Source organism: Onychostruthus taczanowskii, unplaced genomic scaffold, assembly GCF_017590055.1.
Source record: "Onychostruthus taczanowskii isolate IOZ18803 unplaced genomic scaffold, ASM1759005v1 scaffold140, whole genome shotgun sequence".
Taxonomy (NCBI): domain Eukaryota; kingdom Metazoa; phylum Chordata; class Aves; order Passeriformes; family Passeridae; genus Onychostruthus; species Onychostruthus taczanowskii.
This window is the reverse complement of record NW_024498574.1, coordinates 3,129-75,217: the sequence shown is the minus strand read 5'-3', so window position 1 is coordinate 75,217 and position 72,089 is coordinate 3,129.

Sequence of the window (72,089 nt, the reverse complement as noted above, 5' to 3'; positions counted from 1 at the left end):
TTTTAGCAATAAAGTTTTAGCTGGAGATACCTACATATATAAAACTATCTATATATATATATATATATAAAACTATATATATATGTATATAAGTATATGTATATATTTACATAACCTGTTACTCAAGGGCAATGTCATTTTTGATTCAAGACTATTGCAGAAGTTTAGTAATGTATGAAGATGAATAAATAGTACTAGGAAGCAGGTGTTATGTCTTAGCTACGTGCAGAAAGTTCCTGTCCAGCAGCAACATTCTTAAAACTTTAATTCAGATGCTATTTGCAAACACAGGATAATTTCCAAGGCCTTTTTCCATGCTTTACTCCCGCAGTTATTTTTTAGAATTCATCTTTTAATTGCCCCGTGATCAGTTTCCATACAAATCACAATCACAAGTACACACACTACCTGTATGTACCTGACACGAAACACAACTTTGTATCTCACATTGCTGAGGGTAGGATACACTCTCAGTGTCCTGACATCATGTCAGCACTTCCCAAGGTCCATGATTTTAAGTACTTCTGGTGGAATTTGTGCCATCTTCCAGTGCATCCTTGCAAAAGCAACTAAGTACCCCTTGTTTAAAATACCAGTAGCTATAAAAAATTCAATTTGACTTTAAAATTGTAACTGTGAGAAATGGGTCACTATTTAAAATTTTTTGTAAGAGTTTAGTCAGGGATAAAAGGGACAATATCCAGTGCTGGGGTGCTTGACAATCTGCCAAAAGCACACCATTAGCTTCAACACTTACATACATTTCATTACATTGATTAAATGCTTATTAATGAGGGTTACACATATTCAGACATTCCTGTGAGTTTACATGTTCTAGGAACTCTTTTGCTTGGTTTTAACCTTTGACATGCTTGCTGATTGCTGTGGACAGCAGTCAGGGAATGCCCTGATAACCTATTCATTTGGTGCTGCAGCCTTTAGAAAAAAATTCCATGTGCTGTAAAGAATGTACCTAAATGCCATTGAGAGCACTGAAGTGGTTGGGAAAAATAAGTGTTGGAGTGCCTGCAAGAAGTGAGACAACTGTGCTTCTGTCTGGTCTGAATTATCTTCTAAATCTCTTATTTAAGTTAATAAACTGTGCTGATGTGGATGTCTGAAAAAGACCCAAATAAGTCTCATTTAGGTTAATAGAATTATTAAAAAAATATAAAATGTAATTATTTTTCTGTTTATATTATATAGATTATTTAGAGGAAGAATCTGGATTGTACCCATTTTAGTGTAGGGGCTAGATTACACACAAGAATTATCTATTTTCAATGCTTTTCAGTAAAACAGTAACAATATGACAGAAGGTTAGTTAATTCTTCATTTGGGCTTGCACTTCATTCATAACCTCTCAGTTCCACCCATCTTTCATGAAGGCTCTGTTCAGAGCTTGTGTGCTGGGTAAAGTTTAAAAGAAGCTCTGATTTTAAGTTGTTCATTGTAAGTGAAAAAAGTGAGACACTGCATGTGTGAAAGGAATGTGTTGTCAGATAGTTTATGTACATTGTGATTAGTGCATTGTAATAAACTACGCTTTTCACACTTCTTAGTCTCAAAATAAAATTTTGATTTGTCTAAAGGAGTCAAAGTTGTTATGAGGGAAGCAGAAATCAGTATTATCTGGCAGTTCAGCATTCTGTAATAGTACGCTGTGAAGTTGTAAACAAGGACTTTGGGACAATAAAACTAGTGTCTTTCCTAAGCATCTCCCTGATTAGTTTCCAAGCAGTCCTCCCTGGGAAACAATTGGGCAAATACTAAAGGGCCTTATCCAAAGCATCCATTGGTCTAAATATGAATTTCTTGGTATTGAAGAGATGGAATCATTTTGGTGGGAGTTTTTACTTTGTTGTGGGAAAGAGCTGTAATAAAGCTGTATGACAATATGTTTTATGAAAAAAAAATCTATTTACACGTATCAGTTAATTTCAGTTAAAACCCCCAAAATGCTTTTTTTTAATACTAACTCTGGACCTCAGCAGTCTAGAGAATAGGGAGAATAGGAATTCTTTCAACTCAAAATGTTTTCAGTCAGCTGAACAGTAAGTTTCTTACAGCTGTGGAATGTACTGCAATATATGCTGTGTCTGACAAGATAAAAGGCATGTAGAATCTGCCCAGAACGTGTTCCTGAAAAGGGAATGGTTTGTCATATAACAAATGGTTTGTCATAAACAAATTTTCCCCAAGCAACTGATGTGAGGGTGGAATGTGATGAGTGCTGAAGCTTAATGAATGTGCCTGAATTAAATTCGTGGGGACAGTATGCACAATATGGAGAGCTGGAAGGCAGAAGGACAAACAGCTTACTTTTTCACCAAGTGACTTTTCAGAATGGATCACTGCTATGAAAGGTCCCAGCTGCTTCCTCTGTGAGATTGAATGCCTGACCACTACCCCATTTTCCGCTCCTGCACTTCGTTTTAACTTGCTTTTCATTGGGGAAAGATGAAGGCACTAAAAATGCAGTTGTTCAATGACCTAACCCAAGGTGCAATCCAAGTGGGGAGTGTTTATAGTGTAGTAATCTGCTGGAGTTTCCAGAAACTTAAAAACTGTGAAGGCTACAGGAAGAGAAGTAGTGTTTCTAGAGTGGCATGAGGCAAGATTATTACAGTATGGGTAAGATTACTATATGTGCTTCATAACTTTGTGATTAAGATTTTCTAGTTCTTCTCCAAATTGTTCTTGGATTTTCAGTTTTTTCCCCTAGGCTAACTTAGTTCCATTTATTAAGCATTTGTGTTTAACTGACTGTTTATTAATTTGGAAGCATGGCTCCCTGAGTTCTAGACAGGTTAATTTAATTTCTCAAATTTCTCAGGTGATGGCTGAGCTGGTATTTGAATTGTTTATTAAGGGTTTATTAATAGTGGTTTTAATAATCTGTCAGTGAATGGCTTGCCAGTACTTGATCAGTGAAGTCATATTTGCAGCAAATTCGAGTTGAAATAGCTGTTACACTTCTTGTTCTGTAGACTCTCTGAGGCCCAGAGGTCGCATTAAAAGTATCTGGTAACATTCTCTTTCAAACTCAAATTATATGATGTGCACATTGGTTTTTTTTTTTGCTTTAATCATAATTATCTGCATACAACTTATTTCAAGTTCAAAGGATGACTTTGTTTGAAGTCAAATTAAAGGGTATTTTAAAACTCAGAAATTAGTTTTGCTTGTTTTGGAAAAAAAAGAGACTTTCAATATATCTGTGGGAAACAGTGGAATCAATTTAGGAATAAAGATTTAGATTTTTCAAAGCAGGTTTCATAGAACTGTTCCTTCTCTGGGTTAATTCTTTGTTTTTATCACATTAACCTTCTGTCTCCTGTGATCTGTGATCCTGCTCAAGCTGCTCAAGTGTTGATCTTGCTCACTTTCACCAGTGCCACCCAGCATATGTTCTGGAAACAAGCACTATTCCTGCCTGAGGAATAGTCTCCTATGACTGGAAAGGCCCCTTCTTGCTCTCTGTAGCTTGTGCTGGGATCCCCCTCCTCACTCCAGTCTCTGATGCCACAGGCCAGGAACAGCCACATTCCCAGGTTTACTCCAATGGCTGGCACCACATTCCATTCACACACAGGCACGTGCAGGTCCCCCCAGGTACCTGGCACTGAGTTCTTGCAGCATGCATATACACAGGACAGTGCAAACAATTATGTAGAGAGGAAGATAAGAGAATTTTCAGTAAGAAGAATGCAAGAAAACAAGACACACTGTGGCCATCAGGCACAGGACTAAGCTAGATGAATGTACTCAGTGGCACTTCTTTACAGAAACTGGACCCCTTTTCATCTTTTTTGTCCATCTTATCTCTGTTCCTCCTTGCTCTTCCTTCCCCTGCTTGTTCCTCCACAACTCTATTGATTCCCTCACTCTACATGGTTCAGGACCCCTGGATTTGCAGGATGACCAGAGGACTCCTGCTTTTGCAGACTGACTAGCTGAAAACCCAAGTGAGTTTTCATCAAAGTAGTGGCCATAGTTGCATGCTAACTCAGCAGCTGAATTGTGACTGGCAACGTTAGTTTACTGTCAACATGTCACTGTTGACATGTTTGCTTAGTCAAGTGTGTGTCAGTTATTTTTCTTCCCGGCTTACCACTGTTCCCTTAGTTTGCCAACTGAATAAGGTCCCAATTAAGATAACCTTGCTGGAATGAAGATTCCTTTGCCTTCATGTCTCCTCATCAATTTGTGTGGCTGCCCAGGCGTAGTTGTCATCACCACCTTCCTTATCATTTTGTGGTCAGCTTTGTGTCCCGGTATGTTCCTGTGTATGGCTTCCTCCTTTTCTTATTGCCTGCACTGAAAAAAATCCTTTACCAGATATCATTGAAAATATTGACACTCATTTCCATATACCCTTAACGCAGCCATGGTGGAAAACCTTGTATCTGCCAGCTTGACCTATTTGCCCATCTCCTGGATCTGCTTATGTCTGCAGTCTTGATTCCTATGACAGATTTCAGGCTCGTTACACTGTTTTCCCTTTCTCACTATTCATCATACGCACCTTCCATAATTTTGTCCCACACAATCACAATTGTGTCTTCAATACAACTACTCCAATTGCTACAGCCAGGCTGCTCTTGTTCAATTATCATTGCCTATTCTTCTACTTTTCTCAAGATAGTTTAGCATGCTTTCAGGCTGGTGTTTGCTCAATTTTTGAAGTTCAAAGTATCTATAACTTTTTTGGCATTAATTAAAAACACATCTTGTTATGAATGAATGAGGCGAGATTTCAAAGAAAAATGAAAAATGTTCTCATTTATTTAAAAATAAGCCGTAAGGAATGGAGGATTCAAGATAAGCTTGAACCCCCTCACAACCACTCAAATATATCAACGTGTTATGAACACGCTGGGTTCTCTCTCCCACAAACTGATCCCACCATCCACAGAACACAGAAAACTCCCCACCCCACTGAAAACTCCCCTTTTTATAACACCCCTTAGGTCCAGGATTGGTGGGATTTAGATGCACACACTGATTGGTGGAATCTCGGCGCTCCGACTGGCCCTTAGTGATGTTTATTCTGGGCCAATAATTTCTTCAGGGCATCGACTGATTGGTTGGTGTCTTGGTCCAATCATCCTTTGCCTCATCTGTCCATTACCTCCACCAAATCCTGGACCCCCTCCCCCCTAAAAACAAACAATTCCCTATTTTTCCCAAAACCAATTGAACCAAATTCACAACATATCTCATGGTGTTAAAGATTGCAAGATTGCAAGCCAAATTGAAACAAATCTCTTGTTTTCAGGGTTCTTTCTTAGACCCTCTTTCAATAATTTGCAGAATGCTTTTGTGGTGGCATTCATGGTTATTAAAAGTCAATGATCTTTTCTTTAAAGGATTTTTTAAAAATAGGGGGTTTTTTGTAATTGATTTCTAGCATCTGCAGTATTCAATTGCAAGAAACACCGCAGATTAATTGCAGGTTGTTTGGAAAAAAGCATGCTTTTTTTCTTGGTATTGTTTTTGCTTTGAACCTGCCATCTAGAATGGTCTTTTGATTCTTACTGTATTGAAATAGAATGAGCAGACATTTCTTACCTATTTCATGTCACTCATAGTACAACTCTTTCATATTCTTCTCTGTTTTTTTTCCAAACAAAACAATTAAACCTATTTATTGCTGTCACTATACGACTACTTATTGTACTCTTTTCTTAACATGTAATTTATATTGCCATACTGTCTTAATGTTGCAAATGTCCATGTTCTGCCAACCCAGTCTCTCTGCTGTCCCTCTGTTATGTATCTACATTTCCTTGTCAGTATAGGGGCAGTCATATAGCTAAAGGATTCTTTATAGTCAGCATCAAGGAAGAAGAAAGAACTTCCATAAAAAGTATGTGGTGGGTTGATTTTGCCTGAATGCCAGATGCCCACCAAATTCTCTTTGTCACTCTCTGCATCAGCTGGACAGAGGAGACAATAGAAAGGCTTCATGGGGTGAGATAAAGACAGGGACAAATCACTCACTGGTTACTGTTATGGGGAAAACAGACTTGGGGAAATGAATTGAATTTATTACCAGTCTAACTAGAGTAGGATAATGAGAAGTAAACCCAAATCTTAAAAGTAGCTTTCTCCCATCCCACCCTGCTTAATTTCTTAACTTTATTCTGACTCTCTACTCCTGTCCCTAGCAGTGCAAGTGAGATAGAAACAGGAGTTATGGTCTCTGCTACTACATCTTCCTTAGAGGAGGAAATCTTTTCCCTATTCCATGCACTTCTGCAGTATAAGTCCTTCCCACAGACTACAGTTATTCATGGACTGCTCCAGCATGGATCCCTTCCATGGTCTGTAGTCCTTCAGGAATGCAGTGCTCCAGCCTGGGTCCTCTTTGGGGGTCACAAGTCCTACCCACAAACCTGCTCCAGCCTGGGCACTTCTCTCCATGGGGCCAGAAGTCTTGCTAGGTCCTGCTAGTCTTCCCACAAGATCACTTCATTCAGACATTCATCTGCTCTGGCAAAGGGTCGTCGTTGGGCTGCAGGTGGATTTCTGCTCCACCATGGCCCACCATGGGCTGCAGGGGCACACCATGGGCTACACCTCAGACTGCAGATGGAATCCATGTTCAGTGCCTGGAGAATTTTCAACCCCTTCTTCTCCACTGACCTGGGTATCTGCAGAATTGCTTCTCTCGCATATGCTTACTCCTGTCTCTGGCTGCAATTGACTTGGTGCAGTAACTTTTTCACTTTCTTAAATCAGGTATCCGAGAGGCACTACCACTGATGGGCTCAGCCTTGACCAGTGGTGGGTCTGTCTTGGAACTGGTTGGCACTAGCTCTGTTGGATAGTTTCCTATAGAAACTACTACTAACACACTACTTTCTAATAGAAACCACCCCTGTATCCCCCCTGCTATGAAAACCTTGTCATGGACATCCACTGCAGAGCAGAAACAAGTCCTCAATTTGAATCTTCACATCTGCCCCAAAAGATTGTCAGTGCTTTTTATCCTACAGTCCCCTGTCTTCATTTTAGTAATTTAGCAATAAACTTTTTTGGAATGCAGCCTTCAAGACCAGGCACTGGAAAGGAACATTATTCTTCAAACACAATATTCTGAGCAGCAATATAAGGCAACCATCATGATAGCATGGCTTATTTACTACCACTGAAATTTAGTAGTGGATTTAGGATAGTGTTATATGCTTTAACAGATAAACATGTAATTAAATAAATTTATAAACTTCCCCACAAACATATATCTCGTCTTTCTCTCTCTATACACCTTACAAGAATAAACTATGTACATGTACTGAGTTTCAATTTCAGAAATAAAATTATTTTTTAATTTGTCTAGACTTTTTCTGTACAGAAACCTAGGCTAGTTCTAAAGAGGGTTGCAAAGGAAATGTAATTTGTCTTTCATTGTTTAGTAGTCCCCTCTAATTAAATTCACAGAAGCATATTGATAACATATAGCTGAAGGCCTAACTTTTATGATAAAATCCCACAACAACTTACTAGGTCTATTTTCTAAAGAATAAAGCTTATTTCTTTAACATCTAACATTTCCTGAATTTCTGTGCTAGGTTTCTTGGCTTAAAAATTAAACAATGTAATTTACTAAATTTTTAGTTAGATTATTTACTTTTAAATTATTTTATTATGTGAAAACATCTTAAGAAACACATACAGAAACCTAAACAAACACTTCCAAAAAGCAGGCAGAAAGTCTTGCTTCTTTAGTGTGATTATTCTGTGCATTTAAGAAAGCATGAGAAGAAGAAAATTATGCATCAGCTGCCAAAAGAAACTGAAACAATGAGCAGTGTTTAAAATGGTTAAAAAAATCAATGTTGATTGTATATCTTTCTAATAGACAAGATGAAATTAGCTGTACAAAGTCAGTAGTTCAAAGCTATTGAGCAAGAAACAAAATTAAGATGAACAGCAGGTGGTAGTGCTATCAAGAGCAATGGTTCTGATGAGCATCATCGGCTACTGTTTATATACTGTCAGCACTTCTACAAGAGTTAAGTTAAATACCACAAAATCAGCTACACCTTGTGCTTTTGGGGTAAACAACAATGAGATATTAGCCAAATTGAAACAAATCTCTTGTTTCAAGTGGTGTCTCCACTGCAAACGTGAAGGGTTGTATTTTGTTCTATAAAATGACAAGCTTATTCTGTGCTTTCTTCTAGATGGAGTTATTGTATACAGTTTATATAAAAATAAATGCAGAAAGTCAACATAAGTAAAATTTGATAAAATAAGTTTAGTTGTAAAATTTCAGACATGCAAACATCTCAGTCCATAGTTCTGCTACCTTAATTACTGACTTGTTATATCTTTGCTAATGCAATGTTCTTTGTCAAAGCAGATGAATTTGTTGATGTTTTAGAGAGCATTTTAAAAAACTTACTGAAACAGTTTATCTTAAAGTCCATATTTTAGCATCCTCTCATATAATTGTGCTAAATCACATTTATACATGTTATTAAAGAACAAATTGCTAAGTTTATTACTTAATTGATCCTTGGTGCAATTTGCTGTTATTTGTGACAGCTTAACATTTTGCCAATGGTTAGCTAAAGAGATTTTATATATATATATATATATATATATAATCTGTTAAAATTTTGTGTTTATACATGTTATTTAGTACTACAAGAATAAACAATTTTCACAAATATTTTAAATCTTATCTAAGTACAATGTTCATTCTTTCTTGTAAAATCTAGGGTAACAATGCATTTTTAGATTCTTAATAGGTTTTCCTATTGCATATTATTTTTCTAATTTATAGATTTTATACTACGTGCTGTACAGTATTTTCTTATTTCTGTTGCAGTCTCTTGGGATGGGTGTGCTGATATCTCTGCCCTTTAGTGCTGGGCAAAGCTTCTAAGTGCAGACCAGCTGCATAGCACACAATCAGGCTCAGGCTCATCATAATCACCCACAGGCATATCCCTCTGCCTTTGCCACACCCAACTGGGTTGCTGCCAGCGGCAGGATAAAGTCATTCTTCTTGGCAGCAAGAATATCCTTTCAGGGTACCAGGACTGAGCCATATTTTGCCTCTTAAAGGCATCCCTTTCCCCGAGACTGCATTAGCCTTACAGGGTATTTTATTTTATTTTATTTTTGTCATTCAGTGGCTAAGATTTAAACTTCTGAATTTAAAGCATGGTTTTTAGAGTGATTCTGTGATTTGCAGACCAGAGTTGTCTAATTTTTGCATGAGAATGTTTTGACCTTGTTTAGCTAAGAAATTGTCTGGAAACTATGAAACATCTTTGTATGGAACATCCTTTTAAAAAAAATGTTAAGCTTTCTATGAAATGTTAAATTCTTTTTGAGCCTGTCACTTTTAAGTTTCAGTTTGACAATTTAAGAGTAACCTTTTTATTACCTTTTGGACCCAATTTTTATAAATTAATTATTCAAAAATTAAGATATTATTTCGCAATGAAGTGAGAAAATGAATAAAATTATAGTTAAAGTATGTAATCAGTAATAACAAGACAAGTATAAGCTAAATTAGACATATCCAAAATTATTTGAGTTTTTGAAAAATTTTTAAAATTTTAATTAGTTTTATTTTGCATTTGTAAAATTTTATGATTTATTACACTAACTTTCTTTTATCTTTGTTACTTTAGTCAAACTTAAATGTTCATTTTGTATTTAAGAACGGGCAGATGTTGTATCGTGCTTTTTGTTTTATCAGTAGGTCTATGGTTTGATTTGTGATTTAGTGTTTTTCCTTGGTGCTGGTTTTTTCTTTTGTCTTCACCCTTTTCCCAGAAATGTCGTCAGCTAGTTTCTAGTTTCTATTTCTCCAAACTTTACCCATTTCCTAAGACTGTTTTTCTTCCTTGGAAGTTTATTGGTTCGCTCCTGTTATTCCCCGCCTGGGTTTTTACTCCCAACTTTCCTGATTTGTTGGAAGTTGGGTCTGCCCCTGCCTTTCTCCTGAGATGTAACTCTTTGTTGGCCCCTTGGCTGGGGCCCAGGAAGAAAGAGGGGAAGAAACACCATCAAATAAAGTTTCCCTGGGACCCGTGTGCGCTGCCTGCGTTTTATACTGCGCCAAAACAACTGACAACTGGGATTCAAAGAGCTCCAGGGGGAAAAACTGCCGCCCCCCACTCTCAACATCAGTTAGTGTGGGGAAGAGAAGCGGCAGACCTGAGGTACTAAAATAAGCACTGCAATGAAAAAGACATAGCATAGCATAGAATTACAAATGAGGGAGATTGCATCCACTTAAAGATTAATATAGTGAAAAAAGATCTTCATTCATTAGAACAAAACACTTTCAAACAAAGCAATCAGATAGTATATGGGCTTTATGTTGCCTGAGACTGCAAAATACATAGATCTGGAGGCTAAAATGACATTCAAAGACTCAATGCAGGTAATTTAAAAACATGAGACTGAAATTTAGACTGCCTTAAATTTCAGTGGCTTAAGCATTTTTCAAAGCTAATTTTTGTCCGAAAGAATCTTAGTTATTTCAGTGTATCTTATGGTAGGCCTCTGCTTGTTGTATATAAAACCTTGATTTGCTGAATGACTGGGTGAGATAAATCCATGTTAAAAGTCAACTTCTCTTAAATGGCAACTGTCAGCCAGGGAGAAAAGCTCTTCCAGGCAGAGGGAGATTTTCTTATATGCAATGAGCAATCCTCAAAGCTGACCAAGTCTCCACTCACAGATATGTGTTCTGTCTCTATACCCTAAAGATATTCCAGGAGATTTTCCCAGTAGACTTTTCTTGAGCTTGAGAGGTATATTCGTTGCATATAAGCATAGATGGGACAAAACAGAGAATCAAAATATCTCAAAACCATTATGCAGATTAGCATGAAGATGATCAACAGGACAGTAATCCAGTCCCTACTGTGTGCTGAAATCTGTTTTGTTTACAATGCGAGTTGAATGCTTATAGAGAGCAGAACTGTTATCTTCATTGTCATGAAAAACATTCAGATGTCAGAGTAGTCTCTCATTTTATTTATTTTGGTATGGAAACTTCAGGATCAGGAGGAAAGCAAGGTGTATTTTTTTCTTTTATTCTGAATCTGTTTATTTATTACAAATTTTATTATACTAGATGTAGTATTCAAATAAATTTTAAAGCAATTTTTTATGTTATAGCTATTTTAATATTCTTGTCTCTAAACTGTGTTGTGCTTGATTTCGTAACACATGGACTGTGAATATGCTATTGAAAATTGCCATGTGTCCCTTGCCATTCAGGCTAAACTCTGAGAGGAGTTACCTCTTTTCTCTAATATGATTGCTCAGTGCACAAACACTATCTGTACAACACTTCCTAGGATAAGTTCTTTGATATCACAAGCAATCACAATCTATAATGCATTATAATTATTACCTTTTGAAGAAGTTTTGTGTTTCATTCACACTGCTTTGACTGAAAGATTGCTTCAGAATCTCATTCCCCTGAGGATTACAAGTCCCCCATCTCAATTTATACATAGCTTATTTATCCCTCCCACTGCATTCATAAATATCTGTTACATCACTTCTTAGCCTTTGTTTGGCTAATCTATACAAGCTGTGCTCCTTTACTTTCCAGTAGACTCCTTTTTCCCTCATCAAGTCAGAATGAATTCATTTTTCATGTATATAGTATTTAGAATCATGACTCCTCATTGCTTTATAGAATGGTGAGGTGGACCAATTTGATTTTTATTTATACTTCAACATGTGTTACACAAGGGGTGAAAAATTACTCTAGGGACTGTGCATGTGGTGAGAGTCCTGTTCTCAGGAGTTTTCACTGGACAGCCGATCAGGGAAGAGAAACCTTCCACAACTGGGCTGGAAGCGACCCCCTCTTGCAGGTTAGGCAGATGCCCGGATGCCCCGGAAAAAATACCTGAGAAATCGGGCTAGGGGAGAAGCTTTAGCACATAAAAGCAGTTAACTGAAACATAATCAGGACCATTTTTCTTTGGGTTTCATGGAAGGAGCAGGGGCTCGCCCAAAGGTTCAGCTTGGCCCCACTCACCTTTTTCTCCCTGTGGTCCTGCTTCCTTGTCCACAGCTGTCCTGCCCTGCTTTGCTGCTTGTCTGAGGCAGGTCATCACCGCGACAACGTAGTGCTCCATGTTTCCATGATGGAGCAGCCGCAGCTGCAGCTGGCTCCACCAGTGCACCCGCAGCCACGGCAGCCTGTTCTCCAGCAATGGAAGACTCATGTAGTCTGCTGCTGTTTGGAAATTATGCCCAACCTGCCCCAGGAGCCACATAGGCTCATTGCAGCTTGCAGCACACAACGCTCCGTCTGCCGATCAGGCATAAACCGAGCACCTTGGGATCCCTGCAGTAATGCTGTTCCAGTCTTCTGTTTCTCCCTCCATCTCCATTTTCCTCCCTTTGCTCCCTTTTCTATGCCCCTTCAGTAGGAATGCTTAGTCTTTTTTTATCAATAAACAGTTCTCAGACATAATATTGCCACGTTTGCATTTTATTTTTGTCAGAGAAATTGATCAAAAAGAATCCTTCCTTACTCCCCCTTTTACACCAGGACAGGACAAATGGCTTTAAAACTTCTATGTCTTTGCACGAAATGGTTTATCTGAGACAGCTTAGGATTGCATTTGCCATTTTCTTATCAGCACTTCAATCATTCTGCATTTAATTAATGTAGCTGTCTTTCTTCTCTGACATTTTTAACTGATGAACTTCCAGCTTCTGGGATAATTTTTGATTAGTTACCAAGAATGGAACTGTGTATTTTGTACTACTTAATTTAATCGCCATTCTGCCTCAGTTGTCCACAGGCTAAGATTTTTCCGTATCATTCCAGTCATCCAAAAAATTCAAGTTCTTTCTTCCTTCATAAAGATTCACTAGGACATTTCCACTTGCTATTTGTGAAAATGTAAATGAAACTTTTATAAACACAAATAACCCTAGCCCAAACCTGCTTCATACTAGTTTTTACCTACTCTACAATGCTTCATTACTTGCACTGCATTTATTAATAAATTTCCTCACTGCATTTATTAATAAATTTCCTAAGTGATGTCACAATAAACACTTTCCTGACATACTAGATTAGTTTCATGTTTTTAATCTAAAATACAAGTTATCACTACATTTCACAATCCCTACAAAAAATACAGAATATACATTTCCACAATTTTAATTTATCTGTACTTAATTAGTTTCCTTATTTGTGTTCAGTTCAAAGTAATCATGTTTTAGTTATCAGCAGAGCAATAAAAGAATGCAAGCTTTCATGCACTTTCAAAAATTCTGAGACAATTTTTCCCTCATTGATTGGAGGAGGGTCAGGCCTGAGTCCTAAGTTCACTTTCTTTTTTAATTCTGTCAAATTTCCTTTTCACATCTATCAGTCTCATTCTTACTCAATACTAGCTTTATCAATAACATGCTAGTTTTAATACTAATCCTAGAATTAAAGACTGGATATCGGGAAGATGAGTATTTCCTTGTTACATAATTATTGCCATGATGTTCTCTTGTGACAAACTGTATTTTCTAAGCATCTGCTTTTTGACTTACAAGTTTCAGGAAACAGCATTAATATTGTAGGTATGCAAACACACCGTGAATCAAAATATAATATTTTCACAGACGTTTCAAGAAAATTTGTCTTAGTTTCCTTTGCAAATAATGTACACACTGTTTGAGAATAAAAAACAATGACTTTATAATTAGAAAAAGAACTGCTTTTATTCCCCTAAATCCCAGACTGGAATGCAATAGTTGGAGCTTCTTTTCCTTTTTATGTTTGGCTTTTTCAGCCATTTAGATGTCACAGAGACATGTCTGACTTGAGATGGACTTTAGGTATTTGGAAGTAGGAGGAATGACAATGTTTACTTTACAATTTACAAAAATAGGAAATCAAGACTTTATCAACAGATGTACTCTTCTATTTTCCCTTCAGTAAAAAAAAAAAAAAAAAAAAAAAAAAAGTCACTTAAAATTAAGATAGAAACTACTTAACTACAATAGTCAAAATTATAAAAGAGTATCACATTTGACACCTATTTTTTTTTTCAGCTCCTTGTAGCACATGAAGCATATGTTTGTTTTTTCTGTATGCTTTGTTTTGGCAGGGAATGTGAAGGATTTTTTTCATTACTCCATTCATACATTGTAGAATACATTTGACCAAATCTAGTGATAAACAGTGCTGAGAATCAAAATAAATGAGGTATCCCAAGTTATCATTTCACCATATATCTCTGAGCAAGACGGCCATTTCGCAGAGGGCCTGAGGCTTTAAGAATGACACCAAATCTACTCCCTTTTGTAGATTCCAAGCAACTTTTCTTTCCATTGTATATGCACTGCAATGCAAACTTGATTTTTATTCTTAATCTTTTAAATTTGAATCAGGAGATATGATGAATTAATCTTTAAAAAAGTTAGAAATATATGTATCTTCAAAAAGCAAGATGTCTGACTGTATCTAATTAAATTGCTTTCATAATCCTATGCAAACCAGCTACACAGCAATGTGTGGATTTGGCTGAAGGTTAAATTAATCCCTTTTTTACACATACCAAATAATTCTATCTGCTTCCCTTGAGGGAAAGCAGGGAGAATATCAGAAGCATGAGCAACGTTTGACAGCAACGATGACAGCAACGATGAAGACTTAATTAATAAATGCTCTGTGTAACAGTAATACTGAGAGAAAGGGCTTCAAGTACCATTCAGAAATCACCTCTTCCTCTCAGTCAGACAAACAGTTCAGCTTGAGATATCTTCATTTCAAACACTCTTCTGGGATCTGAATCAATATACACAGCCATCTTTTTCCCTCCATAGGCACATAAAAGAACACAAGTCAAAGCCCTCTGTGAAATCTCTGCCAGTAATGCCAGTGAATTCTCTGACGTGTCCTTTTCTAGCAGCTGTGGTTGCTAGCACATGGAAAATGTGGGAGCACAGTGTGCAAACACTCATGTATGTTCCTTGCTCTTGTCATGCCAACTATCACAGAACCAGAGAAAGTCCTGGGTTGGAAGGGACCTTAAAGATTGTCTCATTCTAGTCCCACTGTGTTGGGCAGGGACATATTCCACTAGATTAGGATGCTCAAAGTTCCATCCAACCTGGCCTTGAACAACCCCACAGATACCACAGCATCTCTGGGAAACCTATGTATGGGCCTCATCACTCTCAAGGTAAAGAATTCAAATATAAATTCAAATTCCTAAATTCATATCTAAACCAACTGCCTATCAGTTTGAAGCCATTTCTCCTTGTCCTGTCACTACATGTAAAAAGTCTCTCTCCATCTTTCTGGGAGGCTCCCTTTAGATTCTGGAAGGCCACAATTACATTCCTTAGAAGTCTTCTGTATTCCAGGCTGAATAGTCCCTCAGCCTTTCCTCATAGCAGAGGTGCTCCACCCCTCTGATCACCTTGGTGCCTCCTCTGGACTCTCTCCAGCAGCTCCATGTCCTTGCTGTGCTGGGAGCCCAGGGCTGGAGGCAGGTGGGGTCTCACCAGAGCGGGACAGAGGGGCAGAATCCCCTCCCTCCCCTGCTGCCTACGGGGCTCTGGATACAGTCCAGGACACACTTGGCTCTCTGCGCTGGGAGTGCCCATGGCTGGCTCATGTCCAGCTCTCACCCACAGCACCCCCAAGCCCTTTTGGGCAGGGCTGCTCTCCATCTGTTCATGCCCAGCCTGGGCTGGCACCAGGGATTGCCCTGACCCAGGAGTAGCACCAGCATTTGGCCTTGTAAAACCTCATGAGATTCCCATGGGCCATTGCTTCAGCTTGTCCAGATCCTTCTGGATGGCATCCCGTCCCTCAGGAGTGTCAACTGCACCACTCAGCTTGGTGTCATCTGAGAACTTGCTGAGGGTGCACACAACCCCTTTGTCTATGTCACTCACAAAGATATTAAATAATACTGGTCGCAGTATAGACCCTTGAGGCATACCCCTTGTCATTCATGTGCATCAAGACTCTGAGCCACTGACCACCACCCTCTGGATATAATGTAGGCTTTAAGAGGAATTATGACTACTGATTTTATTCCTACCTCGGTTTATTCACGTGGATGCCTGGTATTTAACATCTCAAATCTGTGCCTCTGTAAAAACAATACTCAGAATTCTTGAGTGAAATGCTCAAAAAATAGTCTAATTCTTTCACAACATTTTACAAGGCAGGGAATATAGATGTAGTCTGTAAAAGTAAAATAAACCCAAAGACATGAAGCTGTGGAAATCCTTAAATAAACACAAACCTTAATTCTGTTTAAAGAAATGTCATAAAGTAATGACACAATTGTCATTAATGCAAAATGGTGTTTGTGTTCCCAGACTAAATTAAACTGGACTTCAATATGAAATTAATTTTCTCTCTCCATGAGTGTAACAATCAAAGGATTTAGCCTGTGTGTGACCTATTTCAAGGCTGTCTTTTAGAGCCCATAAAGAGACTAAGTCAATGTTTGTGAGATGTCTCTTTGTGTTCTTTGTGGGCATGCAGAAGTTGACAGGGAAGAGATTGATATTTCCTAGATACACAGCTTCAGTTGCAAGGGAAACTTCACAAAAGAGTTTTGTTCTGTTCTCAGCCATGGTGAATGAGGTATCTCTTCTCCAGAGTAGAAAGAGTGTGTGTGTTAAAGTGTGTTAAAGATTGTGTGTGTTAAAGTGTGTTAAAGATTAGACCCTCTTTGAAAGAGGGAAACTCCTATCAAAAAGAGTCATAATATAGCAGTGTTTCATAATCTTCCTGATTAATTTACAAGTCAAAATGGAGGTACCTTCTTGATCATCTCATGATTAAGACTACAAGAAGTGTGTGCAACTGTTTTGTGCAGGCTGTGAAAAGTTTGCTGGTAAATTCCTGTTTGAAATATGCAGTCTAACATAGAACTTTACATGAATTACTAAATTAAAGTGACATGAAAATAAAATCTGCTGTTTCCTTGAGGAGGAGACTGTGCTAACCTCATACAAAATGCAAAATTTCAGTCTAACATTCTAAAACCACACAATATGTTTTTTCAAGATGGTTGGTAATGTTTCAGAATTCTCAGCAGAGAATGACTGAAAAAAAAACCTGAAGTACATGGGGGTCAGAGAGCTTAGGTACAGGACATAGAAAAACACATGTATGTGTTTATGCAGATAACTATTACCTCTAGGGGTGGCGTACAGTAACATCCAAGGACCTAAACAGTGAATTCTCTTTTTTGATGCCTCTCAGATTCCTTATGATGCCCTTTGCTATGTATGAATAAAACTACACATGATTCCACATTCAAGTCATGTCCAGTTTTCCCAGGACTGTAATTGCTAAGTGATCTCCTTGTCTTTATTTTGACACATAATCTTTTTTTTTTTTTCCATTTCCTGTTGAGGAGGGAGAATGAGGGAGTGGCTGGGTGTGGGACTGGAAGTCAGCCAAGTCAGGTCACCATGGTCCCTCACCTCTTAAACTTCTATTGTGTTAATAGATGACAAGCGAGTAATATCAGGAAGAAAATTTAATTTCAAGTGAAAAACTTCCTGGATCATGCAAGTAGAAGTAGAGGTTGTTTATTCTTTCAGGAATCAAATCACCATTAATTCCAGTGAGAGTGAATTTTGCTGTGCTATCTTTGTTAATTACCCCTCCAGTTCTGCAAAAATTCAAAGTTAATAAAATCCATGTGTTCCTGATTATACAATATTTAAACTTTAAACAGGTTCTAAGCACTCCAAGCTCAATCAGAAAGCAGACCACTACACATTTCATGTAGACTACCTAAGTTATTAAAATACATTGTTCAAATCCAAAACATTTAGAAAAAAAGTAAACTTTATTTTCCTTTCACTAATCAAAAGAAAACTGCTGTTTTGTTTACAATTGGTAGTTTTGTCACTTCTTGTATGATGCCAACAGAAGACCATCCAGAAACAATCTCATAAACACAATTTCACAGAAAGTGAAAGTGCAACACAAATATATATATATAGATGTAGTTCACTAGTCTTTTGGACTAAATATATTTGTCTCTGTAGTCAAAATAATTAAAGTAATAATCAAAGTAACAGAACAACTTCCTGAATGAGCCAATAATGGAAATAGAAATTAAATCTTTTGGTGGTGGTGGTTCTCACCATGCATAAGGTACTTTCTGGCCCATGAAATAATGAGATAGACACAGATACAGAAATAGGCATGGACTCAGACACACAGTTTTGCCTTGTATGAATTGTAAACTATTCTTTAAACTAAACTGAGGTAACTTCTACCCGAGAAATTTGAGGATGAATACACTTAAGATTAATTTAATCTGCTAAATGGCACTGGCTGTCCATAAAAAGAGATTTATGATGGCTAAGTTTGTTCCTTACCGAACACTATGTTACCATGAAGGTTTCCTCTGGGAAAACAAAAACCAGGAAGACAGAATAAATAAAAATTCATAAAAGAGGACTTCATCTTTTAAACATTAAGGCCTAGGAACAGTGTCTTTCCTGATGGATTTATTTACATTTATCCAGTAGCCCTCTGGATTATGTGTCCAGACGAGGAAAATTTGCAAGCCTGGAGACCACTGTGGAGCACACCCTCCTCTGGCTACAGAGAGCACTCGGAGCATCAGATCAGTGGAGAAGACAGATCTGAGACTGGGAAGAATTCTTGGTTCCAGAGCTCAGGCCTGGAGAATCACTGCTGCCCTGCACTCTGCAGCAGCTGATCCCAAGCAGCTGCCGTGATGAAAACAAGGCTGTAACATGAAAAGTTATAATTCATCAATATTATGACTTTGCTAAACTAAAAGGATATCAGTTCAAGTTTTTCCTACTTTCTTCAATATCTGTATGGTATATCCTTTGTAATATTGTATTGTGACATGTGATTTGACATAGTTATTTGAATTTTGATATAGTATTTACTTGGATTACCTTTCAATACAGAAATTTTCCATTTACTTATCTTGTGTAAAGATAGAAATGCAGTATATGTGATTTTGTAAACTTTCTGAGATGAAACTAACACATTTGTTGTTTATTCCTTATAGATAAACTTACTTTCCTCTCTTCACTAGCTACTCTGCTCCTAAGAGGAAGATGCTGGCATGGCAAATCAAAGCAACAGTTGGCATCTAGGAAGCCGTTTCATATTTCAGAAGAAATGAAAGGTTGAGAACTTAAGTCGCTGCTTTTTCAGTGGCATTGTATCTGAGATTCCTTAGTACAGTCTTGATTAACTGACCTGTTACTTAACTGGTTAAGAAAATCTATACTAAAAGCCACTATATAGGTTGCAAGAAAATACATGCTCAGAAATTGAAGTTGAATAAAGTTGCTCTTGAATTAGCATTAATCTTTAAAAACTAGTTACTTGCTGTACATACTGAAGCCCGCTGTCTTGCTTATAGGGTAATGAGAGTCCTAAGACACTTTTTTTCCAGACCAGAGCAGCTGTACCTAGGACTACAGTCATGGAAATAGGATGGTAATACTGCAGTTTGTCCACAGTAAGTCACAGTATTTCCTGAACTCCTATACTATTGTTATTAAAAGAGCAATGATTGCAATGGGTTACAGCTGTAGCTTCACCTGTACTCAGAGCTTGAAAAAGCATCTGGTTACTGGCTTGTGTCAAGAAAGGCAGTCAAAGTTGTGTAATTCTCTTGTAGAGAGCCAATACATATTGCCTGTGAACAGAACTGTGGAAATTTTTTAGGAAGACAAAAAGTGGCATTACCAGACAATTAATCATCTCATCAGCCCACAAAGTGTAAAATTTTCTAACTTATCCATCTACCTCACTGCATTTCTCATCTGCCTTAAAATCAGTGTGCAAAAATACAGGTCAACCAAAATAAATGGTCATGATTTTCCAGTTCTAAGGTCAACCTAGAAACTTGTTTATGAAGAAAAATGCATTTGAATATTTAACCTCTTTCAATGCTCCTTAGAAGCAACTTTAATAGTGAGAGGTTGTTTTAGAGCTTTGTCCCCACCAAACCCACAAATACTTCAAGGTTTCTTTTGAGTCTGGAGCACTACTGTCAAAATCAAGACACTACAAGTTACTACAAGATAGTGAAGAAAGAAAAGATCATGACTGAAAAACTACTCTGCTGTAGAAAAATTATCAAAGAAATGCAATGATATCTGTACTGAACACTGTGTCAAGATAAATAATTTTAAAAATTGCACTTCTTGATTTGAAATTTAAATTTTAATTCCTAGGTATGGTAATATTTATGGTTCAGTCAATTAAGTCTTGTGTCAACCATGGGTCTATATTTTCCCACATTAGGGAAACAATTTTAATGGTTGATAGTTGTATAAACACATTCAGAAGCATAAAGGAAAAAAGTTCATTTAGAAATCTGAGTGCAGATTAGTAATGATATGGGGTTCGCTGTTATTTGTCTCTGCCCCGATACGGGAAAGGTGGCTCTGGGCAGGCCACGCTTCAAAGGACGAATCTGGTCTCTTGAGTTTTTGGTCTTCGGTCTTGTTTATTAATTCTTATCTACAATATTTTCTGTCTGCCCACCTGAGGTCTGTTCAGCAAGGCAGCAAAGTGCACTCTCCTCCGCCCACGGGGTGGCTGTGTCTTTTATAGTAAAAATTACGTCTAACATATTTACCTTTAATTACCAATACTTTTCACCCTTATTAACAAGTGCACCTTTACCATGAACCAATCCACAAGTGCCAACATCATCACAGAAAATGGAAGACATGAAGTAGAAAGAAGAACCTGGGACATGCCCTGAATCCTCCAGCTTGTCTCCATGACCCCCCTGTACCAAAATTCTAAAATCTATATTTCACCCTGTAAATACATTATTCAAACCCTAAGGTTTCTCATTTCCTCATACATAGATGACTCATCTCTAGAAGGATCCAAGTCAAGCCACCAGACACTTTTGGCAACATTCCAAGGCCAACGAGCCCCCCAAGGGTTCTCTCGGCGACTCTGGATATCTGGAGTGGTGTGCTGAGTTCCCACAGATTAGAACCTCCACTATCAGTGAACAGAAATGTTATCACTTGGTTTACTTATTCATATTGATGAAGCATTATGGAACTGATATTGACATAGTAACTTGAATGTAGATCATATTCCTTTGTAGAGTTACTTACAGCATTCCAGATGCAACTTTTTGACACACACATGCAAGTACCTGTGTGTTTCTGAAGGAATGTGCTGAAATCCAAGAGCTAAGAAAACCACCTATGTGGAAGCAAACTTACAGGAGCCAGAAAATAACGATAGTTTGCTGTTAACTTCAGAATAGTGGAAAAAAAAAAAGCTGGCAAATTCGCATCATGCCCATTCAGAGTTATGCTGTGAAAAGCATCTAATAACTAGGTGAAGTAACTACAACTAGAAAAAAATAATAAAAAAAAAGAATATTCTTGGATGTATATTGATCCTGATTGAGCTGATTTACAGCCAGTATACCACCAAAGTACAAACATCTGAAGTCACTAGTCATGAAACTTTCAAATCATTCATGGGTTATACAACTGTCAGGTCCCTAGAATAGCCATTATCATAGTACAAAATGTTATATTTAGGCCACTTCAGAAACCTTCAGTTTACTTCAGAACACTTTTTGATGATAAAAATTGCAATTATAATTATTTCACATAGTGCTAAAAGAAATTCTTCTGAAGGGAGGAAAGAAATAAAAGCTTTAAAATACGATAAAAGATTTTTGTCCCTGTACTGAAGAAGCACTATCAGCTTAAGACAACTTAAGGGAAGCTTTTTTCCTATGCTTGATAACATATGATAACTAATATTTTACTGTAGTTTTTTCAAATGACTGAACGGAATTATTTGTGATATGATGTCTATATGATTACGTGGTGAAATGATGTCTATATGATTACGTGGTGAACCAGAAAAGGTTTCTTTTCTGGTTATAACAACTGTATGAATAGAAGAGAGCTTCTGTGTTCTCATGCAACCATGTTGCTCATGAAAACAGAAAAAGTTAGTGCAGGCCAATGTTAGTGAATTAATGAATGAAAATTAGTAATGATAATTCATTACTAATTCAAAATAAGGACTTAGTGAATGAAAAATGAACAAACTTGTATTTATGAACTTCATTATTTACACAGCTACAAATTACATTACAGAACCCAAAATGGTTGTATAAACAAAGTCGTAGAATAACCAACCCAACTAAGTTTACTGTTATATAAAAAGAGCAAGACTTACTGGTGTTAATGATTGACCTTTTTTTTTTTTGTGAACACTTTCAAAGACAATACTGATAATAAATAGTTTTTTTTCATACTGCTACTCTTCAAAATTCACTAACAGTGGTTTGTGATGTGTTAAAACATTATTTTAGGAGAAAATAAGTATTTTAGTTACCTGTTTATGACTTCTCTGTTAAAGACACAGAAATTTACGTTTAATAATCATAACTTGAAAAATATATCACTGGTGAAATAGTACCTCAGCTGTAGAACTAATGCTCCCAAATAAAGACAAAAGCTATAGAAATATTCTAGACAGAATACATTGAAGAGCTAGAGAGTACATTAAGCTTTACAACACAGCGGGCTGTGGCTAAACAGGGAGGGGGAAAAAGAAGGGGAAGAAACAGGGAAGGAAAGAAATTCAGCAGATTGTAGAAAGGCCCATGTATTAAAAACAAGATTACATGGAAAAGTTGAAACTTTGAAGCCAAAGTACAAAGTTGTACAAAGTACACTGCTGTGTTTATGCTAATAATTCTGAAGGCATTAACAGCAAATTGAAAAAGTGCAACAACAAAAGTACAGCAACATATGAAAAAAGTGATAAAGTCTGGAAAAATAAAATTCATTTGAAAGAACAGAAAACGTCATCATCATTGGCTGGTACAGACGAAAACCCAAAATAAACAGATACTTATTGGTGGTTTAAAGATGTGGTACTCTATGACTTGTTATCTCTAAGCTACAAAAGGGACCTGATTTTTTTAAAAAATGGAGCCTGTCTCTTTGAGATCTTCTCATGTTGCATGTACTCTTTTTGAGCAGATTGAATCCCACACAAACTTTCTAAGAGACTATGCACTTACCCCAGGGATGCCTGGCTGGCACTAGGTTCCTTGACACAACCCTTTTTGAGCAGGGACTCTGCCTGTTACCTTATTGGCCCCCCTCTTCTTTGTAGGTTTGTTTTTCCACCTCTGGCATAGTTACATCTTCCGTCCAGGAACAGATAAACCTTTTGTTATGGTTTATCTGGCCTCTTCTGAAACCTGTATTATTCACTTGGTACTTTTATATATATCTGTATGTGTGTGTGTATGTCCATGTAAGTAATTTATCATATATATCTGGTGTCGTACTCTTGTTAATCTTATTCACCATTGATATGCTTGTATATCTGCAATAGTATATGCCTAGTGTATACCTGGTTGTGTACTACTACATCTAGTTGTACACTACCTGTGTGCTACTGCTTCTAGTGATATATTCCTAGCTGACTGCTGCTGTTGTATTAGATGTTGCTGTATTTACTGCTTCTCTACTACTGATTGGCGCTGTATTTGATTGTTGATAGTAATTTATATTAGCATTATATATAAATATATACTCTTTAATAATCATAGATATACCTGCTACTGGTGATTTTTATGGTCGTTTACACACTAGAGTTATTTTTTGTGGTATTTATGGTAATCTGTAATAAAGTACAGAAATATACAAAGTCTCTGTATCTTTGTGTATTATGGAATTCTGTGGAGCTACAGTCAAGATCTCTACCCACCCACAGGCCCGAGAAGCCTTTAGGTCATGACACTGTTATTTGACCAAGTCATTGCCAGTTACTCTGAGATCCAACAACTCAGAGTCCTCCTCTCTTTTGCTCTGCCTTCTTCTTCCCTGTCAATACCCCTCTCTCCTTCCTTTAGTTAATTTGCCAGCAATTCATCCTTTTCTGCCAGGTTTCCCAATCAATTTTCTGAAACATGAACAAATGTTCTTCCTCAGTCTGTCTTCTGTATCTCTGGCCTCCAAATAAATTCTCTGCACAGGACTCCTAATCATTACTTTAGACTATCACCTACATAGTCTGTGAAGCCTACAGTGTTATAATTTAACCAGCTCCACAGTAAAATATCTCCTGTATTAATTAAATCCTCAAACCAGAATTCATATTATTTTTATTTTACAATAAAAAAGACTAAAATATTGACAAAAATGTTAAAATTTTTACAGAAACTCACTTCATTAGAGCTAGAAAAACATTCTCTGTAGTACCACATGACATTCTAAATTAATTCAACACCTATTACAAGAATGGATTACATGCTGCAAGACTAAATGTGTAAGGAAGGCATTCAATACATTCTCTCATGTTTTGACATTGGGACATCACACCAACTAGCCTCACATATATGAAGACATAAACTCATCCATCCTGCAGCCACAGGAACAATTTGCTGAGCTACAGCCTAATAAACCAAGAACTATCTTGGTGCCATGGAAAGTGACAAGAAGTCACTTTCTGTTATCAATTTTCGGCTACGGAATTATCATCAGTTTAGCAGCTCTGTTTACCCTTTTATAATCCTCTGACAAGGACTGAAAGAACTGGGGATAACAGCAATACAAGACAGTCCTTTTTTGTATATTTTCCTCAAAAGAAATATGTGTCACGGAATTAATAATTTGAGCTTTTGTGTGTGGTTTGCCATTTGAGCTTTGCACAAATGACAGAGAAAAGTTACAGAGATCGTTAAAAAAAAATAAAAGCTTTTTTTTTTTTTTCCCTGCTACTAAGTTTCCATTGGAACAGTGTGTGTCTTATTCTTTCAATTCTACATACTGAGTTTATGAAGAACTGAGGTGGCCATTCTCAAGCAATCAAACCAGTGGGAGACTGGCCAATGAAATATCACTGGGCCTTCTCTTTGCTTCTACCTTTCAAAGACTTATAAAGTTGAATTGATGGTATATTTTTTTTATATGACCAATTGCTGAAAGCTTGCAGAGAGATTAATCAGAAGGAGAATGGTCTACAAGACTGTGAATAAGATAAATGGTGATCTAATATGCAACCTCTCTACTACTCTAGTCTGGTCAAGAATTGCAGTCATGAAGGGAACTTGGAAAGTACTGAATAACATTAGCTATCTACAAAGGGAAATAAATTAACGTTACGCTTAAGTGAAGTAATAGTATATATCTATCCACTTTTTATTTTTACCATTTTTTACTCTCTTCTTAGAACTATAAATGGAACCATACAAGTAAGGTTGAATAGGACTAACAACATAACTAAAATGAGCTGAACCACATACACTTGACTAAATGAGACTTAAGTGTCTTTCTGCTTCTCTTATGCTCATTTAATATATTTTTGTGTTGGGAAGATAAGCTGAATACTTTTTAATGCTTTCCACAAAGACCTTCATGTCACAGCCTTTTTGCCAGCAGTCTTGAGGTTATTTCCACTTCAGAGTTGGCTGACAGTCTCCATCTTAAACTTTATCTTATTCTCACACAACAGCACTGAATATTGTAGAGTCTGAGATTTGGCAAACAACACTAATTTGCTGGATATTCAGGATACTGCAAACTATCTCCAAAGGTAATGAGGTCTGGGAGATGTCAATTCAGAGGAAAATTGCCCCTGTATTACATAAAATGTCAAAGGTCAGAAATATCTAATCTGGAAGTATTTTCCAATTTATGGTAAATTCAGACAACAGCATTCCAGTTTACTTCTCAGTTTCAAGTTTCAGCTGCTGGTGAAAGAATGCCTACTCTTACTCAACAGATTGCATTACTTATCTAGCAATAAGTATATTTTCTTGTGTAAAAACAGGGTAAATTTTCAGGTAAACTGAGGCAAGAGTTAAGGTGTCCAATTGGAATCACTGGGAGAAATGACTGATGCACGATAGGGTTGTGCTGCCATCCAGAGGGACCAGAACAGGCTGCAGAAAGGGCTGACAGGAGGCTCATAAAGTTCAGTAACTCGAAGTGCCAAGTCCTGTACCGGGGAGGTACAACCCCAGGTGCCAGCACAGGCTGGGAAGCAGCTTGGCAGCAAAGAATCTGGGAGCCCTTTCGGGCACTAAAATGAACACAGCCACGTGCCCTTGCTAGACAGTAGGCAAACAGTATCCTCAGCTATGCTAGGAGATGAGCTGCCAGCAGCTCAAGAGAAGGAGTGATTCTGTTTCACTCAGCACTGGTGAGCTCAGACCTAGACCACGATGTTTGATGCTGGGCTCCCCAGCATAAGAGGTGCAGGCATACTGAAAAGCTTCCAACAAAGGACCACCAAGATGATGAAGGGACTGGACCACACCTCCTACACAAAAAGGCTGAGAGAGCTGGGATTGTTTAGCTCAGGGGCTAAACAGCGAGTTGAGGGGGAGCCTCAACAATGAATCTGAAAGGAAGGTGCAAAGAGAGGAGTGTCAGGCTCTCTTCAGTGATGTCTAATGATGGAATAAGAGGCTGTTTACTTTTTTTCTCCAACTCTTTCTTAGTGGCACTCCCCATTATTTTGGGTTTCTCTTGTCTAGCAGAAGTTTTGATGCTCAAATCAAAGAATGAGAAAGGTCAAAGCCAAAGTGAAATGGTCATTTCACATTGTTTTTAATCTTTCAATAAATACCTCTATGTATTTTCTGTTTTCTTAATCAGAAAGAAGCCTGCCAGTGTGATTTCATCTGGATTATGACTCATAATTCTAGTATAACATGCAAATATAGTGGGATCTAATTTGATTACGAATCCAGAGTAAAAAACATTGTGTTCCCAGGTGTAGCACAATAAGTACCTCTTGGATTTCACAGTCTAGAATCCTTAACTGGAAAAGGCATGACTACTATGAGCTCACCTCAAGGTAAACATATTCTCTTACCCTTGTGTGTGATATAGCACATTTGCTGCAATCCTCCTCTGCATCCTAGTTTGTTCTTTTTCAATGCATCACACATGGTGCTGTCAAAAGCACATTATTTTCTTGCCACATGCAGTGAGTTAGTTCTTCTTTTACAGCCAGCTCCTGGTTTCTTCTAGGAGGAAAATTTGAACTTTTTGTTCTCACTTTTAAGGCTTGTCACCACACTGCTTGTTCCGATCTATATTTCAGTTCCTCTGTCCTCCTACACACCATATGAGATTACAATACTTAGCATAATTTTCTTCATTTATTGATCCTCATCTTTTTTCTCCCTTCTTAACTTGTAAGAACATAAAACTGAATCAGAAAAGTTTCTGCTTCAGGAGTGAAAAAGTGCACAGGTATATAATTCGCCTCATGAGTACTCTACCCACTTTGATCCATTCTTATTCTTCAATTTTCAAACAGTTCTGTATTTTTATTTCCCATCCACAATTGTCTTCCAAACAATTGTCCAGTCTCCATGGAGAATCATGTAAATATCTTGTAAATATCTTTTCTCTCTGGCATACAGGGTCTATTCCTTCACAAAGAACTTTCTCCTCTGGAGCCTCTGAGCCAGGGCTGCAGTTCCACGTGTAGTTAGAGGAGTGAAAGAAGAATCAAGGATTCTTATCTTATCTTATCACGCTGCTTATCTCACATTCATGGAAAACATCCTTTATCTGGCTCGGGTTGTCTCCTTCCCACCCCATCCCTGGGTAGGAGAAGCCAGCTCTGTTTGACTCTGACTTTGTGATGTCCCCGTCCTTTCCTATCAGCCCCTGCTTCCTTGCTGTTGTGCCCTTTTCCAGGCAGGGATGCTCTTACAGGCCTTTTCTGTAGGTCCCACTCAGAGTATGAGATTAGTCTTCAGAAGGGCCCCCATGCACCCCAGAGGGTACCAGGGATGAGTGTTAGCCCACTGCTACCTACATGGGAGACAGTTTGCGACACTTCCCTCAGTCATGAGCATCATCCTGCACAGTGCCCTCGTTTCCATGGGACTTTCTCATACCCATCTATTCCACCCCTCTCTTCTCAGGACTGTGATTCTTGGAAGGTGAGCACATCTTTCTGGATTCCCTGAAGAAAGTGCCCACTGTCCATGATGCCATTCCAATGCCCTACAAAGGGACAATGTGCCCTCCAACATGGGGAGGAAAGAGAACCATAAATACTCACAATTGTCAGCTGCTTCTCTTTCCAAATACTGTCGGAATGCTCCTCACATGAAATCCATCCCTGGGGGTTATGGGGCCACGAGATTGAGGCAGTACCATGGTGTTCCTGCCATTAGTTCCTTTACCCCTGTGTTACGGGTCCTACCAAAGATGTAGTTTCAGGTGTTGTCATTTTTTGCATTCACACAACCAGGTGTTTTTTCTTCCAGTGAAAGTAGCCTCTGCTATCTGTTCACTTATCAAACAGAGTGTAAGTTATGTCAATATGTAGCACAGAGGCAAATTCAGTCCTGGAGGAATCTGCTGGTCCTATTAAAGGGAAAAGAATGTTTATATAATGAACTTCTTGAAGTAAACTTCTTTGTATTCAGGATCAACATCCCAGAAAATTAAGCTGAGTAAAGACATCTCTCATTACTGGCTCCCCTTCCCTGTCTATCATTTTTTTTGTCTTCTTTTTCTTCAAGCCAGACTGTCCTACAGACTTCAGCAAGAATGCTCAGCTGGTGCTATGATAATTCAGCTGCACAGTCGCTTGGTTTGGCTGTTACTGTTTGTTACAGTCACATGCTTATTACTGTGGAGAGCAGTTTCCTTCAGTCTTCAGGGTTGTTCAGGGTTGGTTTGAGTTTGTGTGTCACCTTAAGTAAAAATCCCAGTCCTGCAAGCACCGTGGAGTCCTGCTGATAGAAACCAGACTGTTAAGACTGTGGTTTTCCCTGCCTGGTACAGCAATGTGCGCAGAGCTGGAGAAGCTGGGAAGATTTATTTTTGGTGACTTCCTCTTCCACCTCCCCTTTATAGACTGGGGTGATGTGGGGCAGTAGCTGCCTACTTCTACAGAAAGCAGGAGGATGCCATGACCCTGGTAATGCTGGAGCTTTTCCAGCACAAGTAGGACAGTTCTTTTGCATCAGTCTTCCATCAAGTCTCAGCAAGGAATGCAGCACACTAAAGGGGGCTGGAACATAGTTCTATAGGCAACACACAGGGTCAGTGAATGAGATGTGGCTGCAGGCATTTGTCTGGGATCTGTTACACTACAGACCGGATACTTACTGAGACATCTTCCACCCAACTGACAGCACCCTAATTCTAAAAGATTTTCTGGAATGAGTATTTTAAAATAATTCCAAGAGGACTTCTGCCAGGACAAGCTTGAGCAATCCTGGTCTCATGTGCATGTGGGTGAATGCTCTGACCTGAGCATTCTGCATCATCCCTTCACACAAAAGAAGGGTGATACAAGAGAGCCTGTGCTGGAAATCGTGAGGCTGCTCACGATTTACCATCTTCCTGCTGATTTACCATCCTCCACAGTTCAAGCTTTTGTGCCACTGATCTCCAGTGCACTTGGACAGAGACAGAGAGGAGAATACCTACAGCCTAGGGATCTGGCTCCTCCTCAGTCACTCTGGTGTATACTGTCATGCCAGTTCCTAGCATTCCTGCACACCCACACTCCTAGAACTGGATTGTGGAACAAAGGAGCTCTCAGCTTCTTTGTAGAGAGTCTTGACTTTGTGATGTCTTGACTTGTCAGCTCTTGGTTCCTCTGTGCTGGCAGTGCTAGGAAGTGTGTAGCCAAGAGCAACAGGTGTTCACAGTGCTGGGAGCTCCAAAGACTACTTAAAGAGAACATTGATAGAAGAAAGTAAACCCATAGCTGTAGCAGGCACAGGGCCTGCAAGGCCTCCTTGGAGGTCAGAAGCCTGAGCTAGGAAATGCCAAGTCATGATGACTCGGGCCTTAGAAGCCCCTCTCTTCCGCCTTTGGACCCTGCTTATTTCCCCATAAGCCTATAGGTCACTTTTCCCTGACCCTTGCTATTGGACAATTTCTAAAACCCCTATAAGGTATATAAACCCCTAATTCTGCCTCGTTCTGGTTCGGCAGAAGAGCTGTCACTGAGACCCTTCGTGGAAGACCCTAATAAAGAATCCTGCAGAATCGCCAAACAGCCTTCTCCTCTCTCTCCCTGCGTCTGCTGCCAGGCACCTAGCAAGCAAAAAGAGCTGATATCACAGAGCTGATAATCACTAAGAGCTAAAATCACTTGAGCTTGCTTGGCTGCCTGCAGCTGGGAATGGCTTGGGAGATCGGACCTAGTCTGAGCCTCCACTGAGTTATCCTGGCCACGGCACCCCCCAGGGCGCAGCCTGGCTGGAACCTGCCGTGATACATAGCCAGGCTGAAATCTTGCTCCTAGTTCCGTAGCAGAGCGACTCAGTAAGAATGGGAGTCTAGAGTCCCCCCAGAGATGCCCTGCCTTTCTTCTTTGCAAGGATCACCATTCTCCTCTTGCCTATTTCTGGAACAAATAGAGCCAGGCCAGACTGGATTTTCTCCTCTTACAGTTCTGTTGTTGCCTTTTATTTGCACCGTCCTTTAAAGAGATGAATCTGATTAAACACATCCTGGACATTGCTGTTAGAGCTGTCTGTATTTGCATAATTTTGGTATCTCTGCCAGCTGGCACAAATTTGGGCAGCTCAGCAGGGTACAGGGGAGAGGGGTAGCCTTTTGCCTGGCTGGAGTCACATTCCTCTCTTGGATATTATGAGAGACAAGTGCTCATTTAAAAAATTTAAAAGGTTTCTTAAACTTTGTCAAAAATACAACAAAAGGACTACATAAGGAAAAATTTGCAGCACTGGGAACTCGTGGGTATGGGTACTACATGACCATCTTCAAGGTGGATGGGTCTTTTATACCCCTAGGGGGGTTGCATCAGCCAACCCGGGCCCCACCCAAAGTCTGTCAGTCAGCTCTTCTTTGCCGTTTATTGGTGGAGACTGCTTTCTTGTAACTTGATTGGAGATCAGGTGTTTCTGTGCCACACCCACTAAGCAGCAAGCTTTTCCATTCCCAACTGCCCCAGGTAATTGGCAGACATGCATACCTTCTTTCTACCTGTCCTAGACAATGCAGGCTGTCTGATGGCAGCAGTACAGGAGAGGAAAAGGGAACTATGGGGAGAACAGAGGACATCTAAACTGCAATAACTATACATCACTAAAGCTTCTCTTAATATTCACATAATAGTCATCCCTTAATTCTGAGAGTCAATCATCTCATTATCTACTTAAAACAGATACAGCAGGGTGGGAAGACTGCAGCTGTCCTGTGGTCAACCTGCAGGAGGTCATTGGTTATGTAGCTGCCTTCTCCAACCAGCTACCCAGGCAAATGGACCTCAGTCTCCTTCACTTGTTTGCTGAGCATCACATACCAGGTGGATAGGTGGAGCAAAAGCAGAGCTGCAGAGCTGCAGGGGTTGGGGCAAATGTTTGGTGGTGGCTTCTGCTTTCTGCTGTGATTTGCAGGGGTCTTTATGACTTCCCATTCACAAGTTTAGGGCTCCAAATACCATCATGGTTTTGCTGTTATATCTGAGTGCTCCCAGCTCCAGTTCCCAGTGACTTTCTTTGAGGACCCCCCTTCCTCAAGGAGTAGGAGCCTCCAGCAAGTGATTGAGATTGTGCTGAAATGGCCCTTGCTGCCAATGCTCAGGGATGGTACTACTACCCTGGAGCTCCCTGAACTGCTCACCTGTGCTGAAGGTTTCTGGGGTCTGGTTTAAGTCAGATTGAGTAAGCTGGTGAGGGGACTGCAGTGGGAGTGCAGGTATCCTGCAGTTCCAGGCAGATGTACAGGATGTTTTATGCCACTCTGAGCTTTGAATATTTGCTCCCCAATGAGGGAAAGCTCCTACATTAAATGCACAGTTTACATTCCTAATTTTCCATTAAATGATACTTTGTTTCACTTTAAATAACTACTAATCAGTTCATTAGAGTACTCTATCAACTAACATACATATGCTTTGAATTTTTACTTTGAATTAGATAAAGCAGCAGGTCTTTTATCCTTTGTATCCTCCATAAAGAGACTTCTGATACAAGAAACCGTGGTTGCCAGTGAGTTTTAATTTTTGTGAATACTTGCCTTTAGTATGCATTTATGATCTTACATCTCAGATCATATTATACCTGTACAGGTTCCTTGCTGGCAATTAACAGCTTTAATTAACAGAATTTTACAGATTTTGGAATTTAATTAATTTTACCTTTGAATGAAGTTAGAAGGAGGTGGGGGGGAGACTGTGGTATTGGCTGGGCAGCTGGATTTTTTAAAGGGAAACATAAGAAATAAACAATTAAACAAAGGAAGTATTTTAAGAGCAACTTCAGCTCCTTTTGTTACATTTTCTGAAGTGTTGGTAAATTATTTCAACAGTAGGTGCTTTTTAGTAACACCTCTTTTTTTCATCTTGCCTTTGTGATTATATCCTTTGCTCTAGGTTTTACGAGAGGTTTCTGCTCACAGATGAAAGATGAATGAAGGTATAATAAAAAACACAAATCCTCCAATTTTGCTTTGCTCATGCATTCTGATAGAAACATAACCGCCTAACAAACAAAGATTACAGTTCTATGTACACTTCAAATGTTGCCTCAGGGGAGTAATGCACATAGCTATTTTACAATGATCAGCAAAAATGGATGCCCTGATCAGGCACAAAAGGACACTGGAACTGAAATAAGAGAGCAAGTGGCCTCTTGGAGATGCAGTCTCAGGATGACTTGCCATTCCTTTTATCAGTCTTACAAGTCTGAAGTCTAAAATTTCTGAAAGTCACATTCAGAATATTGTTTATTTCAACTTCCTATAGAATTTAATAGAGTATGCAAAAGGTGAATTGAAAGACTTATAACCAATCAAACAATTTGTGCAAGTTATTTTTCTGCTTTAACATCTGAAACTGTTTTCTGAAACAGAAACTTCCAAACTTTACAAGTTTGAAGAAAAAGACTATATCACTAATAAGATCTCTCTGTAATCTGTGTTTGCTTGTCAGAAGAGTTCCGTTGCTATTTTGAGGAAATTTTCTCTCCTTCTCAACCTGTTTCTTGCACACATACAAAATTGTGCAGAGACGGAAGGAGAGAGACAGAGAGAATGGTATCTTTTAGATAGAATAATTACCTTTAGTCTTTTGTCTGCTAGAGTAGATGGACGAATATAATACTCCACAGAGAAACCAAGTTCCATTCTGCTGTGTATTCTGTAAAAGCATTGAAAATAACCTGTGGCCAGATAATAAAGACTTAGATGCTTACAGTGGGAATTGAAATACCTGTAAATCAGTGATCCTCATCGCTAACTATAGTGGCCTTGTAAACACCACAAGCAGCTGCATTTTTAACCTATCTTTTTCAAATGCCTACAGTATCACCTCTTCATATGCTCAGAAGTGTCTCAGTCTGGGCAAGATATTTTCATCCTGTTGAGGCACTTTTACGGGCAGATTTGTATGCTTTGCATTTCAAGGAAGCAGAATTGGCACACCTTCAAGGGCAGATTACTTTGAATGGATGTAAAGAGTGGCAATCATTAACATATAATCAATATTTCTTATTTGCAATTTGAGAGAGCTCCCTGCTCTGAATGCTAAATTATTTTATAACAGCATGCTAAAGATCTTAAATATGCACTGGCTAAGAAAGGCACTTGGGTATTTTACTCTGGGATGTGGACTCCATTATGAACAGAGGAAGCATTTCAAGTTGAACATGGAAGTCATCAATGCCATCGTATCTAAGACACATTATGAAGCTGGCTCTTATCTCCATGACTTATACTAACTAAATCAATTTCACCAGCTAAGGAGGTTATAGGAATGTTTTCTGACATGCACTTTTAACAGCTCTTTATTTTATGTTTGCATTTCTTTCAAGTGAAAACTGCATTTCAGTGAAGTAGTTTACCCTCTGTCCTTCCTCTATGAATTGTAATTCTTATTTGTTGGGGGTTGGGTTTCTTTATTTTTTATTTATAGAATTTTTTCCCATAAGTTGCTAGGAAACTAACTGGGTACTTATGTGTACTTAAGAAGAACAAAAGAAGTGACAAAGGTGGGGAGAGGAGTGTAGCATCTGGCTACACTTCTTTTTCTCTGTTTCTCTCCAAGGGAAGAGATACCGCAAGTTTTGGGGGCAGGTAAACAACGGGGTTGGGGGCAGCTGCTCTCTCTCCCTCCCAGTATTGGAAGGAGGATGGTCGAGCTGTTGCTTACTGTGGGGAGAAGTCACTGTCACTGCCAGAGTCCAGTCCTGTATTGCTTCTTCCTTTCTGTGGGTGAGCCTTTGCTTGTAAGAGCAGCCATTGGGCTGCGACCTTATGAACACCCACCTCACTAAAAGAGGGACTTATCTCCATCTGCTCGGGTACCTGGGAATCCTGAGCTTGGCTCTCGTCACCCTGCTCGGAGCCAGGCTGCCCCTGTCCCATCCCCGCTGTTTCTTCTTGTTATAGATAAGGGGATAATTCGTGCTGGAAATATAAGTTTATTAATGTGATATAAAGTAAAACTGTAAGATCATGTCAGCTGAGGGGAGAGGGTGATTGCCACACAGGACAGCTTGCAGCCAAGGAAGAAGTGCATCATTAACATATGAAGAAAACCTAGCTCGCACAGGAGATGGGCACTCCCCGATGGCACGACCATGAGAACGCCCGGCGATGACGGCCCATGTAGATGTCCACCTCAGATAGACAGGACCGTCAAGGACATTCATCTGAATGAAGGATTCCGGGAACTGGGGTCTGATACACATTGATTCCCAGACATGGCTTTGTCCAGCACAGGACAGTGAATAAACACTGCATGAATATGAAGAACTTCAGGAGGGGACAAAGGGACTCTGCCATGGGCAAGAAAAAGAGTATAAAACCCGAACTCTGCCAGGCCTCCATGGTGAACAGGGGGATTCAGTGCGATAGAGGCCAGATCATAGTTCACACGCTCCGATCCTGGGTTCAGTGCTGCTTTTTGATTGGTGGCAGTCGGGACTGTATAACGGTCGCGAATAAATTTTATTTTTTATTTAATTGGCTGGATCAATTTTTACCTATAACATTCTGTACTGCTCTGGGTTTCCCCATGCTGTAACTCGCACCCATCTGCCCTGCTGGCATGTCCCGCAGTGCCGGCTACTGCTGCTGAGCTTCTGATGACTGTCCTCCACCAGCCCAGGATTTTTGCTCATTCTTGCTGTTTCCAGCTTGGTGCTCCTCAGAATCCTGCAGGGGCACTGAAGTCGACTGCCTCAGGGTTTGATGAAGCAAAGCCTCTCTTTCATCCCTTCCCATCTCGGCCAACAAGGCTATCACAAGGTTTCTGGTTCTGTTTGTTGTTAATACCATAGTTGCTGTAATTTTATTTGCCTTGTTATACACACTAGTACAGAACTGTTATTCCTATTCCCATATCTTTGCCTGAGATCCCCTTGATTTCAAAATTATAATAATTCAGAGGCAGGGAGTTTACATTTTCCCTTCTAAGAAAGGCTCCTGCCTTCCCTAGCAGACACCTGCCTTTCAAACCGGGACATTATTGTTTCTAGTCACTTAAAATTAACCGTTAGTATTTATTGCCAGTCTTGACAGCTCTTTCTTTGTCAGAGATATTTTGCTTTCCTCTCAAGAGAAATTGAAAATTTATTTTCAATTTAGTAGATCAGATTTGTGTTTTAAGTTAAAACCTTAATTGTGAGTGGAAAAAGAAGCAAACCAAAAAACGCCAACAGCAATAAGAAAAAAGTCAGCCTGAAGCTTGCAGGCAAAAACAGCTCATAATACTTCTTTCTTGTCACCATTATAATGTCTTCCTCTTCAGATTGTCCTAGAGCAAATCATATGTTCTTTCACTTTTCCTAATGAATAATTTTTTAAAAGATATTTGTTATTTTGCATGACTTATAATGGCATGTTAAAAAATAAAAGTAACTCCACTCTTACAAGAATATTCTTTTTAGTACACGTACATATTACTTTAAAATACAACATAACCCATATTCAAGAAATGTTAATTTTAATTAACAAATCTCTGATTCCCATTATTGTGCTTGAAATTTATTAAAATTTAACATATATTATGTCATCTCTTGTCTCAAACCACACAAGATTCAATATTTCTACATATCTCAAGATTTCCACTTTGTTTCGAGAGCATACAATTTACTGAGAAAAGTAAAAACACAATCTAAACTAGAAAACTTGAAGTATTTTGTCTAATTATATACAGATGAATTAAACATAACCCTAATCTAGCAAATTATGTGGTTCTCAGGTACAGTATGACCTGGCTGTTTTGTATTTATGGGGTTTTTATTCCCATAAGTTCATAATAATTCATATTGTGGAAGTCTAAACTATGAAATAAAATTCTTAGACATATCATATATTTAGAAAAATCCACCTTTGAAAAGCTAATTCTAATATCAGGTTTTTTGACATTTTCACAAAATACATTTCATGTTATTTAAATTATATTTCCAAAACTATCTTTTTTAATCTTTCATGGAAGACATTTGCATGAGACCTATCTGTATGTGTTCTTTGTTCTGTATATGTTTTCCTTACAGCTTACACTGTCCTTAAGTCCAGTGTGTCTTTACTTTTCCTTTAAAGTTTCTTAAATTGTATCCTAACTTTCTCATCAAGGCATCTAAATTGAAATTGAATACCCTTTTAGAATATGTGTAATAAAAGCAGAAAAGACTGAATTAATCAAAAAGGAGGGTTTTTTTACATTGTCTCTTTTTGATTTACAAATAACTTTGATTTCTATATATGTTTCATAACTTTAAAGTATATTATTCATACAACAGAAATTGAAAGAAAAACTGTAAATAAATTATTTCTGCTCTGTTTAGATAGCTGGTTTTTGTGGTGCAGTCTCAGCTTCTGATAAGGAAAGCACAGTGATTTTAAGAAGAAAAACTACAAAATAAATAGCTGAAGCCAAATATAAAATCTAAAATGAGTAAAAGTTTTTACTACAAGACATAAATATCAAGAAATAAGGAACTACCTTTTTAACTATTCAGTAATTGCCCAAGGTCTTAAAAAACCCCAAAAAACCAACAAAGCAAAACATTATAAACAGACAAGCTAAAGTGAATTAAACTCTGTGCTTTTATACTGAATTTTGTTTTCATTCCAGAAAAAACAAAAAACAAAAACAAAACAAAACAAAACAAAAAAAAAAACAACCCAAAAAAACCCCCCCCAAAAAAATCCACAAACAAAAACCACAAAGAAAGTCCTGATTTAGTAAAAGTAAATAGACATAGGCATTGTACACTAAATAGAAGATTAATTCATGACATCTGATTAAGCATTTTCTAGACACAAGTGTATCTTTTAACGTACCATACAGATGAAGCAATAAAAAATGTAAGGGAACAGATACATGGAATTGCTCTGAAAAAATAACCCAAATATTAAGCAACAAGTCCAATATACCATAACATTATGCACCCAAACTGTTTAAAAAATTATTGCATGATATATCATTATACCAGTTCACTCACAGAATAAATAGTCATATAGAGAAATTATGACTATGATCAGCAAGGTTATTTTCCAGTTTTAACTAATTTCTTAATTCTCAATTCTGCCTTGATGCTGAACAGCCTTCCTTAGAAATATGTTTATCATTTTACACAAAGATATCACTTGTCTGAGATGGACAGGAAATCTTACTCAATATTTTGCAAAGCACTCTGCAGTGTTTATTGATTACCTGACATTCAAATGTCTCTTATTTAGTTGTTTCTTCCTTGGCAATCTCATGGATTTAAATTTGTTTGTATGTCAGCTGATATTAAGAAAGACACATATTGATATGTCTGGTAACAAACAGATGTATACAAGACACAGTGACTTAAAAATGATTCACCAAAATGATGGCGTAGGTTGTCACGAAACAGAAAAAAAGAAAAAATTATGAAGGAAAGATTACATTGATCAATGGTCTGGGTTAGGAAGGCAAAAGCCCTCAAATGTCATATATACCTCCACCACAGCTTGTCCTTGTTTGAGATAAAATTTGGGAGGAAACTTCCCAAAAGAATGTCTCTTCTAAAAGGCAGATGTCAGCAGTCCTTCCCCACTGGCTCGGGAGAAAATCTCCTTGGAGAAAACTGTTTCTTTCACAAGCGAAGTACTCACCAAGATAAAAAAAAATAATATTAAACAATAAAACCTCTCATTGCTGTGAAGAGATGGCAAATTCAGAAAGTCCTTCTATGGGTGTGTCTCGGCCTTGCTCAGTTTCTCTGTTTCTCCAGGGCTCAGGCCTGGTGTCCAGGTCACAGTGCAACTTGGGAAGCCTCCGGGTGATTTTGGTTTTGGTTTTCTCAACTGGAGGAAAACTGAACAGTTCAAGAAGAAGCCACAGTCTTGGGAAAATGTTTCTTGTCTTAGCTAATGAGGAAAACCAGTGAAAAAAGCAAAGGAAAAACTCTTCATATCTCTCTCTCTGCGGAGCTGAGAATTCAGAGAGCACTGCACTCCTTGTTTTGAACAAAAGCAGTGAGAAATTTCACTGCTCTCTCTCTCTCTCTCTCTCTCTCTCTCTCTCTCTCTCTCTCTCTCTCTCTCTCTGGTCCTGGCTTAAAGCTACAGGACCCATTTCTAGACAAAAAACCAGACGATAGGGATACCAGACCATACAGTCACCCTAGGAAACAGCTCTACCAGAGGCAGAAGACTAACATTTAAATAGTTTCATCATGTCTTTGAGAACAAATGGAAAGATAAGTATTTTTTATCTTAAACTGAGCACAATCCTTATGCATGACATAAGAAGTTGGAAGTTTGGTTTGGTAACTTAAAACCATTGTCAGAAAGACAAAAAATAGGGCTGAGAAGTAATAGCTGTGAATTTATCTGGCTTACACATCAGGACATCTTGACATAAAATATGAAAGTGCAATTAAGGCAAGGAGAATGAAACAGGAAACAGTGATCTCTGCAATGAATGGAAAGGGGTTTTAGACGTATTTTTCCCTGCTCTCTTCTGTCCTGCCGTTCAAAGGAAATTCCTTTACAGTGTACAATGAATCAAAATCCTGGTACCAATAATAGCAGATCACAAGGAGATAGTTTCAGCCTTCCTATTTATGAAGTACCTTCATATGCCATCATTAAACAAAACATGTTAACACTCCTGTATTTCATCAGTTTTCAGAAAGCACCAGTTGCTGGTTATCCTAATTATTGTATAAAAAACAAGCCAATAATTTTTAGAATCTTCAAGAATATATCAAATGTTCTGTGAATTAATCAGTTCTGCATAGTGCACACTACTGTAATTTAACAAAGATATGTCTTTACATAATTTTCCTTATGTTAACTTATTCTTTTCCCTTGAGTCTTCTGTCCTAGAAATATTAATTGTAAGGCTAAGAGGTTGGTTGGAATACCAGAAGATACCGACTTTGCTGATGGCACCTGCACCTTGCAGTTAATCATAAATGAAATGCAATAAAAGACTTACAGCTTAGTCACAATTGCTCATGAATTCTGACTTTATGACCAATAAGTCAAAAGTAAAAGTTTTCCTACATAAAATAACATCAGATAATCCCATCTCTGAAAGATACAGCACTGCAGAACTGTTCCATTTACTTGCCTAGGCAATATAAATCTGGTGGCTGCATTTGTACGTGCAGAAGGAAAGCTCCATTTTTAGAAGCACAGTAATGGGCAAATACTAATGTTAAGCAATATTATCAGCATGGACCTGTTATGAATAAATCTACATCCTAGAATGACGTTGTGTCGCAATTGCAGGAGAGACTATTGGCACGCGTGCCAGGAGTGGCCGCGTTCTCCCTCTGCTGCCGGCAGGCAGGATCGCAGTTTGGCCACTGGCTGGGGTCCCGGACAGCCAGGAACGGCCAAGAAATGCGGACCTAACACCTAATAATTCGGGGTAAAGGAAAAGGAAGGATTCTTTGCTTGCTTCTCCGAGCTGCTTTATTTCTTTCCCACGCAGGAGCGGTGCTGAGGCGGTGCCGCAGCGCAGCATGGGTGTTATTGTTTCCCGTGGCAGGAGCAGCGCCAAAGCAAGGCAGGGCAGCGGCAGCACCATGCAGACAGCACCGTGCGGACAGAGCCACGCAGACAGAACCACACAGGTGGCAGCAGTGGCAGCGTGGGTGGCAGCGGGGCCACGCGGGCGATCTTCTTTCTCGTGGCGGAGAGGGACGCCAAGGCTGCAAACCCCTGTGCTGCGTGAGTGCCAGCGGAGCGTGGGAACCAGCAGCTTGAAGAGGTGGCAGTGGCAAAAGAGCAAGAAACAGAGAAAAACAGCAGCTTTTATGGAAGGGGGTGGATTCCTGGGAGGAGATCATCTAACAGATGAATGGCTAGATAGGAGGGGTCTGGGGAGACAAATATAACATGGAGCAGGAAAGTCACATACCAAAGGCAGAAAGAAAATATCATAACTGACAGCGAATTTTCTGGATAAAGGGGTGTAGCAAATTATGACAGACAAGATGAAAGGGCAGGATTTCTGAGGATAAACAGGGAAAAATCTGGAATTATCATAACTGCCATGAGGAGACAGATGGTAAACAACTTTAGAGAGAGACTAAACGTATTATATTCAAATCTCCACTGCTACAGGCAGGGAGAGACTAAACATCTTCAAATCCCCACTGCCACAATAGAATACCGGCAAACCCATCCACACAGCTAAATTGCCTTCAGTACAGATGTGAGCAGCATACATTCAGAGTCAAGAGGCAAGATAAACAGAAGTGCTATTGGAAAAATTATTTACAATTGCACAAATGGCAGAAAGATTTGGACATATAGCAAAATAGGTTCTTTTTGTGAGAAGACAACTAAGATGACTCACAGCAATTTTTGGAACCAGCTAAATGTTCTAAGCCAACCTTACAGCCTTGTAATATAAAGAAATTGAAGGGATTGGCCCAGTATAGCCTTGGTTAGCAAAACCAGAAATTTGCCTCCTATTCTTACTGAAGTCTCTTATGAAAATCTGTTGTATCATATAGCTGTCTCACTCCTCTGAACTATTAAATCAGAATAGGCAAAACATTTGCCTTTCATTTTTATTTGTATTAGGAAATTACACCTCTTGGAGGAGTGAATTTTTTCTATGTAGAAATTTTAAAATATCCACAATAGATGTGGTTGTGTTCTGAGCTCTCTTATTTAGTGCATAAGTTGCTTCTTCTGTTTCTTATGGACAAAACAAACTATATAGTTGCAAGCAGAGAACCAATACCTTTACCTAGTTCTAGTGAAGAGATGGCAAGCCATCCTGGTATAAAAAAAAATATATATATATGTACATAATACTGGGTTTTAGGGCTCTTGTTTGAAGAAGAATGCTGTGGTATGTTTCCCATCCTACCCCCTGTGAAATGGATCAAGTTCTAATGTATCTCCACGACGGAGGCAATGAATTTGCAACTTCAGTTCACTGATCATACTTATAAGAGTCAGCAAGAGCTAATTTGAGGTAAGCTGATTGACCTACCACTGAAAGCCATAATAGATATCCCAAAGCCAAAATAAAGACTGATAAAAATTAATTGTAATTAGAGAACAATAATTTAGTTTAAAAGTAAAATAAACTGCTAGCAAATGATAGATTTTCTGTCTTCTGTTGTTAAACAGTAATTTTTCACATCTTTGTTTTTATTTTAATATTTTGTGTATTTCTATTCATATAAGCTAGGTAAATATACAATCTAACTGAAAAAGTATGATTTGCAAGGCCTATGTTGCACAGTAATCAAGGTAAATTTCCTTTAATCTTGTCTGAAATTTAAGTATAAATCATATCTACAAATGTCTGTTTTCCTCTCTAGCCACTATGTTGGCCCTGTAGCCTAACTTTGTTCATGCTTTTATATTTTTATTGATTATTTCCGAGGATATGTGTTATTTTCAATAGGCCAAGTGCTGTTTGTTTTATGCCGCTCCCGTGGATCATACTCTTCTTTGTGCTGTGTAATTACTGGCGTTCTTGTGGTTTATGAAACATTGTCATGAAAAACAAAAACTTTACCATAAAATTTACTTCATTGATAAAAACTAAATCACCTTGCATATGAAGACTACTTGCAGAAATAAATAAGTTTGGCTTATTTTTCAATATACACGTAAGGAAACTCACTGTGGTTCCAGTTTGCTTTGTATTTTGGTTTGCTTGCAAGGAAAGAAAAACTGTATTTCATAAAAACCAGGTTATAGATAACATTCTGAAAGATTAATCCTATTTCTTCTCTAACAGATACAGTATTAGGAAAACTGTTCTAGTTTCATGGCTTTAGCAAACAAAATATATTATCTGCAGTTATTAAATAGATAGTTATTTAAAAAATTCAACATTGCAGTATCAATAACACCGATCACAAGTCAGAAAAATGCCTGATTCAGAAACAATCCAATCCAATATGTCTTCCAAATATCCTTTACTGTGTTTTCACTTAACACCAAGAAACAAAAAGCTAAATTAAATCAGACTTCCAAATGTGCCCATTAAACATTTACAAGTAACATCAAAAACAAGTAACCTTAAATTTTTGCTGTAAAGGTATTTTGGATTTGTACCACTTGTGCATTTGACTCTTATAAGAGATAGCTTTTCGCCTGTCATTCAGCTGGCACAACAGTGATATCCTTCAAATTGGAGCCAAAGGATTGCTTCAAAGCTCTCTCTTTTTCTCTAGTACTTGAACATTACCCTACGTAAAATGTCTCTGTAATGTTGATTCAGCTGATCTGATTTCATTTGCTGTGCACTGTTCAGTATATGCAATGTTTAAAGTTCTATATTCTGATTATTTAGCCTTTTCATTTTCCTGTCTTGCACATTTATGCCTAAATACCTGGAAAAAGCTTAGGTCCCAAACAATAACCAGACACACAGTACAAATGTACAATCAAATCAATTAGCAGTTTTTTTCACTGTTTAGTTCTGTTTTAATTGTTTATGGGACACATATTAAATGATGTTCTTTGAAAATTAGCATAAAATAATCTAAGAATATTTAGAGTATGATCATAACACTGGTTTTTAAGATTTCTCCCTTTTCCCATGTCAGTTTATTTCAGCCTGTAATTTCACCAGTTCAAATAGATATTCTGTTGAATATGAAAGTACCATTAGCTATTATTCCTCTGTCTTCCAGCATCTCCCTTTTGATTTTAAACTGAGCAGAAGCGAAGCTGACCAAGAGAAAGTCATGGCCTGTAACTCCCTTGACTGAGAAGTCCAGAGGTCATGTCTGTTAAGCTGTGTGGTAAAACCAGGTCTTCACACCTATAGACACACTGGGAAAACACAAATGAGCCACCAAATGAGCCCAAATGAGTCCTGCTGTGTTGCAGTTTGATTGCGGAGGTTCCCTGGGGTGTCCCCGTAGGGCCCCCTAGGCTGTGAGTTTGCTGGCAGCAGCCGGCAGGCAAGGAGAATCCACACGGCTTCTGAGGGTGCTGATTATTAAATGAGGGTTTATTGGGGGTCCCATCCCTGGCAACAGCATGGTTTGTGAGGGAGAAGGGGGTAAGGGGGAGGGAGGGGAAGAGAGGGAGAATTTAGGGAGAGAAGGGCCAAGAGAATGTCTGATCTACCTCGCACAGCTTAACAGGGAGATTCAAAGTTGGCACGGAATAAGACTTCGGCCAGTAGGATTACAGATACTTGATACTTCAGGGGAGGATCACAGGCTTGGAATAAACCATACATTTTCGAGGGGTGAGACAGAGCATATCTTTTAACTAAAATGTAACACCACATTTCACCCTTTTTTCCTTAGAAAAAAAAGATAAAGAGAAATATGACAACAATTTAAAAAATGAAGCAGTAATTGCACAGTTTCGCAGCATAAAAATAAATGCAATTGCATTGAGGATTATGTTTTAAACAGTCCATTTGACTTGATGTTTGCTTTTGGTGGTAGGCAGCAAAGATAAAATGAGCATTTAATGGTAATAAATGGGTTATGTGGGTCCATATTGCAGATTTTAAATGAATTTAAAGCATGGGCGAGTGCTTAAAGGGCTAAAGCCTTTGGTACTAAGATCATATGAGAATTTTGGGATTGGCCTTTTCAGCGTGACTGGCCCAATGGTGTCTAACCTTTTCCAACTGGCTTTTCGGACCACAGCCCCCAGTTTTAGGCTGAGGCACCGACTTCTCTGCTGGGCTACTCCCATGCCCCTTTAGAGGAGCCACCAACCCATCAAATTGTCCACGTCCAAAAACTTGAAGAACTGAACAAGTAGTCAACCAAATCAAGGACTCAGAAAGAACCACCATCTTGTCCAGGCCCCCTAGCAGGGCTGTCCTAACATGGACAGATAAGAGTATGTGCCACTCCATAAATCTTCAAGTTGTACAGCAGAATAGAATAATATATAGCAGTATGAATTGAAATACTTGGTTTTTTTCTTCCATTTATTAAAATTGTGATGAATATATACTCTCCTTTTCCTGAAATCCAAAAGTTCTTAATCTCATGGATTTTCTCCTTTCTTTCACTTTCCAATACCCTCACACTGTACTCTCTGAAATAGCAATATATATGAATTATATACAGTTTTTATATTGTTTTTAATATCTATAGTTTATATATAGTCATATATGTTCCATATGTATGAAATAACTATCTCTATATCAATTCAAGAGTGAATGAATTTTAGAATAATTTCTCTATATAAATTTTTGTTTCCTTTTTTTACCCAGTACTAACATTTCTTTTTTGTTCTCTTCATGGAGAAGGTAAAATACTCACCCTCATTCCTCATAAAGAAGAATGTTGGTAGTTGTTTGTTTGGCTAACAAGTCTAATGGGTCATTGGGAACTTGGTATCTGAATGGCTGAACAATAGAAATTACATATCACTATCAATCTGAAAAGAGTCTGATGGGGTGAAAAGCTGATATGCCTTTCTATCTGCAAAAACAGATCTTAGAGGAACTTTTAGTCATGCAGCTCCTATGTCCTTTTTGACCAAAATATTTGCTGTTGCAAATCTGTTGCTGTGGCAATTTCCTTTAGCATAACAAATCATAGAATCATAGAACCAGTTGTGTTGAAAGGAATCTGAAAGACCATCTGGTTCCAAATCCCCTGCCATGATCACAGATGCCACTCACTAGACCAGGTTGCTCAGAGCCCCATCCAGGCTGGCCTTGAAGACTTCCAGGGATGGGGGATTCACAATTTCTCTAGGTAACATTTTCCAGCTCCTCACTAACCTATGGGTAAAGAAACGTTTCCTTAAATCTGAGCTATACACCTCCTGATTCAGTTTAAAACTGTTCCCCCTTATCCTATGTAAAAAGTCATTCTCTTTTCTAAAAGTTCCCTTTAAGTACTAGAAGACCACAATGAGGTCTCCCCAGAGCTTTCTCTTCTCCAGGCTGAACATCCTCAACTCTCATGGCCTGTCTTAATAGGTGAGGTGCACCAGCCTGTAGTCATCTTTGTGCCTTCCTCTTGCTCAGACATGTCCACGTCCTTCTTATGTTGGGGCCTCTGCAGCAGGACAAAGCACTCCAGGAGAGGTCTCACACGGGCAGAGTATCATACTCAGTATCATGTATAGATACGTATTCATTTATTATCAGTTAGGTTGTGTGACAAGTGACTGTGCAAATTCTTTAATATTTAGTTAACTGAGTCTCATAATATTCTTCCAAGTATTCTGTGTCAGTGACATTATCTTCAGTTTAAAAATTACATACTGAAGCCCAGACAAGTTAAACAACTGATCCAAGGTTTCCAAGGTACTTGTATCAAATAATGTATTTAGAACACCTCTAAAACTCCAGCTACTATCCTCTGTTAAACATAATTTTTTAGGGAGCATAAATGCCTTTCTTTAAGTCAATTTCTGTGTGCCAGGTAAGGAGCAAGGACAGAATACAAACATAGAGGTCATTCTTCAGTAATCAGAAGCTGCAGCTACAGAAAACTCTCTTTAACATTCCTTCACCCTCTATAAATCCGCTGAGGTTTGGAGAAATTTAGACATTAAGTTAATGATAAGAAAGAATGTCTCCTTCCTTGTAAGAATAAAAACATGGAAAGATCAGCCTTCATGCTTCAGGCACAGCTTTCCTTAATAGATATATCTCTGCTGAAGCACTTGGCATTAATTGCTCTGATTTATAGAAACTACACTAATTTAGGAATCCCCCTGATTTGCAATTGCAATTCCTTTATATCTCTACATTCCTAGCAATGTAACCTCTGCCTTTCAAAGATACTGTCTATCTGTTTCTTACTGACCTGATATCTAGCCTAAGAGACATGTGTTGGATAATAAAAGGATTAGTTTCCTAATTTCCAGGTCTGTCCACTGACATGAGTCTCATCTCATCTACAATGACTATATGTTTGTTCATACATACACACAGAGATGTTCTGCTGTGTTCACTGCAACCTCCCTCATAATTCCAAGCGTTTTTTGCAATGAAGCTGTTGTCTGTTTGTTTTTAATATCCTCATAAGTGCACACTTTCAAGGATCTAAACCTAAGACTTAGGTTTTCTAGTCTTTCACAGTTTATGTTCTTGGTCATTAAAAAACATCCACATTCTTCAAGGGTATGAATTACTACTTTGAGCAAGACATAAACAGACTTCAATTTGAAGTATTTTTCATTAAAATCCCCTTAAAAGGCCCCAGGGCTTTAAAATTAGTTTCAAAAGTTCCTTTATCTCATTTCCTTAAGATTTCTTTTCCTGAAATCAGGCTAAAGATGAACCCTTTCTATAGGCATGCAGTATAATGGGTTGGAAAGTGAAGGGGAAAAAATACAGGGTCAACGCAAATACAGATATAGCACAGGAGGCATTCTGAGTAGAGACCAGAAGCTAGCTTTTAAGTGCTGGGCACATGTTTCTGCAATTTCAGGTTCTTAATTGTAGGAATCAAAAGCTAGCTCACTGTGCAAAACCCAAAGAGATCAAAAACAACCTAGATACAGTGTTTGGAATCATGTTCAAATCTCCAGCTACCCAGGGTGCTTGGATTTCACTGTGGCTTAGGAGTGAGACAATTTTAAATTCTGATCTAAAATGTATAGGTTTGGGGAAATATATATTTTTCCTTGCAGTTAACTGTTCTACAGAACAGTCAGTTGAAATGGTAAGATTCAGTACTTGCTAGTGTGCTTACTAGGTGATATTTATCCTTATAAATCTGTTTTACAGATGGTTTGCCAAACAGTAGACTGAAATAACTGTCTTTAATTGCGTAAGTGCAGTGTAATGACATATCACATGGGGTTTTCTCATGTAACGGGCAGCTTAAAAATTCCTACAAAGCTGCATTCTCTTCTTTGAAAAAAAAATTATTTGATAAATTTTTTTTTTACTTTTCACTTTCTCTTTTTGATTTGTTCCCCTAGTAATCTTTTGACAGCTTAGAAAATCTTGTGTTTGGAAAGGGTTTCAAGAGGTGGATTTTTTTCCCCAGAAGGTGAAGCCAAGGAATGCATCTTTTCTTTCTGACTTTTTCTCTGTCACTTTTTCTTTCTGACAGTTCAAGTCACCAAAGGTATTTGATAAACTTTAATCACTGTCAAAACTGTAAAGATCACACATGGGACCAAAAGCACGAATCAGCTACAACGCTGAGACATAAGTGAGTGAGAGGGGAGAGTGTGCACACACACCTATGTGCATGTGAGATAATGCATTTTGAAATACACTGTCAAAAATTTATTTTCATTTTGAGATACCTGGAAGATATTAAGCTTTTTTTTTTTTTTTTTTTTTTTTTTTTTTTTTTTTTTTTTTTTTTTTTAATATAGCATCCTCTTTTTTTAATTCCCTTTGAACATACAGCAATTACGTCTGGAATAGTAGTACTTTCTTGCACACCTCTAAATTTAAGAATAACACATACCACACAACTGTTATTTTTTCTACTACATGGAGGATTATTAACAGAAACCCCAAAATTTTAATCTATTTCTGTTTTTTTAATAATAGTAGGCATTTTATTAAAAAGACTGGAAATTTTCCCCTCAGATATTCAAGGCATTTTGGTCTATTAATATGGTAACCTATTTAGGGATTTGAAGTTTCTGAAAATTCCCCAAATTCAGAAGCTACAAGATACTTATTTGTGAAAACTGTGGTATATTGAAAAATAAGGCCCAACATGTCTCACGACACTGTTTAAAACAGGAGGCTTGAACAGATAAGATCCTCAGGCCCCTTCCAGCTTGATTTCTAGGATCCCATGACTCCATTATTGGTAAACTTTCTTTCTTTATCTATAATATGATGTTTTCTTGTGATTTTACTATATTATCCATTATGGTTTTACTACTGGAGTACTTGTAATACTACATTACACCAACACCCTGATCCCGAGGTGTAACCCTCTTGTACGAAGTAATCTGCAAGTTGTCAAAAGATGGCAACAGACAGGTCTGGAAAATATGATTTAGTAGGACAGTAATAACCTGTATGTTAGGCAATAGGCTCAAAATAATCTGGAGCACACTCTTGCCAAATATATGTAGATGACCACAATTAACTTTTGAAGAATGGGAAATAACTGAACATTCACAAGGACTTATCATGCAAAATCATACACTTATCTGCTTAAACGAATTGGTGTCTACAAAACAGGTTATACTTCTTTTGCAAAACTGCTTCAGTTAGTCCCTAGAGGAATTATTTAAAGTGTATGTACTTTAAAAGTAAAGTATATTTTCATATGTATGAAATCTCAAGTGTAGCTTTCACCAAGCTCTCCATAAAAGTCTTGGGTGCTGAGTAAATAGCTAGATGTGAACTGTAGTGATCTGTAGGAATTTCCTTCTATCCAATGCAGTCTCTTAATAAGAAATCACTGTATACAGACAGACTTAGTGTTATGATTACATACCCCATCTACAATACACAAAATGCCATCTCCAGATCTTCTGCACAAGACCATTTTTAAAAAACAAGTTTCTTAAATTAAGTGTAATCTTCAAATGGCATTGCTACATTCACTGAGGCCTAGAATATATCACACTTATTTTTCACATGAATAGTACATTCTTTAGGCATGTATGTCACATATCATTTGTAAAGAGCCATATGTGATTTAAAATAATTAAGATTTAGTCATACTATTCCTATATTTGTTGCTCAGTAAGTTTTGAAAAATAAATTCATATTCTTCACCACTTGTACAGTTTTAACAGGTTTTGTGGCTTCCCTTTCACATGAGTCTCAAAAAAAAAGTTAGTAGAATTATTCATGATAATTTATAATGTTTGAAGAAATCCTAACACAGTTAACAGTGCTGTTCACACACTACAAGCATAGGACTTGTAGTACAATCTTCAAGGTTCAAGTGGTACCAAAGGGCTGACAGAGGATATATTATCAGCTTTTTCCTTAGAAAAAGCTAAAACTGAAGCTGAAACTGAAAAATGAAGCTGAATGAATTTCCTTCTTTCCTAGAAGTAGTACAAAACTTTCCTAATATTGATGCAGGTATGAGTAATTTTTCCCTAAACATAAAAGAGCCCCGAAGTCCACATGAAGTATATGAGATCTATCTATCACCTCAGGACCTTACCCAGCATATTATGAAAAGATTTCTCCACAAATTTAGTGTTTTCCAAGGTAGTTCCCATTTTCCTAAGTAAAATAAAACTTTCTGAGATATTCAGTTCACTCCCTCTTCCTCTCTCTCTCTCTCAACCTCTCTCTCAAATGTCTGAAATGTCTTTGAATTTCTTTTCTCAATATGAAATGTCTTTGGTTTAAAGAGATGCAACCCTCCATTCTGACATGAGGGTCAAAGAGAAGATACTAGAATCAGCTGCCACATATTTTTATTGTTTGAGAGAGATCATAAATGACTGAGAACTTACTTGCCTTTTAGATAGTACCTCTCCAAGATTTTGAGACAACATAAAGCCAAGCCCAGCAAAGAAAATAATTCAAATCTTTGAAATCTTGCAAAGCTTACACTGGAAGTTCTCCAAGGTAATTTTATCACTCCTGCTTTTTAATAAGAAAGGATATCTATACCAGCCCAGACATATTTAAAATTTCCAAGTAAGATATAACGCACCTTGAGGGACATAAAAAAATAATATGTAGAGAGATCTTTAAAATTTGAGATCACCAGGGAATATGGACTCCATATTGAGTTAACTGGGAAACAATTTTACAGAGTTTGTTCTTAAATCTTTGGAGTGATCTTCATTGATCAATGAAAACATGATACATCAAATGGGTGCCTTGAACTTGTGACAAAATTATAGGGATTTGCAATATTATATTTTAAAAAAAGGCAGAAAACCCAAATGATCTCATAGCATCAGTGAGTGGAAATTTACAGCTCTTCCACAGTACTACCAAGAGCCTGTTAAGAGCTGCAGGCTCTTTTCTTCAGCAGCTCAACTCAAGTTTTAACTGTAATTCCTAAAGAAAGTATTTATACTATCACTTTTTTATTGTATTTTTAAGAAAATAATGTAAAGAAATTTAATAGTAAGCTTTAATGTTTAAGCATAATTATATTTTGAAAAGTTATAAACAGTTTTGCAGAAATCTATTATTAGCAAATAGACGATGATTTTGATGATATCTTAATACCTGACATCACATTTCACAGTATTTTGTAAATGCAACCCTGTAAATACACAAGCCTATAGGATTTTAATGCCCTTCATAAAGGAAAAGCCAACAAGAAACAAGGTTAAATTTTTAAAAATAGACTAAATGAATAATCTTATGCATTTGGATACTGACTCTTCTCAGCTAGAAAGGATGAAGCAGCAATTTATCTCTGCAAATGTTCAAGGCATAAGGTCCTGAGGCTAAAGATGACTAGCTCTAAGCCTACCTAGACACAGGGTACAAATTTATGTTATGTTTAACGTACATATCATTTGCACTAGCGTTCAATTAATAATTGAATTTTTTTCAAAACACTCAGGTCTCTTCTGATGGCAATTCTTATATTCTCAGTAAAGTTTTATTTGTTGCTGTAAACCCTGTGCAGCAGCCTTATTTTTATTTTCCAAGCTTCGAAATATATGGAAAATTATTTCTATCATTCCTGCCCTGTCCGATCGCAATATTCAGAGAGACAGCACAGCCACATCATGCCTCAAATTTTTTTTCAATGTTAATGTAAGTAAATACAAGTAGATTTAATTATTTAAGTAAATTTAAGTAAAAGCACCAAGTTAATTTGGGTAAATTTAAGTCAAGTAGGGAATCTATTTTTCAGGACTGCAAAAACTGTTCTTACCTCCCTCACTTTCAATCCTCACAACTTATAGAGAATAGAGGATGTAAATAGGAATCACCAGAAAGTGAGAGCTGAGAGCCCCTAACACAAACTTTTTTGCAACCAGATCATTAAAAAAATCTTAGAACTATCATATAACTTGTTAGATATGATCCAAGGTCAGGCAAGTCACCAGATCTCACATTTATGAAGATTTAAAAAATGATCTCTCTTTTCCTGTACCTCTGGAGTATCAGGTTATTGAAAAGGTAATTAAAAGTTCATCATCAAATATATGTTTGACCTGGATACAGGCGAAGAAATACGTTTGCTCTTTCTGTAATAAAAAAACATGAATCCTATATGTCTTGACATAGCCATCTAATTTCATTTAATTGCCCAGAGGACCTTCATGCTTGTTTGGATAATTGTCCAGATAAACCTATTCTGGATACTTCGAACAATTTAGCATTGTTCAAAATTTACTCTAAATTACTCACTAAATTCACACTTCAATTGATTTTTTTTTCTAATATGCTGCTGCCCTAATTGTGTGAGGTCTTTTTTCTTGCTCATTTTTTTACACCCTTGTCTTCTAAATAAAAACAATAGAAGTAGAATGGATGTGCATTGTCCCACAGCTTTAGAATCTAAAATAATTTTATTCGCAACTATGGAGCTCTTACTCTGATAATACATTATCATGCTTTCTTAATATAATTATTTAGGCAGGCAATTGCTAATATATTGCCAAATGGATTATTAAATGGCTCATCATGATTTCTGAAGTTATCTAAACCATAAAGCTGGTGAATGGCTGTCTAGAATCTGAACTAGTGTTTCAAAAACTCCTGAAATGTTTTTAAATAATATTTTTATAATATATTTAGAGAACGGGGGTTTTTTAGAACAGGAAATTGGATGGAGAATTATTAGCAAATGTATTTCAGTTTTCTAAAGATCAAGTAATGGCAACTTGAAAACCCTCACAAAAACTAATTAGAAATTAAAGTTTAAACCATGCAATTTAGTTTAAATACATGCATGCAGAAACCAATGATGATAATTATAAAAGTCCGTACCATTTCATGTGAAATGAGCACTTAACCCACTGTTAAAGCTTTACCTATCATAAAAATATGTTAAGACAACATAACTTAAATTTGTACAGAAGAACAAATACTAGACTATTTCTTCATGTTTTATGTCTTACAGACCAATACTATTTCTTGTCTACAGACAAATACCTATGCTTATGCCAGGATATGTCATGATGTTTCACATGTCCACATGTAGAAAAATAAGATGTGTAGACAAAGTTGGAAGCTTTCATTATTCAGTTCAAATAAAATTAGTTTAATGGTATGGAAGGTTGGTTTTATTATCAGTTTTCCCACTGAAATATCTAAAAGAAAACATGCAAATATTTGCACATGTGATCCTTTCTTCAAGCAAAGAAGCTCAGACTACATTATTTGAATTCGCAGGTTTTAGTGGCTGAGAAGAAAGAAGACAAAAGGAATTGGGCTGGAGGGGAGTGGGAAAGTGATGGAGAGAAAATTAAGAAATTAGGTGTGGGTGTTTTAAAAAAATTAATAGATGCCAACTACCTCATTTTACAGCCTTTCAAAACCATTAAATTTTGTAATAAACTGTCCATCTATTTTGCATGTAACCTCCTCCCATGCCTGTATCTCAAACCACCAACACATTTATAAGTATGGGTAAGGTTTCCATCTCAGTTCCATCTCTGGTTACAAATTAAGTCAGAGACCTTTTTGATTACTATTGCTCTTTCCCTGAACCTATCACAGATTTTCTTGTAAGAAATATCAACCACACACAACCTCAGAAAGAAAACACCTTGAAAATTACTATAGTGTCCTGTAAAGTCTTAAAGGTCACAGTTGCCTTTATGAAATGCTGTTTAGGCCACAGAAGGATTTTGCCAAGAAATAAGCACAGGGTGGATAGGATGGTTCTAACTTGAAGCCTGGTGGAAGCAAGGTCTGTTTAGCACACTCTGGGTGCACATCCAGACCAAAATTACCACTGTGGTAGACTGTAAAGAAAATGCTTGTATCCATATTTCTGGTCAGACAAAGATCCCCTCAAGTTACGGAGCAGATGGCATCTGGGATCACCAAACCCCCCCACCTAAATATGCCTCTTTGGTTACCTGAAACTTGGACTCTAAGTTAAGCCACCAAGACAGGAACTTGAGATAAAGGTGTTACTATTGTCCATGATCTCAGGATAAGGTGGATGAAAGCAAAGCTGGGGAAGACGGATGTATCACTGATAATGAGAGGATTTATATGCCATGAGGAAAGCCAACTGAGCAGCTGTGCTGAAATCAGCTTGGACTGGGTGAAAGGTAATTGAGTCAAGGGGAGATTGCACTGACTCAAAAAACCCACCAACTCAAAAGAAAAAAATGACTGAACATGGGACAAAGTAGCATTAGAGGTGAGGGAATAACAAGAGAACAGTGTAAAAAGAGCATTAATTTCTTTATTTGCTAAAATATATAAATAATGAACAATTTTCAATGACTTGAGGATCCCCACTGTTGAGAAGCCTAGGCTGAAGAGGGACTAATGGAATGCTGCTGGATCTATGTCTGATGACCCTCTCTGCTTAATCTCTCTCCCCTGTCCCACTCTCACCTCTCACTCTTTTCTATTACCTTCTCTCTCTCTACCTGACATTTACTATTAAATAACATCCCTATTTTTCACTTCGGCATAAGATCTTCTTTGCACCTTGATTTGGGCAGAGGCATCTCGCAATAATAGGATCTTAGCTTATGGCAAAATATACCCTAATGGATATCATGCCCCTCTATCATTAGAGCTGTATTTAGCCACTCTTCCTATTTGAAATTTTATGCATCAAAACAAATCTTAATAATCTAGAACATGTGTGTGTCTGCAGCCTATAAGTTCTTCACAATTTAATGGTCTTCTACAGTATTCTCAGAGAATTCTTGCACAATCTTTCCTGGTTTTGTACTGCAAAAAGTGGGAGGCTGTTGCCTTCTTTTCTTTCTCATTTTCTGCCAACTGGGAGAAAAGGGATCCATGAAGATAATTGTTATGAGAAGATATAGTAATTTCAATTGAAACAGCAATTTTCATACAACATAATGTCCCAAGACATTTGAAAATAATATATTGTAAAATGACTGGGTTATTTTTAGTGTCATTTTTAAATGTTGTCACCTACTTTACTAAATCACTTTCCATCTGCATGCTTCACTTAAAGTGTAGATCGTGCATAACTCTGCAATTAACAAGTCAGAACAGGAAGACAGAAAGAGCAGCATTTTTTAATTCACTAGCTCTTCACCTCTGAAGACCTGTGCTTAGAGCTTACTTTATCTCTGTCTGCCCCAGCCTCATGTTGCTATATCTCCCTCTCTTTCAGAACCCAAGCAATTGTTAAATGCAATACTCCAACCATACACTAAAATTAAAAAAAAAAAAAAAAAAAAAAAAAAGAAGGGAACAAAAAACCTTGCACTTTTCACTGATCAGATTTTCAGTGCTTTTCCTTTTTATGTCTATTTTAGTCTTCCCTTCTTTGGGAGGAGGTATTTGGGAAATTAAAAGTGGTGGTATATATTGGCTCTTTCTGGACTGACTTCTTTCACTTGTCACTAGTATAGGCTACTGGTTATGTCAGCTTGGGAACATTCTGGAGTGACTGTCTCTCTAAATTAGCTCTGAATGATTTCAGGTTCTCTTCATCATCCCAGCAATGTTATTGATCATACTGAATATCTACACATCAAACATTACCAGCATTTGTTGATCTTTCACCATTAGGAACTCCTATATTTCTCATTGGAAGATTCCAGTGGAAAGTGTGGTGTACGCTCTCGACACTGTAATTGAAACACAATGCTTATGCAATTGGCCTGGACCTGTAAAAGAGCACCCAGAGATCCTAGAGTGTTGAAAAGCCTTATCTTCAGCAAACTCATTTAGTGTCAAATCAATAAAGTAGTGCAAAATATTATGCATATGGGTGGTTCAGGTATCCAAAATTCTCTCTTATGGCTGTTTTCAGCCCTACTTTTCTGTGGTTCCAACTAAATGTGGAACTATTGAATTTCCATTTGCAACGTTCTTTCAAAAACATTAAAAAAGGCTCAGTCTTTCTTTTCCATGCATTCATCATTTTACAGTCACAAACAGATCTTAACCTCCTATGCCTTTTAAAGGACAATCCCTATTTTAAAGATCAGAAAGTGAGGCAATTCAGACTAGTCTATCCCACACTCGCACAGACACACACACATGCAAATGTAAAAGGTCACAAAAATTTTCACGTAGGTGAAAGCTATTAATTAAAATCTAGAGCTCGACGTTTTGTCTTCTTTATTCTTCCCCTTCCAATTGCTCCCCCCTCAGCCTCTGGCGCTATAAGGGGTAAAAAATACCCAAACAAGAACAAAAAACAGCAGCAACAACAAATATGTCTCCCCTAAAAAATCAACCAACCACCCAACAGTGATTATTTTAGCTTTATTCTGCCCTGTCCCAAATTATTCCACCATTAACACAGAGTTACAAAGCATCATTGCTTCTACAGCTGAGGGGCACTTCAGAGAAGAGAGAGAAAATTGATCTATGTTCAGAGGGTTATCAATCTGTGTTGTATGTCTCTCAGATGAGATATAAAGAGTTGTGCAAGTGCGTTTTCAAAAATTCCCCTCTTGTTAGTTTATCTCACCTTCAGACACAAATTCTGTAGCTCTCAGATAATCACCTTGACAACGCCCTGCTCTATCTCCTATACTATTATGGGATAAGGAGCTTCGCTGATAGAATGTGAACAGTTTACCTCTGCAAGCATACATTACATCTCAGAGAGGAATTGGGGCACAGGGACAGGAGGAACAGACAGTTCTGTGAAATGATCTGGACTGAAGCAGTTCTGCAAATGAAGCAAACGGTGAACTGCAGAATTCATATCTTTTCAACGGATCACTAAAAATCCCTGTATAAATAGCTCTGATATTCAAGTTCTTGTTGAAAGTAATAGTTGAACAAATTCTGAACAAATATGGGGCTGCAGAGCTGGAAAATGCTATCAGCTTTGTTTATTTTTTTCCAGCAAGTGCAGGCAGCCTTTCTGCCAATTTCCACTTAACAGCAACAACAATGTAGACTGCAGAAAAGAAGCTGTCCTGTTCCTAAATGCAATACGTATTAATGCTGTGAAAAGAAAATAAACTGTACATCCAGAATACCCTGCTGCAGCTTATTCTACTGAATGAGAGTATAATGAAAAATCTGACTTAGGAAACAAATAAATGAATAAATGTCAAGGCTTGGAATCAATCGTCAAAGAAGTGAATTTTTCTCTCCTTAGAGTTTTTGATAAAATAAAATAGAAAAAGCTAATGCTGTGCCAGGTATTCACCATGGGAAGCTCCTTTTACAGAAATTTAAGAAGGAACTTAATAATTTTCCTGTTCTTCTTTACATGCTCCTTTCATTATACTCTTGCTTGTTCATGCCATTCTGTTTCATTACTTAGCACTGTTATCTGCTGCCGAAAGTGCCACAGTGGAACTACGTTTTTTATCATTACATTAGCACAAGATGTGTCTAACTTTCCCTTCATGCTTTTTTCTTTCCCTCCTTGTCAAGGTAGACCCTCATGCAGTAATAAAGGGATCCACAGGATAGTTCACATTCCTTTGTCTACTTGTCTCATCAAATTAAGAGATTAAAACATAGCTAAAGACAAACGAGAAAAAAGCAGTATTGCAACAGCAATAATTTAATGTCCTTGATATAAAATACTGAATCTTTTGCAACATTAAAATATTTCAAAGGTCATGCAACTAAACCAAATGTTTGTGTATGTGTGTATTTAAACAAAAAATTAAGGATTTATGTGATGGTCCCCCTGCAGGTTCGAGACTAAAAGGCAAGAATGGAAGAAGTAAATCTGTTGAGAAAAAGCAGAAGATATTTCCTAAGGATTTTGTTTTTCCTTTTTGGTCTAGAAACATTCTAATGTGAATTTGAAATAATTTTCATTATTTAATGGAACTAATTTGAAATAATTTTCATTTGCAAAGGACTCTAAGCTGTCTATGCCAATCAGGTTCATAAAAAACTTGTGGGTTTTGCAGCACTTATGCTTCATGTTAAAAATAGTTTATAAAAGAAACAGGAAAAAAAAAAGTGGATAAATTGTTGTGGACTACACAGGCCTATCTTGCACCTATTTAAACAAGGAACTCAAGGAGTCCAATTACATTAACCTGGAGTAAAACAACTCTGGGTGAGAAAACATAGGTACCAAAGACATATTCAGAAAATCCTAGAAAATCACTTGGCCTAAACTGAGTCTTTTAATATTCCTCAGTCAGAATTTGTGATTTTTACTTTCTGTAGGAGGAAGAGCTTACAACAGAGATGACATTTCCTTTTGCTTAGGGAGCTGAGGACAATTTTTTTCTATTTGGCTTCTTAATTGATTATGAAAACAGAGTAAGGATAGCTACATGTGAAAAGGAGAAAACATCACCCCAGAAATAAAGGTCACAAAAAAGAGTCATTGAAAAGTTCATGATTATACATAAGAGGTGAGAAGAGATACATGCATACTTGTCTCCTTACTTATACATAAAAGTTATCATTCATTTCCAAGAGAGAAGACATTCTGAAAAAGGATCAGTCTCTGAAGGGACAATGAATTTCATCCAGTTTCTGTCTAGAATAAATTAATCTTTAAAAGCAAAGACAGGGAGAAAGAGAATATTTATAACCAGAAGTGTCACCAATTGCTCCAGTTTGTCTGACCTTCCATTTTACAGAGGAAAACTGTCTGAAAACTTTGGAAAGATAAGCACAAATGCACAAAAGATAGGAAGCTGTGTGTTACAGACATGTTTTCCAGAAAACTGTACACAGACATTTGCTTCCTTTGGATAAAAACAGTTCGGAACAAACCAGAAACATAAAAAAGACAGATCCTAACACACTTTTAAATATAGAGGACTCAAAAAGCACTTGAGATCGCCTATTGTGTCATCTTTACTGGCTATTGTGTCATCTTTATTGATTTTCAGAAGCAGTATCTTCACCTGTACAGCTCTCTATTACAATTAGGCAATTCTCCAATAGCCTAGTAAGGTTTTTTCTGACTCCTGCCAGTCCAATGTGATAACTGCGTGTCTGAAGATCCTAATTAAGGCATGCAGATGTGAGGCAAAGCAACCAAACTGTTTCGTGATCACAAATTTTTGAACAATGTTTTGTGTGCAGCAGCAGAGATGACACAAATGTTAATGACCTAGCACTTGTGATCTGTCTTCATGCTGTATATATAGTACAATGTAACTATTGGTCTTTCATATAGAAAGACCAATAGTTACATTGCACTGCATAAAACTAATTGATTCAAATGACACTTCTAAAATTTCATGGGTTTGGGGCACTAATCACTTGTTATTTCTATTTATCAGCTACGTCTCTGAGAGCAAGATTAAGAAAATTATATTATTTGAAGATTATAAACTATTATTGATAAAATATTCTCTTCACTTTATGTTGGTGTTTGATTTGCTACAACCAAAAAAATGAGATATTCTTGGAGGTCCTCCAGGATGAAAAATTATGAAATGAAAATGATCACATTATTATTTTAATTATTCTGATAAAGAGACTTAGAAAGCAAACATTTTAACATGAAATCAGACTTACTAAGCATGAAATGGAAGTTAAACAAAGTGTTCTGAATAGACATAAAATTATGTGGAAAAAACAAATTATTTCAGAGACATTTCTTGTATTTCAGAAAAGCACAATTACTTTCTAACTTAAAGAGCTAACAGGTATTTGAGAACCAGGTACCTCTATACTACAGACCAATAGATAAGAAGTGCATAAGTAAATTGTTAACATTTGTTTCTTTTCATTTTAAAAACGTTGCATTGATGCATAATATAAACAACCTACAGAATATCTTCTGCTGAGACATAACACAGTAATTCCCCTGAAGTCAACAGATGTGCACCAGTTGAGAGCCTGCTTTACTGTATGCAGTCAAGTGCAATAGCATGAGAACTATAATTGATGTTGCAGTGATGTGAAGAATTAGCAAAACACAAATTAGAAGATGTTAATTTGTCCATTTAATCCTTTAGAAAGTATGTACAACCTTTGCTAGTAATTTGCTTAAGCAACACAGATATGCATTTTATATACTTTTTACATATGCTTTTTATATGTTTTTAATATTTTTTTAATTTTTTTTTTCTTTCAACATGTTAACCCATGAAATCTATCATTACCACCAAGACCTGGACATGAAATTTGCAATTTTAAATTTTTTTTTAATTAACGTATGTCCTAAGACAATATAAATTTTTGCTTTTCTGAATACCTTCTTAAACTAAAATATCCTTGAAGTTGTTTCTTCTTCCTGTTACGGACAGCCGCTTTTCACAAATAATTCAATAATTAGCCAGAGGTCCCAGGTCATTCTAAATGTCACACGCTAGAGAGAAAGGTCTTCTAATTCTGCTTCATGTTCCAAATTTTTTTTGTTTTGTTTTCATTTCATCTTTCATCATACAAACTCATTAGTAAATATTCTCAAAATTTGTCACACTCACTATGGCAAATTCTATAGAGTTTAAATTAACACAGCATATTTAATTACAGTACCTTCCCTCTGATTGTCTACTTTGGAGTTCAGTGCAAATTACTTTAGCTGCAGGTAATAGGTTAGATTAGTCCCTGCTATGCAGCAAACTGCAGTAGCAAAACTGCTATTGTTTTCTGAGTCAATTAACTTACTTGTTTTTACATTTCACTGCAGCATAAATCTAATGTAGATACACTTTAGCATATCAAATGGAAGCAGTGCAGAAAGTGACTTCTTTTCCTTTCAACTATAATAGTACTGTTTTAATAACAGAAAGCATGAGGTTTCCTATCAAAATAAATTGACTTGATTTTAAACTGTGAAAAAAAATCCCAAAACAACAGCCCCGTCCTGAAAACAGAGACACTGAAAGAAAGCAGATTTGGGGGATCTAATACTTCCTATTACATGAATTTAGGAAAAAACCTGCAAAGACTTGTTGATTGGCTAAAATTGACTAGACCAGAATCTGTAAACAGGCACATAGGAAGTTGCAGGAACTCTTCTATGTGCAGACATGGAGAAGTCCTCAATACCATATTCCCATTTGCCTGCAGTAGGTAAAGAATTGCATCAGAATTCAATTATCATAAACTTAGTTCAGCTCTGAATTTTCTTATATAGGAAATATGTCTTACCTTTTCATCAGGTTATTAGGTTTTGAATATCAATTCCTGAATTCTAGAGATTAATATAAGGACTAAGTTCAATGTAATTAAAAGGGAAGAATTAAAAAACATTTTAAATTTTGTGTGTTATGTATTTAATTTTAAATGTTCCTCTTTTCAACTGCACTTGCTGTTCCACTAAATCTGTAACTACGGAGTCAGAGATGGTGAATTTTGTGTAGAAAGAGAACAATAGCAATACCCAGAGAAAAGACATAATTCTCATAGCACTGAATATTCCAGCTGGATTTAAGACTCATTTTACTGTTTTGAAGTTACTTCCTTTTTTATCTTTGCGGTCAGACTTCTTGTACTGTAATATCAAAGATCTATGAATTGCAATAATTGGACTCCTGTCCCTCTGGTGGAACTTTTTAAAACCAGAACTGGCCAACAAGCTCAACATCCATCTCCCAATTTATGCTTGAAACTTTCCAAAATATTTTTTAGACTAGACCATACCTAGGGCAAAATCCTGGGCACATTTAATTCCATGGCATCAGGTCTGACACTTACTTACCTTTAAGCCTGCCAGTAACTTGGTAAAAACAGACTCACAAACCTGCACATTTAGCACAGCAATATTTTTGCAGTTTAAGGTAAGTAGTTTTGGAGATGTATGTTTTTTTACTCTGTTTCTTTTTAGGCACTTAAAAGAATCACCTTCAGCCCTGGAAATTAAACTGTTCTTCAGAGATTGTCATCACCTGAAAGAAATGCGCAGGCCAAGAACCTCGCATCAGTTATTCCTTCGTAAATTCATCCTATATCTTCCTATAACTATGCCAGCCAGGAAAGGAAGGTCAAAGAAATCATACCCTCACTGATAAACAAGGCTGCCAAAGTGGTGGCAACAGATGAGAAAACTGGGGTACTCAACAACTTTTTGCCTCAGTCCTCTCTGATAACCTCTCCTCCCTTATCTCTCAAGAAGACAGATTGGAAGACATGGTCTTCCAATGGGGAGCCCTCCCATAAAGGAGAGAAGATCAGAGATTCCTGACCACCTGAGGAATAGGATATCATGAATATAAGACACTCATCACTTGTGTAGAGCTTTCTAAGCTTTGGAAGAATACAGAAACATATCACAATATATTTAATGTCTATTTCCAGTAAAAAAAAAAAAAAAAAAAAATTGCTAAAGTATCCGGATATATTAACAACATCTATAGATCTTTATGTAAGGGGGCTTTATTATTGGTTTATTCTGAAATATAAATCAAAATAAAAAGTAGATTAATGACCCTAATTTTGATTCTCAAATAAAATGATGCACTAATGAATGTCAATGTTGTGGAATTTCTTAAGGTTAGGAAACACGAGAAATATATCACGTACTAGTAGCTGTTAAGTCTTGCTTTTCCAGGAAAGCAAATCAGGCAGAGAATGAGCTAATTGCCAGACCTCAGATGGAAAACATAGTTTTTTCCAACTCTGTGTAGTACATAAGGTCAGACAGGCTATTTAATCTTAAACATACTTCTTAGAGGCTACTTTTCCAAGACATCACTGTCTCCTTTGTATTTCTACCAGAGCCCAAAAAAATTTGAAAGTGCAACTGAAAAATTTCTACGTTGTCCTTGACCCACATATTCAAAAGAGTTCTAGGATTCCTGCAACATCTGAAAAAACCTGCAACTTCTGCCCATAATTTGATCCACGTTTTTTTCTTGCTTATATAAATATTACTAAAATGGGTAGGTAGTCTTTTCTAAGTTAAACTTCAGACATTATCACTGCATCTCTACTGTCAAAAGGGAAAATAAAGCACTCAGAAAAACAAGATCCTAAATTTAAGAAAATATTCCTGAATGCGTAAGGCCTTTGAAGGAGAGACCACTCTAGATTTCAGTTATGCGTAGTTTTCCTCAGTTTGAAATGTTGCCTTTTACAGCCAATGTAGGGAATTTCTTTTTACATGACCAAATCAGTCATTTTTTTCTAATGCCATATTAAAAATATGCTTACTCTTTATATAAAAGAGCACTCTTATGTTTATACATGCCTTCAAATTCTTAATTATAAATGTATTCTAATTTTTTTCCCTATTGTAAACCAGGTGTTAGGCTCTTGAGTAGTCAACACCAAAATTATTTACCTTACCTAATTACAAAATTAGCAATTCCACTCCCAAAGCCTCCCTAAGTGAGCTAATGTTAGCAGGAAAATCAGGAAGGGGTTAGTTTGGGTGTTTTTTGTATTTTCATATGAACAGAATAAATTGGTCAGTTATATATATCAGGTAATCCTATTTATTTACTAAAGAGCTGGGCAGTAAGTCGCTAAAGAAAAATAACAAAACATTATACTGTAGAGAAAATACAACAGTGATGTACTAGCATTGCAACTTTCCAGACATTCTGGTTGACATTTTATCTTATTGTGATTTTTCACATTTTTGTCAAAATACTTTTCTGACAGAAAATTTTTCTTCCAGATGCAATTTTGTAATGTTCTCTCCTGAGGATCTGAGAACATCTGATATATACAGCTGATATTATGCTTCAAAATGTTACCTTGCAACAACTAAAGAGAACAGATTGGAATCCCAGGAAAGTTTTAGGGCAGAGATTTGGAAAATGTTAGTCAATAAAGTATCCCAAAGTATAATGAAGGATGAGAAATGAGTAGGAGAGAATCTTTAAAATTTCCATGCTTCAGTTAATTTTTAATAAGAACTTTTCATCCTTCCTCTGCCACTTTTTCAGATTGCTGCTTTTCCTTTCTACTTTTCAATGGAGATTCTCTTGGCAGACCTTTTATATTCTGAGGAGGAGAGAGATACAGAGAAAAGCCACTTTCTAGAAGGACTTTTGTTTTACACAATGGAACCCACATGCTGAATCCCAGTGAGAAAAACACTATGAAGAAAGGTTTTATAACTTTCCAAGAGCAACTGATGGCACATGATAAAATTTTACATCTGCTCTGATGTTGGTAAACCTGAGGTGAGAGTATTAGATGGACCTCTGGTAAGGGCACAACGCACCGAACAGCTCTACTATTCCCAGTGAAGCCTGAGGGCACCATGGTTGGGTTTTTATAGACTTAGCAAGAAGCAACTTAAATTTTCTATTTTGATCAAAATTATATTTATGTGGAAACACTTCATTTCACTTTATGACAAGCACATGCTACTGGCATCACCATTAATGCCAAGTGGATGTCACCTGAGAACCTTCATTAATGGTTTCCCAGCCATGCTTATCCCACATTAAGAGGTATGTGCAGCGTGGTGCAATCCTGAAAGCGAAGTAATGTGTGCGATACAGCATGGCACTGTACAGAACACTGCAGAGCAACAAGAGTGCTGGGGTGGACCACTGATGCTTGAATACACAACAGACTTCAACTTAGGACCACTTAATATTGGGCTGTCTAAAGAGGATGTACTCCACTTAGAAGTGCCCACATACACATTTGTATTCCTTGTGTAAGTATAAGAATTTCAGGCTCAGCATTACCTCTAAGACATCCAACCCACTTCGTGAAGATATGAAAGGATAAAAAAAAAATTAGGTTCTTCAAAAATAAGCTAGTCTGCAGTAAAAAAAAAAAAATCTCAGACTTGTATGACTGAGAAAAAATATTGTACAGAGCAGTACTTTGGGGAGAGCTGGAGAGAAAATTCTCCTCTCCCAGTGACACCCCTGAAGTCTGTTGTCTATTAAGGATCTCAAAAGACTTGTATGACTGAGAAAAATATTGTACAGAGCAGTACTTTGGGGAGAGCTGGAGAGAAAATTCTCCTCTCCCAGTGACACCCCTGAAGTCTGTTGTCTATTAAGGATCTCAAAAGAAAATCTGCAAAAATGCAAAAGCACAAGAAGATGCACACAATGTCATGAAATATTATGATTTTTTTTTTTTTAAGATAAACTAAAAGCAATTCATTATCAGCATAATTCTAACAGACAAGAATCTTAATTTCTTAAATAAAGGGAAAGGATGAAATGACAACTGCTGTCCAAATATACAATTGCCTCCTTTGTGTCCCTTTTCTACTTGAGTTACCTGTCCATGCTAGTTTCCGAAAAGGCAAAATAATTTCCCCTGCTAGCGTCTGCACAAACTAACAAAAGACTGAATACTGTAATGCCCTTAAATGTTTGTTACAAAAAATGAACTAAAATTAAGTTTTAAAATACTTTTAAAAATAAGCAAATTCTGCCTTTCCATATGTGACAAATTTGTACAGGGTACAAAGCCACCCTGGTTGCACTCTGCTGGTGTTAAATGTAACCCGGAAGACAGAAAAAATATAAAATTTCAGAGAGGTTTGTAAAGTTCCAGTGGGAATGGCCCAGTCTATCTCCATCTTCCTTCTGCTGACTCATTTAGGAAGAGGTAAAATCTCTTTGGACAAGCAGCTATGTATTTTTGTTATCTGCTTTCCACAGGTGGACCATGCCTACTTTATGATGCTACAGTGCCTGATTAGCAGTTTCTATCAGCTGAATCCCAGAGCAAGGACAATGATATAATAAAAAGGTTGACTTGCTGTATTTTTTTTAGCTGACAATGTCTAACACTCTTAGAGAAACACATGGTAAAACAACAGATGTAATCTGGTTGTCACCACAGAGAAAGCACAGCAGAATCACAACTACTAATCTCTGTATAATAGCGAAATATAGGAAGAAACTTGAATTAGTTTCATAACCTGATCTGACCAGTAAAATGAAAAACAAAAAAATCTGTGGCATCTTCCTGCAGCACCCAAAATGAAAAACAATAAAAACCTTTACAGATTCAGCTTTCATAACTGAATTTTTACAAAAAATAATGTGTGCAGAGACAGCTATATCTATTCTAAATTAAATACCACCAAAAAAAGGCCTTGAATTCAAGAAAAACATTCCAATAAACAATTGAAAGTCAGCTTTCTGCATGCAAATATGATGGTCTGGTTTGGAAAGTTACTAGAAATGTCTCTGCATTTCTGTGCATTTCTACCTTAATTTGAATTAAAGCGTGAACAAGACCATATGCCAAAGTCAATGGGTTTTATTTAATAGTAAATATGAGAGGAAGTAAGAGAAAGAAATAGAAAAATGGTGGGGAGACAGAAAGAGAGTGACAGAGACAATATCACCATTCTGTGGATCCCACCAGTGTCCCAACATTCCTCTCCAGCTGGTCTTCTTGGTGGAGAGGGTCCCCCCAAAAGCATAGAACCCGACAGATTAGTACGTGTTCAGGCCAGGTGGCAATGCCCAGGTACCTCTCCCAGAGAAGTTGGTGCAGTTCGACAGTCTCTTTCAGCACACTTTGGATCTGTGCTTAATTTTGTGTCACATGCAGTCCTGTGATGCAAGGCCTCAGGACTGAATCTGGGGAGAAATTCAGGTGTCTTTGATGGATTATGACCCCCCCTCAGCTGCCACTCATGAATATGGGAATGCCCCATGGATGTGGAGTTCCTGGGGTTGGGGTTTCACAGCTGGGCTGGTTTGTGTAAGGTCTTCAGTGCCTCTGACCAGAGGTTATGGACACACCTGAAATCTCCTCCCCAACCACATTTTGCCGGAGAGTCTATGTATACCTGGACTCTGGGGGCTGTGGTGTTCCCCACTCCAAACACAGTCAGGGATGATTCTCAGCACAGATACTGGGTTTGATTGTCTTGTGGATGTATTCTTTTCCCTCAGCTTGAGATGGCTGAATGTTAGTGTCCACTTTAACTAATCTAGGTGGCTTAACTCACAGTCCAAAGTTCCAGCTGGGCATCTTCAAGGAGGGGTGGGCTTCTCTGCCATAGCTTCTTTATAAGTTTTTGCTATAATGGGCAAAACTCCTTCATAACCATATTTAAGTAGGAACCATTTCAGTCTCTGACAGTCAAACCTTGTATTGCTGTCCAGGTTCTGTTTCTTAGTATTGCTATTATGAGTCTTTTTGCTAGTTCAGTAATAATAGCTTTATCTCATATTTCACTTAAACAGTGGTGCCATATAATTTTAATTATAGTTCGCTGAGAATTCAAAGGAAAATGTGGAAAATAGGTATATATATTGCCTGGTTTTAGGTGAACAATAATAGAGGAATATATATTGGAATAAAATATCTATAAATCAACAACCATTTCATTTTCTATGGTCTTGTAAAAGGTAGCACTGTTCAAATCCATGATTCAAATGGCATAATCTCTTAGAGATATCATTGAACTTCCTTGCAAACTTCTGTCACATACGAAACAGTTCTGAAGGGATCACATAAATCAAACTGCAGTGGTGACAGCCAGTTACTTGTAGATAATTTAGCCCACTTTAACAATGAACTGTACTTTTCCATATTTTTATTCTTCACATATTAATGTAGCATAGTGAACATCTGTGTATATTACATGTGTATAAAAATGTATTTTTCACACGTTTCACTGAGTGTAATCTCCGAAGAGAACTATTAGGAATCTGTCCCAGAGATTTAGATCCACATTTTCAGTTGGTAGGAAGAGAATGGGCTAATGTTTGCATAGAGTAATTTAGATCAATATTTTTTTCTGGCTATACCTTTGACATATTTTGGAATAAAAATTTCCTTTTAAAATACTACTTGTCAATAAATAATGTAAAATCACTTAACCAGCTACCACACTACAATTAATTATACTTATAAAGTGGTGAATTTTAGCACTGGAATGAGAATAAAAAGTGGCACATGACCTAAATAGACAATAATTATTGACAGATCTAGGAAAATAATACTAAAAAATTTTCATCTAAAAAAGTCTGGTTATCCCATTTTGGAAGTTTAGAATTGTCTTAGGTTACAATATAAAGATGTATTTTATTCCCATCCTCAATAGCTGTTGAAACCAGAAAAGGCACTGGTTTTTCCTCATCTTTTGTTATTAGTCCCATCAATGCCTTGCCAGATGACTCAGAGATGACTCCCTCCAGGAGCCATTTCTGTTTAATGGACCCACCTCATGACTCAGAACGATATCAGCCCATCACCATCAGGTGAGATGCTCCACCCAGGGAGGAGGAGCTAAGCATCACCACCTGGATTTGATCTGGGATTTGGGACAGAACAAGCTGCCTTTACCCACTGGTTTCCAGAGGACAAGAGCCACCTGATCTTTTCTACGGGATCACCACTTCAACAAGACCATTTCATCTGGACTGCTACCACCACTCTAACTAGCAGGGTGTCAGGTTGTATTCTGACTCTGTCAGTGGCTTTTCTTTTGTATTATTGCATGTATTTTGTGAGGGGGGTTTCCATTTTTCTAAAAAATTGTATTTCTGCCTTGGGGTCTCTCGCTGGTTTTGCTTTCAAACCAGAACAAGAATAGAGTAAATACCATAAAAAGGATTCCTGCCTATCTAAACATTGTCTGGTTGATCCTCTCTGACAAAGGATGGAGGAAAACAATATAAACACAGCACAGGAAATCAGAATGTCTACTTCCTCCTTTCCTCACTCAGAAAACTTTATGTAGAGCTGTGCCTGCACATAGACAATAGTCCCTGTGTAGACAGTTGCCTCTAGCTTCTGAAATTTTATTATATAGCTACAATCAGAATTATAGCTGTCAGAAGTTTTCATGGTAAGGATGGGTAACTTCATAGTTTTTCATAGTTGTACAGATGCTAGAATGTGATTCACAGAATCACAGACTGTGGAATTTTGGAAGAGACCAGAGTGGGTTATCTGGTATAACCTCCCTGCTCCAGCAGGATCATCCCAGAGCACATAGCACAGAATTGTGTCCAGACAGTTCTGGAACGTCTCCAGTGAGGGAGACTCCAAAGCCTCTCTGGACAATCTGTTCCACTGCTCAGTCACTTCACAGTAAAATGGGGAACTTCCAGTACATCATTTTTTTGCCCATTGCCTCTTGTTCTGTAGTTGGGTACCACCATGCAGAGCCTTGTCCATCCTCTGACACCATCACACTCTGTGATTATCCCTTCAGATAATCATATACATTGATGAGGTTTCGTCTCACTCATCTGTTCTCCAGCTTGCACACGCCTAGCTCCCTCAGCCTTTCCTCACAAGAGAGATGCTTCAGTCCCTTAATCAACTTCTTTGCACTTCTCTGCTCTGGACCCACTCCAGGAGTTTCATTTCTCTGTTGTACTGAGGAGCCCAGAACTGTGCAGAGTACTCTACTTCGCAGAACTACTTTTTATTGCTCTTTATTAAACCATCATTGGTTTCTTCCTTCAATGGAGAAAATTTAATTTAATTTTGTAAATTAAAGTGGAAAAAAAAGAGAGTTTGTCCTAGGGTAAGGTTATGATGCTTGTATCCCCAGTCGTGTGTTCTGTTGGTGCTGGATATTATGTACTGTGCCTTCATGACTGGCTCTGAAGAGCAAGGTTTGTTTTGGTTGGTTATCAGCCTGCTCCCCCACGGCTGGCGGGACAGAGAGACAGGACAGTACATAGTGCGGCTTTTGCTTTTGGCTTTCCTTTTTGCTGCTTTGCTTTGCTCTTGCTCCTGCTTCACTTCTGCTTTGCTTCCACTCTGCTTTTGCTTTTTTGCTTCTGTTAGTTTAGCTAAGCAGTCCAGATTTTTCCCTGGACTGTTTTTCCCCTTCCCTTTTTGGAACCATTCAAACCTGCTCCGGACTGGAACCTGGGAAACACCAAGAGTTTACATCTTGTGGCTGCAGCAGCTATCCCCAGCGCCGGAGGGAGCAACAAGAGAGCAACCACTCCCAGGAAAGACTTTCTGAATTTGTCATCCTTTTCAGATCAGTGAAAGTGTTGTCATCTGGTATTGTTCATTTTGTGTGCTGGGGGTGTTTTGCTTGTTAAATAAACAGGTTCTTTCCACTTCTCTCTGAGGCATCATTCCCAAACTGGTGGGGGAAAGGGGCTGTGTGGGTTTGTTTTCTGGGGGAGCCCCTTTGGAGGTTTTCTCCCAGATTTGCCCTAATCCAGGACAGAGTCAAACAAGGCATTTTTATTTGTCTCTATTTTATCATCTTTTACAGATGCAGTCTTCCATTTTTGTCATATTCAGCAAATAACAACAAAAGAAAATCAAAATATTTAGGGTTTTTCTGGGTAAAGAACATTAATCTCCTTTTAATTTTCTTTTGATTCCTAAGAAAAATAAACACACCATTCTTTTTAGAATCATTTAGATTCTGTGACTCATTCTGGACTGTAATAAGCAGAAATTCCTATGGAATTAGGTCACTTCACCTTCACTTTTTTTTTTTTTTAACAAAACATCCCTTTTGAATTATGTCTCCTTATTTACCTGTCAATGCAGGACACAGTGTAGAAACACAAGTATTGAAATATTGCACACCGTGCATGACAAAAATTTTATTTTAAAGATGTTATATGATTTTGATGTGACTAGTTTTCTGGGCTTGAGGAGATTACTTTTTATTCATTTAGGCATGATAAATGTACATCATATGAACTGCAGTTAACTTCTAATTTTTCATGTTTCCTTAGCATATTTTTGGGAAAAGCTGGACTGCCAATATTAGCATTTCTCAAGTAATCATTTGCTGGCTGAAGTTGGGATCAAGCAATGATGCAAGGTTCAATGAAATCTCAAGGATAACTGTTTTTTATCCTGATCATTAAAAAGCTTTACAATGAAGTGAAGACCATAGCACCAATATAATTACTAAAGCTGTAAGGGGGGAAATTGAAGACCATTAGAGTAAGCTACAGAAAGTGTTGAATGAAAAAAGTAAATGCCACTTCCATGGCAGTGAAAAGAGATTTTCTTTCAAAGCAAGGCTTTTTAATTTATTTTAAAAACAATTTGAAAAGCTTCTTTGTTGCCTCTAATTCTCTTTATTTTTTTCAGATTTTAAGCAAAAGGTGAATAAAACATTGTCTTTAGTGTCATTCATCATAGTTAAATAAGCACCATTCACCACAGTAGCTTTGTAGTGCACTTGATGCTTCAAGAATAGATAAAAACAGAAGAGAAAAGAACTTTCAATATTCAAACATTTTAATGTCCTTTGTCATTTGAAAGATGCTATCAAGAGACCTCCTATAAAAGAAAACTGAAAGTGATATGGGAAGAAATTGTTTGCAAAATAAATTTTTCATGCTTATCTACCACTTTCCACATATACAGTCTGTTGTGCACATGAGGTCTACCCACAGCAACCTCTAATGGATATTAGTGCTTTATATAAAAATTGTGATGGTACCCTCTTTAGTCTACTTTATCTTGAGAATGGGCTGTTGCAAAGAGGTGGGAAAAATACTGAGATTATTTTTAAAATATCACATTTTATTAATAAAATTTAGTCCAGTTTATACTGGCTGGCTGACTGACTACATTAAAATTTTCAATTTTCAGATTAAAGAATTTACATACCAAGATCTTCTGAACATCTCAGCATCTTCCACTATGCCAGGCTTTTAGTATAGTCCAACTCACATCCACAGCCTCATGAAATTTTATCAAGAAAAGCATACAGCCCCAGCACAATTTCAATTTAAGTACCCAGATCTTCATACAGTAGCTGGAGAGCTCCTGGCATCTCTGGAAAGATTTACAAGTATCAAAAAACTAAGCCATTTTAACTTAAGAGGCCCAACTTTCTCAGTGTTTCTTTCCAAAAGAGATGCTCCCTTAATATAAATTCATAGACCTTTGTTGGACCATCTCTGAGAATTCCATGCCTTCTTTACTAAGGAGCCCAGAACTGACCACAGCACTCCAGATGTGCCTCACCAGGACTGAGCAGAGGGGCAGGATCACCTCCCTTGATCCTGCTGTCAAAGCTCTTCCTAAAGCACCATAGGATACTATTGTCCTTCTTGGCCCCAAGGGCACTGCTGACTCACGGACAGCTTGTAGTCTACTAGGACTCCCAAGTCCTTCTCTGCAGAGCTGCTTTCTAGTAGATCAGTCCCCAGCCTGTCCTGGTGCCTGGGATTGTCCTTTTCCAGGTACAGGACCCTGCACTTGCTTTTGCTAAAATTTAGCTAGTTCCGCCCATATCTCCAACGTGATGAGGTCCTCCTGAAGAGCAGCACAGCTCTCTGGAGTATCAGTCACTCCCCCCAGTTTTGTGTCATCAGTGAATGGGCTGAGGAGGCACCTGCCCCTTCATCCAAGTTATCGATGAAGTTATCGAAAAAGTTAAACAATACTGGGGCCAGCATTGAGCCTTGGGGAACATCACTATTGACAGGCCTCCAACTAGACCCTGTGCCACATACTGGTATCTTCTGGAATCTGCCATTCAGCCAGTTCTCAATCCACCTCCCTGTTCACTCATCCAGCCCATACTTCCTGAGTTTGCCTATGAGGAATTTGTGGGAGACGGTGTCGATAACCTTGCTAAAGATGAGGTAGACAATATCCACTACTCTCCCTTCATCCATCCAGGTGGTTGTCTCATTGTAGAAGGCAATCATTTTGGTTGAGCATGATTTACCTTAAGTGAATCCATGCTGACCATTCCTGATCACTTTCTTGTCATCCGCATGGATGAGATACCCCCCAGAATGAGGCACTCCATCACCCTTTCAGGGACTGAGGCGAGGCTGACTTGCCAGTTGTTCCCTGGGTCTTTCTTCTTGCCCTTGTTAAAGACAGG